Source organism: Cupressus sempervirens, chromosome 7 (assembly GCF_028749045.1).
Source record: "Cupressus sempervirens isolate cs-2001-9-10 chromosome 7, ASM2874904v1, whole genome shotgun sequence".
In the NCBI taxonomy this organism is placed as follows: Eukaryota; Viridiplantae; Streptophyta; class Pinopsida; order Cupressales; family Cupressaceae; genus Cupressus; species Cupressus sempervirens.
Genome location: NC_143124.1, coordinates 766,240,970 through 766,313,058, shown reverse-complemented (window position 1 = coordinate 766,313,058; position 72,089 = coordinate 766,240,970). Strand labels below are relative to the sequence as shown.

Genomic DNA, 72,089 nt, shown 5'->3' with positions numbered 1-72,089 from the left:
GTGCCAACATCAAACATGGAGTTGTTGGACTTGTCTCAGAATAGATTCATAGGATTTATTCCAGCAGATATTGGCAATCTTCTACCACACATTCAATTTTTGTCACTTTCAACAAATGATCTAAGTGGTGATATACCTTCTTCAATTGGTCTTCTACAATATGTGAGGGTTTTAGATCTCTCGAACAATAAATTTTTTGGTAAAATACCATCAAGCATAATTAATTGTTCTAGTTTAACAAGATTAAACTTAGCAAGGACTGGATTAATGGGAGAGATACCATATCATATGGGAATGCTAAGTGAACTGAGTTCACTTCACCTCAGGGACAATATGTTAAAGGGAAACTTGCCATCAAGCCTTACAAATTGTTCTAGCTTGCAAATTTTAGATTTAGCCAATAATCATTTTTCTGGGAACATACCATCTTGGTTGGGTCAGTTCTCTGAATTGATGATACTTGTTTTGAGGTCTAACAAGTTTGAAGGAAACATTCCACATCAATTAAGCAATCTATCAAGTCTCCATGTTTTGGATATTTCACAAAATTATTTGATAGGTCTTATCCCACAACAATTAGCAACATTGAAAAGTATGAGGAATTCTACAATGGGAAACTCACATGATAATGATGGTGGATCCTACTATTACAAAGAAGAGATCCAAGTGTTCAACAAAGGATTAGAAATGGTGTACGTTAGTTCAGTGCTGTTACTTATAACTTGCATTGATCTATCTGTAAATAATCTATCAGGCAACATTCCTTCAATAATGGGGACTCTTAAAAGTCTTCACACATTGAACTTATCAGATAATAGTCTTACAGGAGAGATTCCAAGAAGTTTTGGATCACTTGCAGAGTTAGAGTCACTTGATCTTTCAAATAATAAACTAAAAGGAAGGATTCCAAATGAAATGTTACAAGTTTCCTATTTAAGTTTTTTCATTGTAGCCAACAATAGTCTTTGTGGAAGAATACCAGAAGGAAGACAATTCAATACATTCAATTCCACTTTTTTCACTGGGAACCATGATCTTTGTGGATTCCCAGTTAACAACAAATCATGTAGATGTGGAGAGATGCCAAATTATAGCATACAAACCCCTCTTCTTGAGAACGGGGATAATGAGGGAGGAGAAATTCCATGGCACTGGTATGTAGAGTGGATGACAAGTGTTTCTATTGGATTTTGGGGAGTTTTTGGAATCTTGGCTACAAAAAGGCATTGGAGGAGAAGATTCATTCATGCATTAGATGAGATGGCAATAAGTTTATTGAGTGGATTGACAAATAGGTAATGATCTAGTAAAAAATTGTAAAATCATTATCTTCCAATATCCTCATTGTAATGAGATTATGTTTTAATTTTATTATAACTAGACAAATTTGATGCTTATACACTAGTAAATAAATTCTAAGCTAATTCATTACTTTTATTATAATTTTATGAGCAGGTCATCAATAAAATACAAGTAGAGTTTTTATGGTTTGAAATTTTAAATTACATTATCAAGTATTTGTATTCAACATAGAAGTACAAATATTAAATTTAATATTTCCATGAATATGTTTTTATAGTAATATTTTGCTTAAGTAAAATAAAATTTTTGACCGATTCATAGAATATGCATTCAATAAGTAAATTGTATAAATATTTGAATTCAATTTTTTGTATTATTGAAGAATATATGCGTGTTAGTGAGAATCAAAGATATCCTTATAGAACAAAACCAAATGTTGCACATGCCTTAAAGCCAAGATAAAAAAATATTGGCATTATGCTTTAAAAAAAAATAGTAGAAATTATTTGTTGTAATTATGTTTACATATATTAATACTAAAAGTATATGGGAGTATCTCTAAAGTTATTTAATCATAAATTATTATCAAAATAACATATCATATATATAATAAATATTAATATTATAATCCTATTACCAATATATATATATATATATATATATTTTGATCGGTAAACGGCCAAGGCCTTGATCTATATTATTAATTTAAAAGTAATTACAAAGCATATCTCCGTTCAAACGGGCACTGGTAGGAAAAAACGGAGAAGAAAACCTCCAGTCTTGCCCGGGATAAATGTCCTAAATTATTACAACTTTAAAAGGGGCATACCCTAGTGAAATTGTTTTCCTAGTAATTACATGTAATTTGGGGGATACCCCTGATAATTTACAACTTAAGAAATCCATAATTTCTGCCGAGTGATGCTAGGATAGCGATCAAGGGATTGATTATAATCTCTCATTTTACTTCCTACATTCAACCATTTTTTATGGTAGATATTCGAACAAAGGGTTAGTCGTTAATGAGAAAAAGAAAAACACATAGATACCTATCAACATAAAGAGCTAAAACATGTACATTGACTGAAAATAGTTAAGAAGGAAAGAAGAGAAACAAAGGCATCAAACTAAACTATAAGAGGAATAGCAGTTAACTCTGCTAGACCATAATGAAAAAATCTGAATGTATTCATAATCATCAACAATATGAGCCAAATTCCACATCATAAAAAGTTTATGAAAGGAGTCCCGAGCCATGATTGCTTTACTAAAATCAAAGAAAATTCTGACTTAACCAACTATAACAGAGAAGAGCCTTTTCTATGAGATTGCCCAACTAACGCTTATAGAGGAGGTTTTCTAAACTAATTAATAGATTTAAAGGGCCCATAATGAGAGGCTACATGCTAACCAACCATTACTAGAGTTGGCACTAGTGGCCAAAGTGAGGAGAAAGGTTTATCAATAAATTAGTCGGGCAAAACCGGCTGGCTTAAAATTAGTCTTGATTGGGAAACAGAGTTCGACCCATATTGCAGATTTAATACTTACTACTGAATTACATAGAATTCCAAGCAATGATACTACACCCAGGATGCAATTTGAAGAGTTTCCTAACGATGGAAAATGATACGCAATTTTGAGGAAGCTAAAAAGTTACCAAGAACTAGATCTATGTAATCTCTAAATACAAATCACCATTTGGTTCATGATATCCTCATAAGAATTGTCACGAACTATAGCTAAAACTAAAGCTATTATTAAACATTTATTAAAGCTCTGAGTGTATCATTTCTGGGAATTTCATGGATTATTCGTACGATAGAATATCGCATATACAGCTGAGAAAGTTATTAACTAAATAGAAACAGAGAACATTGGGCCTCACACTGCCCTATATTAACTTGAATCACAAGTAATGAATTAAATCCATCTCTATTTAGATAGGATCCTAACAACATTTTAAGATTAATAAACACACAAAACTTCATCTGAATAACCTTATATCATATTTCATAATGTATTATCACATCATTTGTAGCAAAGAACTTATCACCAAATTATAGACCCACATTTTATATGTAGCATACCGATTTACAGACTAAACATTTTTGCTAAAAATCGAAGGACACTCAACTAAGCTATATTAAGCGTAATAACAAAATCGCTGTCATACTACACGCTAAAGATATCTATAGGGCTAAATATGACCAAAAACTTGAATCTAACTAACCGGGCCTTTTCCTTCCTTCCAAAAAACAATGATCACATCCGCCATGTCATTTGGATGCTCCACTCGGAAATTGCGAGGAAACACGTAGTCATGCTTCACCCTACTTGATTTCTCTGCATTTGGGGTACTGAACACGAGATCATCCAGATTGTCGAAAGACACCCCCGGCTTGATATAGGAATTGAATTGGTGAAGATAGTCAAGGAGCCAATCTTTGTTTTCTTCTAAAATGATCCCTCACCAACGAAGGAGAAAATGCAGACTGGCCTCCATTTTGGGCCATTCTCTATAGAAGGCTAGGTTATCCCAGATGATCAAGGACTAGCGGTGAGGAGCGGTAATTAAGTCTGGATGCCCTACAGGGAGACTCATATACCTTTTCAGGAGGGGAATCCTCCATTTTCATCGATGCTAAACATGGCTTCTTCCAGACCCTTTCTCCATGATGGGACAAATAGGTCACGATAGAGCTTGACAATGTCATTCGCTTCTACTTTAGCTCTTACCAAGCATCCGATAAAGGACCCGATAATGTCACTATTGGTTCTCCAGGTATATTGATAGTCAAACACTTCCTCTCCTAGATCTCTGTAGATAGAAAAATGCGTCATTTCATCCCCTGGATATAATATACGGTTCCACCTTTCTGGTTTCACCAATCCACAGAACGCCATAGTTCGACTTTCATGGGTGTGGAATAGATAAATGTTGGATTCCATGTTTAAACCGAGAAATTGGGGATGGATATCTCAAAGGAGTTCTCTTATGGATATCAAAGGGAAACTTCTAGACACAAACTAGAGGGATACCTAAATGAAATAACCAACGCTGGCCTAAGCTAAGTACTTAAGGCGCATAATGTCATCTAAGAGGGAAATCATTAAACAAGATTGCAATCTTACTACAAACTGTGGATTACGAAATAATGATGTGGAAAGTACCTAAAACCTGCAGACTATATACTTCACACACTCGAAAAAACTCATGAAAATCTACCGAGAGAATATAATTAAAGGACGATGAGGCCAGAACTTCTTATTTAGTGAAGTCACTAAATAAGAAGATAACTATATCCTACTTGGACGATATAATTAAACTAAACATACTAAAGAAAATACTTAGTTTGATTAGTTATTAAAATGAGTTAGAGAATTATTATTGACTAGGAGAGAGTTGACTCCGTTTGCTCCTAAATTTGCTAGTTTATCCGCCAATGTATTACCTTCCCTGAATATATGATAGATCCTATAATCTTCCAGCTTATCCACAAGGGAGGGAATCTCTTCTAAATGTGATTTTAGGACCCAGTTGGGGGTGGATCTTTTTCTAATGACGTTAAGGATAATTTGAGAGTCGCCTTCAATGCTAACTTTGGATAAATTAAGCTTAAGGCATAACTAAATCCCTTGATGAAGGGCCTCTAGTTCTGCTATGTTATTTGAGGTAGGTTGGATAGACATTGATTTTTTAGCTATCCAAGATCCTGCCTCATTTTTTATGATACAACCAATACCCGCTACACCTGGGTTACCTCGCACGGCTCCATCGAAATTCATTTTGACCCATCCAAATGGCGGTGGCTCCCATTTGTAGATTTTCCTAGCCTCTATATTTTTCTTCATATAGATAAGAGGAGGGTTGATCAGGTTGGACCAGCATTTTTTCATAAGGCCATCCCAATTTGAAAAGGAACCTTCTTCTAACCTAAATTTATTTAAGTGGGAGTTGACCAGTTCTACAATACTAGCTTCAATTTTGATCATGAGCTCTGCCGGTTTGAGTTCGAAGCTCTGGAATATACGTCGATTCCTTTCTTTCCAGATTTCCCAAATAATGATAGAAGGGGAGATGTTCCACAGCTTACTATAGACACCCTTAACTATTTTCGTAGGCCAGCCAAAAAGCAGCTCAGTCAATGATTTTGGGAAAGGTGTAGACTAGCCCTACATCTATCTGAGCCATTTCCAATAGCTTTGAGAATAGGAGCAGTTAAACAAAATATTATCAACATTTTCAATATTGCAGTGACATAGGGTACACCTAGAGGGACCCTGAAAACCAAGGATGTGTAATCTATCCATATTTAGGATCCTCTTTTGAATGGCTAGCCAAAGAAAGAAGCCAACTTTTGGGAGACAAGAGGAATCCCAACATAGTTGTGATGGGATATCCACAAACTCTGTTTGCTGAGCTTTGACAATAGCCCTATAGCCATTGCTGACCGAATATTGCCCATCATTGGAAGCCACCCAAATTAGAGTATCCTCTCTATTAGTTTGTTTAACTTTTCTACCATCCAACAACTTATCAAATTTTTCACTTATCTCTTTTTCAAAACCTAGTCCTTTGAGTGATTTCCAAGACCATTTTGGAGAACCTTCTCTATTTGACAGAGTCTTGTAATCTTTAACCTTATTACCCCAAAGGGTCGTTAATTTTTTTATTAGGGTTGGGTTATCAAAATGGAGAGAGAGAGAGGAGGATTACCATCCTAGGAATCCTCCCAGAAAAGGGCTTTATCACCCGAGCCTACATCCCAGGTTAGAAATTTACAAATCAGACTACGACATTTGATCATGAAGTTCCAACATTCTGATCCTTTGGGAGGAGAGATAATTCTAAAAATTGAAAGCTGATCCTCTGCGATGAGATATTTATTATAGAGTATCTTTGCCCATTTACGATTAAATTCATTGTAGAGATGCCAAATAAGTTTTGCTCCTAAAGCTTCATTTTGCCATTGAAGATTCTTAACCCCTAATCCCCCTAAATCTTTTGGTTTACTGATGTGCTTCCACTTGATGAGAGCCCACTTGTTATCTCCATCCCTATCGTTCCAAAGAAAATTTCTCATCTTAGTTTCAAATTTCTTAAGATTCTGCTTAGAAAGAGGGAGGCAAGAAAGCGGGTAGGTAGGGATGGCTGATAGTACTGCTCTAATTTTAGTACATTTGCTTGCCTTAGCCATCTGTCCTTCCACGAACTTAACTTGGAATCTAACTTCCTTAGAGAATCATCCCAGACTTTGCCTGACTTAGTACCTTTTTTTAAGGCTATACCAAGATATTTGCAGGGGAAGGTTCCTCTTTTAAAACCCATGAACCTACAAATTTGTTCCTCAATTTCTCTCTTGGTATTAATAAAGAAAATTTTGGATTTGAGATTGTTGACCTTTTGTCCTAAGGCTTCCATATATAGGTTAATAATGCTTTTAAGAGATCGAGCTTCTGCAATTGTACTTTTCTCGGGTAGTATAGTGTCATCAACAAACTGTTGGTGGGTTATATTAGGTAAATTTTTAGAGACTGTGATGCCTGAGATCCACTGATTGTAGTATGTGTCCTAAACCGCTCTTCCAAATGCTTCCGCCATAATAATGAACAATGAGGGGGATAGAGGGTCCCCTTGTCTAATTCCTCTAGAAATATCAAAGAAACCTTCTGGAGTTCCGTTGATGAGCACCAAAATTTTAGGAGTTGAAATAAACTTGAATATTAGATTAATCCACTAGTGTGAGAACCCAAAGGCTTCTAGTGTTTTACATAAAAACCTCCAGTCTACCATATCATATGCTTTCTGAATATCTAGTTTCATGAGCATACATGCATCCTTATTGAGCCTTACAGAGTGAATAGTTTCTTAAATAGTGATGATACTGTCTAGAATGGATCTACCCGACATGAAACTAGTTTTTTCTTCCAAAATAATCTTAGGGAGGATCTTTTTGAGTCTGTTTGCTATAATTTTGGAGAAAATTTTATAGACTGTTGCATAAAGCTATTGGTCTATAACCTCCTGGAGAATCAGGATCAGACTTCTTAGGGATCAAAGTAATGAAGGAGTAATTAATTTTAGCAAGGAGAGAGCCTCCATTTCTGGATGCCTCAATTACTTTCCAAAGGTCAACACCTATGATGTCCCAACATTTTTGGAAAAAGAATGCCTGGAATCCATCAGGACCCAGGGATTTATCTGGGTTCATATTGAAGACCACATTCTTAACTTCTTCTAAGGTTATAGGTTTGATCAGATTAATGTTATCCTAGCGATCCACAATTTTAGGAATGACTTTCAAAAGACTTGTTTGCGCTGAGTAATTTGAACCTTTATGATTATTAAATAAAATTTTGAAATGACTAACAAAGATGTCCGCAATTTCTCCTGGTTTTTCTATTGAGATTCCTTGTTGATCTTTGACCCTTGTGATTCTGTTCTTTGCTCTATTATATATGGTGGAGTTATGAAAGAATTTAGTATTGTGGTCACCTTCTGCCAACCATCTTTCTCTTGATTTTTGCCTCCAATATATCTCTTCTTTAGATAGAATATCTTCTTGTTTGGCTAGCAGTTCTTTTTCGAGGAGATAGCTCTTATTATCCATACCTTTGCTGATCACTTCCGAGTTAAGATTTTTAAGTTGGTTTTCTATTTCCAATTTTTCTTTGAAAATGTTGTTAAAATGTTCTTTGTTCCACCTAAGGATATTATCTTTAAGCATTTTTAATTTGTTGACGAAGACAAACATTTTAGACGCTGTAAAGCTCTCTTGGTCCCACCAAGATCTTACATTGCTGAGAAAGTTTGGATCTAGGAACCACATTTTCTCACACTTGAAAGGGTTTCTGGCCGGTTTAAGGGGCTCTATGAATTCAAATTTAATCAAGAAATGATCTGAACCAGCTATGGGTAAAATTGAGGACTGAATGTCAAGATTGATGGAATCTAGCTCCCCTTTAATCATAAATCTATCGAGTTTCTCTGCTATGTAGTAAAAGTCCTTTCTTCTATTGTTCCATGTATAAGTTCCATTATTAGTGGGAATGTCAATTAGATTATGAATGGAACACCATTCTCTAAATGTTTTAGATGCTTGCGATAGCATCTGAATACCACCAATTTTTTCGTTGAGGTTAAGGATGGTATTAAAGTCTCCTCCTCATAGGAAGAATTCATTATCATAACTATTCAAAAAGTGACCTAATTCTTCCCAGATTAGTTTTTTTTCCGTATTAGTAATCGGACCATACACATTAATGATAATGAAATTGAGGTTTGATTTTAAACTTTGAACCTTACCACTCATCCAATTATAAGAACTATTGAGGGTACTGAAACTAACCTTTCTTGGGTCCTAGAGGATTCCTAATCCCCCTGATGCCCCTGAAGATTCCTGAAACATGGACCGCCATACTCCAAGCATCCTACTTAACTTATCTATTTCTATAGAATTTAATTTAGATTCTTGAATTAGGACAATATTAGAGTTAAAAACATTTAGATTATTTTTTAATAACCTTTTTTTGCTAGGGGTGTTAAGACCCCTAGCATTCCAAGTAGTGATCTTCATACCTGATCGGGAAGGCACTTCCCCTTCCCATTGTAGAATATTTGGTCAATCTTCTGCTATTCCTTGCTGAGGCCCTCTGCTTCTCTGAGTATCTTTAGATATTTTCTCCCTCTTTTTCTTTTTACTTTGCCGCAATTTGGAAATTTTGGTCCTTCTTGAGACATGTAAATACCTAGCTGATCTAGGTTATCTTCCACTATTTTCACACTATCATTTTTTCCTGATTGAGACTGGTCCTGGTCCTTTAGCTCCACTTCTGACAGAATCTGTTTAGCTAGCCCTGATTGATAAGAGAGTGCTTAAGCTATATCTTCACTTTGAATTTTTAATATATCTTTTCGAAGATCTTCACCTGAGTAGTTTTCCCCTCCTAATTTGATAACCCTCTTTATGAGTTCTTCCTTTCGGTTCATTGAGGATTCCTCAATAATGTCTGGACTGAATACTTGGGCTAGTTCCTCAGCAAGTTGTTCCAATTCCGAATTTTCTATCTCTTCTGTAACTGGTTCGACATTTGCAGGTTTTGTAAAGTAGTCCTTGTTCAAGAATTCTTGAAATTCCTTGACTGGGGGTTCAACTGCTGATACACTGACTATGTCTTCCTGGTGAAGACTATTGCCTGGAGTGAAAGGAGAACTGCTAATGGCTGCTGGAGTCTGCCAAATTTTTTTAGATTTACCAAGGGACACTACTTTATTGTCTTTTTCCCAATGCAGATTTGATTGTGGCGATGATGGATCCTTATGCAACTGTATATTGCTATTTATCTCACATGTGGTGAATAACATCAAATTTTCAAGCTCCTCTAATTGACTTCCTTGATAATCCTTTGGGGAATCTATTTGTTGCAAGAATGAGTTAGGATCATTAATTTTTAAGCACTCTAGGCCCTTTTCATGGCCAGAATCTATAATCCTCTTTTGGACTATGGGATTGTCCTCTGGCATATCTAACCTATTTTCAGAATGCTCCTGGCCCCGAATGATCTGTCTTTGTATTTCTTAATCTTATTTGATCTTCTTTTCTTCTTTTTTTCCTAGCTATCCATAATGGTGCTCAATAACCTGGGCTTGATGAAAGAATTGACATACTGATTACTCTTGTTATTAATTTCCTTGATAGTCGTTTCTTGGAGGAATTCATCCTTGTTGCTGATTAAATTCTTATCCGAAGAAGGGAAGTTGTCTTCTATATATTTTAAACTCTTTACTCTATCTTTGTGACACTTTTCCCTTTGCTTTTCGTTGTGATATTCCTTGAAGGGAGACGAATCAAGCCAGTCTGATCCAGCTCTTGTAAAGCATTCCTCATCTGATAGATCTTCTTGGAGCATTTTCTGTTTTCTTCTTCTAAGTAAAGGAAGGGACTTACTAAGATTAGTTGTTACATCCATCATGTTGAAAGATTGATATCTTTCATCATCCAATTTGATGATATCCAGAATTTTCCCTTCATACTTAATAAACTCTAAATCGTATTTAGATCTGTTTGTGATAATTTTTAACTGTTTTGTCTTAAAGTCATTGACCTTGCCACTAATTAGAAATTTCACGTTATTACTAGTTTCATATGCTAGACCTATTAGATTTCCTATAGGTCTGCCCATTTTTTTTAAAGTATTGATATTCTTTAATTCTGGAGGTAATGAATAAACAACATACCATGAAGGTATTGCGAAATCTAGATTCTTTTCATTACAATTAGGGATCCATTCAAAAAAATGAACTACATGGCCTTTGAACATACATTCAGGGCTGTTAATAAAATATTTCTTAATTAAGTCATCATAACAGCTAAGGAAGAACATATTATCAAAAAATTTAGAGATACATACTTGGGAGCCACAGTAATCCTCAAGCCATTCGATCAATTTATAAATATCCGAAGTAGGGCCATTCCAATAGGCGAATAGTCCTACCTCTTGGCATTCCATCCATTGTTCTTCACTAATTTGATCGCTGATGATGAGAACCCTGTCATTAAAGTTAGTTGTGGGTTGAAAGATAGGAGAGGAAAACTTAGGGTTAGGATGGTGGTTATCCTTTTCTCTTCAGTGCGGCAGAATGTAGGGTGGAGACATGGTTGGAGAGGAGTTGGGCATTAAAGGAGATTGCCAAGTTGTAATATGAGGGAGGGGCAGATCCTCAATCCCTCGGCAAAGTAGGTAGCAGCTTGCCCTGGCGTATTTTGTAGAGTTGAAAATTTTGATTTGCTTGTCTAGACTTGTAATGAAGAAGATTTTGTTCTAGATAAGACATGGTTTCCCTGTCGATATTTTTGTCTCCTCCAATTGCCTTTCTGCCAGAGGTGAATATAAATTAGAAGTAGGGATCGTCTCTGAATTATGAGTTTCGAGGGTTCCTTCCTTGCTCTGGTCATGAGGGAAGCGCGGAGCCGAGCCAAACCCATCTGAATATTGCTGACGGAACCCTAAGTTTTTTAGTGCTTTGTTCAAATGGATGGGCTTAGGGTTTTTTGTCGAGATTCTGCTATTCGCTGGTTTCACTATTCGCTTTCTGCTCGCCATTTTTATATTTAAAAATACCAATTTATATTTTTGATATATGTAAATATGTGATAAAAAAGTTAAATATATATACTTTCTTAAAATAAAAAATAAGTCAATTTAAGTAATAGAAATTTAAATTTCAATCTTCAAAATATTTCCAAGTTTTATGTTTAAATTACTCTTAAATTTAATTTGAGAGTGTCAAACCAGCCTTTTCAAATTAAATCATTAACATTAGTCTTTGTATATTTTTGTTACCTCATTTTTTTACGATCATTTTTAAAAATAGTTTGTTCGACACTCTTAAGAATTTCACAATATAATGTATTATTCATTATAATTTTATTGGGTTAGTATAATTTTTTTCTATATGCATAAAATTTTATTAATAAAAGCATATATTCAATTATGAAATCACTCATCATTCCTCAAATTTAAAATGTAAACAATTGTAAGAAAAGATCATAAATAATTATTTTCTTAAAAATATTTTTCCACATTTACTCATATTTCCTTAATTGTGTATATAAAGATTTTAAAGATAACCTAGACTCAAGATGCTAAAAATAATAATGTATGCTTTGAATTTTTAAAAAAAGTTGATAGCATTTTATTGAAATATCTTATAATAATATTAAATTTTTAAAGAAATTTACTATTAACTTTTCTCAAATTATGTAAACAATTCGTTCAATATCTACTTGACATTATTTAAGTCAAAGTTTATAATTTTCATTATCAATTTGAATAATTATTTGGCTTATCATAATCTCACATTTCCCTATATACTAAGGTTTCTAAGGATGGGTTCCTATGGGGTCTTGAACTTCTTATTTTTAGGAGAAGGAGGTCCTATGAGGTCCTACAATGATAAATGGTAATTCTATGAGCTACATGAAAGAGATGCTCTTGTTTTTTAATTAGTTGATAGTAGCCAAAAAGATGGGGGGCTAACCCCAGAGTACAAATAGGTTGAGAATCAGCCGGAGGTTACCTCCCAGTTGTCTATCCTATACTAACTTTAAATATCAAAAACCATTAAAATTTTAGAGCTGAATTTTCATTAACCACAATCCTTAAACTACTATGCATAAGAAACTAAATAATAAACCAAGAACATTTAAAGACATTGATACTATTGGTCCACTTAATGGACATAGTTCAAAAAACCCTGTGGGGTGTAAAGTTTAGAGTCATAATCATAAAAATAGAAATAAAAAACAATAGAACCCAGGCTAGATACCCTTTGCCTTCTCTTGGTTACCATTCTTCTGCTCCTTAGTAGCTTCCCCCACTACATCCTCCTCCTCCACTTTCACTAGTTTGTCTAGGATGGTTTTTAGCCAATCCCCTCCCAAGAACCCATAAATGGATTAGGTTGTCTCAATATTCTTTCCCAGATTTTTGTTCCTCTTTGTTAGCCTATAGGAAGTAGAGGGTAGTGGCCGTGGAGTGCATAACCTTGGTGGAGAACTCTACCAAGGCTTCAAACCTATGGCAGATAGTGGTATGGTTATTCGCCAGGTTCCTCATAGCCTTCTCAAGCCTTTCCAAGCACATCTTTGTGTGGCTATGTTTTCCTTTCTTCCCAGTAACCTTGGGGTTAGCCTTCTTAGGAGAAGTGATGTCTTCCCCCCCACTACAAGCTGGGGTAGCCTCCAAGGTATTAGAGACATGGGATGGGCTGATAGAGCTGGGGCTAGGTTTGATGTCTTGGTGGAGTCTTTTGTTTTTTGCAGGTTTCTCCTCACTATCAAAGGAGGGTGATCCCACAATAATGGGTTCCACTTTTTGACCAATTTTGACATTGAAATCAATATTTTTGCAACAAACATCACGTTCAAGTGACTATATCTCCAAAACTATAAATAATTTCAAGATGACATAAACTAGTGATTTTGAGTACTTTGTTCCTACTTTGTAACCATATTTTTTAATCTAAAAAAATAAAATTATTTATGTCAAATTTTTTTTATCTCCTTTGAAAAGTGGTACATAATAAAATTCAATATTTTAAAATGTGACAGTCCGTTTGACACACATAACTTTTTTTTCTAGAAATGATAATGAAGTAATTCTTTCAACGTTAGATTTGTAACATCAATATCTAGAGGATGCATTTGGTTTGATTTATTTTGGTTGAATATTCTATAGTTTATGAAGTTTTGAAGTGACATGAACCGTAATTTAGACATACTTTCCATTTGACACAGATAATTTGAAGTCAATTTATCATAAACCTTTTTTTTTTTTAATAGAAAGGTATCTCAATAAGCTAGTTCCTACATATTTTTCAAATTTTTTTGACCTAATTTACTAATTTTCCTGAGGTGTCAAAGTCGGTTGATGTTCAATTGGAAATGAACCCATAATGAGTTAAACTCATATTTGAAAGTCTTAATGATTAAAATATGTATTAAAATTATAGTCATTGGAAAGCTTGCTTCGAGCAGCACATTTTGGCATTTTTTATTTTATAGTAGGAGATCATTCTCCTGCAATTATGGAATTAAAAAGAGCAAAAACAAAGAAAAAGAAAAAAAGGTGAAATTTTTTCTAATTTTGCATGTTCGCACGAACATACCCCCCAAATTTTTCGGCCGCCGAAAAAATTTAGTCGTATGTTCGGGCGAAAACGGCTGATGTCAATGTGTTTGTGCGAACAGTCTAAAAAATTTGAAAAAGTTGCCATTTGTAAAGCTATTTGCCATCAACCTGACCAATAGTGCATTGTCTATCTTTGCAATTTCGTTCACAAAATCGAAGGCATCAATTTGGTAAAAAAATTGTACATCTAAATTATTTATTTATTTCTTTCATTAGTGAAGTTGTTTAACGAATGTATTGAAGTTAAATTAAAAATTAGTAACACATTAATGGTGTTAAGAAATGTATATTCTTATTGTGTTACTAATGGTCTCCTTGCAACATGTGGCAATCGTGGGATGAAGACATGATCATAATAAACTACTAATGCTTGCTTTGCAGGATGTTGTCGAAGACCATTGTGTGTTTGTCAAAACTATGTGTGTGAATTTATTAGATTAAATAACACTTTGTTTGGTGCTTAAAATGAACTTTTTATTTTTTGTCTGGTGTGTATACATTGTTTAAATCCCTAAGAGTTGCATTGGATGTATCCTCTCCCCTCGTCATTCGTGGATCTTGGGTGTAAGAAAAATCCATGTAACTTCTATAGGAGGCCTGCCTTGGACCAAGATACTTGATATTGGGTATGCCAGGGGATGACCTCAGAGCGGTAACGGGCCAAAAGCCAGGTCAAAGTTCTAGCCGCTATATAAAACTTGATTACGGTGAAAGCCGTGTTGGTAGTATTGTTGAGTGATAGCTCTCCTCCAGTACCCTTATGGTGTGTCAAACCCTGGTTCTCAGGGCTAGGAGACCTTATGAGGAAGTTTATCACTCACTTGCTAAACGAAATGCCCTTACTAAAAACCATGTTTTAGTGGCCAAAATCCTTTCTATCCACTGGCTCAAGGGGTCACCCATGCCCATGTCCTATGACTAGATGTCTTTTAGACCCCTCAATAGATACATGTTTAGTAAGGATAGATCACTCTTTTATTTTCAATCCCTATGGAACCTTACCTTCCATTAGAATAGATTGTAATTTTGGACCACTTAAAAACTATTCTTTACTTAAGGAGAGATCTCCTCTTCTCCTTGTCAACCCTATTATAAATCTTACCTTCCCTTAGGACAAGTCATTTCTTTGCTAGATCCCTTATTGGATACACTTTCCTTAAGGATAGATCCTTGGTAGATTGAACTAGCATTACACAAGTTGTAATTTGAATTCCATCTTTTGTGGCACCTTGTTTGTTTGGTATATAGTAAGACACAGTCTTATTGGGGTAGGTGATAATTATTTTATTTCTCTCCCTCTCTCTTTTGGGAGATGTGTCTCTTATCTTTTTGTTGGATTTAATGAGGAATTAAATTAATTAGGGCATGATGTTTCCTTGTCTCATTGACATTGATGATATCATATTATGCATTTGATATACTTTACCATGAGCATGACCTCACCTCATACTCTTGCTAAAGTGGGAGCTAAATGTTCCATCCTAAAGAGTTAGAACCTATTTAGTTGGAGGATATAGGACATATTAGACCTCATTTTAGTGATTTAAAAATGCAAGTGTATTTATTCTTATTTTAAGCATTTTTCATTTTGTCTTCTAGAGCTTTTCACACTTTCCTCAATTTTCTTTGTAATTAACCCTATGTTGACTAGGCCAAATAAAGTCATCCAAATACTTTGGGATTGATTTTAAGCAATCTTTGGGCCTAGTGTGAGAGTGTTTCATTTTAGGATCTTAATTATAGTTGGACTAACAATATTGAATCATGAAATTAGTAAAAAGGTTGATCAAATCCTCTCATTTTGATTTCCATCTATTGTGGAAATTATTTAAAAGTTACAAGTAATCCATTTTTATCAAGAAACTTTGGTGTTTTCAAGAGAAAATACAATCAGACTAATTGAGGATTTGGATTCAAGATTTGAAGGAAATCACCCATCTCAAGCTCTCCAAGTCTCCCATTCTTCAAGATCTATTCAAGAAAAGGAAATATACTCTTATTGATGGAAGTTTATATTTCCCATGGTGACCAAGAAGATAAGTTCACAAGTAAGAGAGAAGATACACATATATTATTGTCTCTCCTTATTCATTGAAGTGATCAAGCATAAATCCATTCTACATATATGATTAAGCTAGTGTAGATCCATGTATTTGGGAGGACATCCTCAACTCTTAATTACATCTCAAGTTAGAATAAAAGAATCTCCATGGGTTAATCAGATCCTAAAATCCACTTGAAAAGGTTTCTCATGCTAGATGAATACTTAAATTTATCTTACTTACATGCACATTTTATTTGATTTCAAGTCTAGTTCCTAGAAAGGGCTTGATCAATTAAATACCTTCACCACCAATAATTTTCCCTTTTTATTGTGTGTTAGAATATATATCACATATATGGATCCATATAGTTAGAGTTTTAGAACCAATGATTGGATTTCTATAGAGTTCATCAATTTATATGCCTCAAGAACAAGGTTATTCTTGGACAAGGTCAAATTTGGTCAACATTTTCTTGGAAATCTATTTTTTTTATAGTTGGGAGTTACATGTCTTAGATTTTTGAATCCAAAATAGTTTCTATTTTTTGTTAGTTTTTCGACAACCAAATCTAGATATGAAGTTCATTCTTCTTCTTCTACCTTTAAGGTGAGTTCTTTGTTTCCACTTTTCTTTGGTATTTACTTTTATAGATAAGATCTAATATCATGTCTTGTTAGTATCATTTAATTTATCAAAAGATAAATGTATATTTCATACATTTTTATATCACAATCACATTCTATCCATATTGGGATATACAAATCTACCTTTTCCTAGCTCTTACATTATCACCCCTTCATCCTGTTTGGGTATTACTAATCAAATTTTTCTAAAGGAGGGTTTTATTTCAATGCATATTAAGAAAAAAGCTTCTTAAAATTAGTGAATGATCTATTTGTTAACATTAATGCCAATGATATTCCTATGGGGGAGTCTATTAGCATTGCTAGAGACATGATTCAAAGATTATGTGTTGCATTCATGACTATGTTTGTCATTAATGCCAACATATTAGTTATTTTGTGAAGACTAAAAAAAGTCACACAAGTAGAAGCATCTAGAATGGTTCAAGGATTGAAGATCAACTTATTCACACTTGAGGTTATGTTTTACATCATGTTTGGACAATACAACTAAGAATGTCTACAAAAATATGTACACTAGACAAAGTTATGAAGATTTGAGTGAAGGCATATTTTAGACATTATTTTTGAAAATGGTTACTATTGTTTTGATTATATCTCCTCACATGGATGGAACTAGCTTAAGAGGACTGAGAAAAAGGTTGAAAACATGTTAGAGATGTCTTGGTTTAGAGGGCATAATTTGAAGATCATCAAGTAAAAATTTATGAAGACTGTGAGCGAACAATTTTTTTGTATTCTTTGATAAAGTATAATATTCTAATGTAACACGTATTGTAATATCTTAAGATGGTCCTATTTTATTATTGTACATTGGTAAAGTCTCAAGGCCAACTTAATAACTTGTTTAGGACTTGGTATAGAAGAAAGATGTTTTCCTTAGATGTAATGTATGGTATGTAGTCATATCTTTGTAATATGTATTGTGCAAGATTGATATGTGAACTTGTGAAGATTGAAGTAGAGTTTGGCATGATTGAGATATGGTGAGATTACAAGGAAATGTATTTGGAAATACAAGTTGCTAGTTGGATAGATGTTATTTAACATTGTATTATTTAGATTGAATAGTATTGAAGCTTTTTGGACAGTAGGTTCAGTTGTCCCCCTTTCATCTCCTAACAATGTTGGAATCTCTTAACAGGGATTCAAAGTCTCCTAATGGGGACTCATATATACTAATTGCATTTCATTGACTCCTAACTAGGTCTATCCTCTAACAAGGGAATTTCATATTAGGACATCATTTTGTGGGTACCATCTCCACCGAGGTTTTCTCTCTGATCAAGGGTAAATTGCCAATTAACATATCTAGTGTTATTGTGGATGGTTATCTTTGTGTCGTTGTTGCATCTACTAGTTACATATTTTAGATTTAATAAAGATATTAAAAGTTTATTTAAGAGTGTTTGAGGAATAAAGTATTTTCCTATTGATTAAATCTTATTGATTTAATTATTAAGTAGCTTGTTATCTCTAGTTTACTTAAGCTAAACTTTGGGCATATAACAATTAATTTTTAAAAAAAATTGTTATCATGCAACCTATGTTCTACCTTTTAGGGTTTTAATCTCCTTTATAAGGATTGATCTCTTTGAATTCATTCATTTACTTTTGATAATAGGAATTTATCTTTATGCTCAACATGAATGTTTCATGTATGGATCAAGGAATTCTAGCATCCATAGAGTTTGCTTCTCTCTTTCTATGATAGGTGTTTGCATGCAGGTAATTCTTGGGAGCTGTGAGGTTGATCTTTCATCAATATCAACATGGTATTAGAGCTCTAGATCTTCATGCCCCTACTCTATATATGAAAGATTTAGCTTGGCTTTCAGATCTGTGTTTTCTCTTTCAAAGGATTTCATTTATAAGAGTTCTTTTTTTGTATTGGATCTAAGGGGTTGGGGTAACTTTGATCCTAAATAAACCTCACCGTTGAGCTCAAAATGCCCTAGAACTCCTATTTTCATATAAAATTTGTCTAATTTGGATTTAGTTTGAATCAGAGGAAAAAACATATTACTCCTAATTAGGCAGGTTTCCCAAATTTTTTTTTTTGTATTTTTAACATGAAAATCAAGATTTGTTTGCTCAAAATTGATGTTTTTAGCATAGAAATCAAGATTTTTTCTCAGGAATTGAGATTTTTCAACATGAAATTGAGATTTTTTCTTAGGAATTGAGATTTTTCTATAGTCAAAGTTAGAGGTTCTATTTAGTACTCTAGGAGACATATCTTGAGACATTCTATTTTCTAGGTTCTACTTTAGGCACATCCCATTCATTTTTATTTTTTTACATCTTGGTGGATATCTTGCTTGTTTCAGGTCCAAAAATTGATTTTTTTTCTCTAGATGATTTTTCATGGGTTTTACTATCTCATGTATCAACCTTATATGTCTTTTGATCTTTGTTGACATTCTTTTGTAGTATTTTTACAAATGCATTAAGATAAAGTGCCACTCTATCGCATTTTAGGATCTTGCACATCTTTATGTTTTGTTGTACTCACACTACATTATAGAGTGCCTTGGGGGTGGGGGGGGGGTGGTGTGGGTGGGGAAGGGGGTTCATTTTGGCCATATTCACCATCTTCCTTTGTCAAGTAAGTATTCCTTCTATGGCATTAGCATCATGATATGTAGATGACACATGCCATCATAGGTGTTTGTACTTCTTTTGCACTCTTGATATTCTTTGTTCTTCTTTCTACAAGAGATAGTGCCTTCAGTTTCAATGTTTACCTCTTAGCATTATAGGGGGTAGTGTTGGTTCTATTGGTTTCATGTTTTCATGGAGTGAACTATGTATTCAATATTTGATATTATGTACCAAGCAATTCCAGTGGCTATATACATATGCATTTTAGTGAGATGGATCATTTACCATATAGACATTCTTTCATTCTTGTATTTGGAGGCCATAAAGATACCTTTAATCTTTAGTTAATTAGCTCTTCAGAATTAGTCTTCTCTACCTAGTCATGTTCTATATAGTAGAGGTTCTTTAGATCAACAATTTGGTAGTGTTTGTAGCTTCATGCTTTTGTGGTGTTCTTCATGATCATCTTTTTATCCTATCTTTTGGTACATTCCCTATTTTTGAGGCTTCTTTAGTCCTTCATTAGTTCTTTCAATGTTATTTGCATTTCTTTTGTTTTAGGGTTTTTCTCATGTAGTTTTCTCTATTTCTCCTCTTTTAAGAGCTTTGGTTGTTCTTGGGTACCTCATTAGACATTATTGTCGAGACCTAAATTTACTTTCGGTAGTAGTTTCTAGGTTTTTAGCTACTCCCTAAGTTTATGTTGGTGGGGGGGGGGGGGGGGGTGCTAGAGTAATAAAGTATTTCCTTGTTAATAAAATCATATTGATTTAATTATTAAGTTGCTTATTATCTCTAGTTTACTTAAGCTAAACTTTGGGCATATAATAATTAATTCTTTTATTAATTATTATCATGCAACCTAGGTTTTACCTTTTATGGAACTTTGATCTCCTTTATAAGGATTGATCTTTTTGTATTCATTCATTCACTTTTGATCATAGGAATTTATATTTTTGCTCATCAAGAATGTCTCATTTGTGGATCTGCGAATTCTAGCCTCCATAGATTTTGCTTCTCTAGTTCTGTGATAGGTGTTTGCATGCAAGTGATCCTTGGGAGTTGTGAGGTTGATATTTCATTAACTTCAACAAAGAGCATACGTGATTCACCACCTTAGTTATCTTGGCAGACTTTACTTTCTAGCAGTACTCCCTTTAGTATTCCTTAGCATTTTTTATTATATAATATAAAATATATATTTAAGGAATATAAAGAGAATTTTCAAAGAAATAAAATAAAATGTCTTAACTTATTTGGAATATAAATAGTTTTATGCCTAGAAAGATTAGGAGATCTTCATTTAGTGTTTAGGTATTGGTTTTGTAAAAAATATTGTAAAGCATGTAAATTTAATGAGGTTGAAGAATAAATTTAAGTTGTTTTATATTAACAACATGAATTAAGGGGCCACAAGAGATATTCAACATCCAATCTTTGAAATCCACGTATTAGGGATGTTATCATTAAAATAAAGTTCAATTACTTAATATGTGCGCACAAAAAGAAAAGAAAAGATATTTTATGTTTTAGATACCACACACATACCTTTATAAAACCTTAAGGCTAGCAACTAATTCTTCTAAATTTTCATGCACTTATCTCAATGTTACATTAGGGATTTATAACCCTTTTATATATTAATTTGATATTTGGTAGTGTTCTATTATCTTATTCAATTATTCCCTTATGATAGTTTTAAATATTTCCCACGAAATGTTATTAAGAAAAATAATTCTATTTGGAAGGCAATCTGACTACTTTTTGAGGCATTTGAGAAATTATTCTCGGTTTATATAGAGCTATGAGTGCCTATGTACTTATTCTAAACCATTTTATAACAACACACAAAATGACATAATTATGACCCATGAAACAATTGTTAATAATTTACTATAAGAAAAATCTATAATAGTCTAAAAGGCAAGTTGCACATATTAAAATGTAAATTTTGAATTATATACATGTTGACCAAACTTATCTACACATTTTATTGTTGTAGAGCTGAAATCCAAACCTTGAAGCCTAAAATATTAATCACAAAGTCCAAATCCTACATTTGATGTAGTCCTTTTTCAATTTGGCAAGAGGTCAAATAAAATCTAAATGTTGAGGTGTTAACTTGATAGTCTTAGATTATTTCTCTTCCCCATTTTGCCTAATTTCCAAATTAGAATTAAAATTTGAGCCATAAGAATTGTTGTTACGAAAGGATTATAATTTCACTCTTGATTTGTATATTGCATCTTCTAGGCCAAACCCAAAATTTTGAGACAATGTGACTTAGATGCTAAACTTCTAGGGGTGGGTCAATTTACTTTAAACCCAAATCCTATCCAAGTATGAGAACATAATCCAATTTTTTAGCTACGCACTTTGTTTTTAGCAACATGAGTTTTGTGTATTTTCATCCCAAGTCTATATCGAGAGGAGTTGTTCCATTTTTTTCTTCCTTTTAGTATACTTGAAGAGTGACTCATTACTTGTTTTATTTGCACCATTAAGACTATGGCATAGTTAGTCTTCCAATTATATCAATATGCCTAGGATATTAATAGATCATTATATTATACCATATCATGTTATAGATACATGATACAATAAGACAAACTTATAAGACAAACTTTAACACATCTGTATTAGAAAAACATGTTTATCTAATTTTATCCTTAATGTACCAAATGAAAACTTTAAGAAATTGCAACTTAATTTAAGCTTAATCAAATCTAAAACTTTTTATAGATCTAAAACTTTACAATAGATTCAAAAGGTGCTTCCTAAAATAACAATGTTCCTACCTTGAATGTACAAATATAAATATTTAATTTTTTTAATAAGGCAAACTTTTACTGTCGTGATTAAATTAAGTCATTTACACCGCATGTTATTGTCCATGAAAGACTTCTCTTCGTTCTTTGAAAGGTGTAGTTGCAATGAATATAATATTGGAAGACTTTTCACGAGCAAAGATTTTGGAGTTGTGTGGTCACAATTATTTCTAATCATAAATTTCCACACGCAGTTTGACGTCGTGTGTTTTACTCCCTATCTGCGTGTTGGAAACCATAGATTTCCACCTTCCTCTGCACGACAGTTTCACAATCATCATCTCTGTCTATTCGAAGGAAATTCATGACCTCCTATCCGTATTGAAAAAAAGATAATACAAATTGTCGTTTCTAATCATTCATTTGATTTGTCCCGCTTCATTCATTTTCTTATCATCTCTCATTGTTTCCGCGCTGTTTCAAAACCACATAAAATAATAACATGAGAGGAAGGGAAAACTACATACAATCCCATCTTCATTGATTGCACTCCTACGTATAATGAAATTAGTTGCAAATACCATCAAGAGAAGGTGTGAAGATACCAGGCAATGCAATATGTAGCCATGATATTGAATATAATAATATAGATCAACCTTGTTTTTAATTCTCTTTAAATCTGCATCTTTGAGGGAATATTCGGTTTGATCTATTAGTTCAAATCTTATAAGTCAATTTTGTAGTTATTAATATAATTTATGTGTGCTTCTGATTTCAATAAAATTATAAATATCATTATCAATTATTTTTATCATTATATTATATAATTTACATCTAACTTTGTATCTTTTTGATGAATAGTGGTTTCTAAGTATGGGAAAGCCTTTTATAATTGTATCAAAATAAAGCTTGATCATAAGTGGTGTTTCAAGTAGATAGATGAGTTAATACTAGAAATGAATTAATATATGTAGATCTATCATTTTGGTACCATACTAATGACATGAAGGCATGAGGTTATGCATTGAAAAATGATGTGGAAAGATCATTGGTTAAGAATTTAGTACAATATGCTAAGTCAACATACAAGATACACCAAAATTAAACAAAAATATAAATTGTTTTAATTTTAAAACAAATACTTCAAAAAACAATGAGAAGAGAAGAAAGTCAATCCTTAAAGTAATTAGAAGGAAAAAAAACCTACAATTTGAGGAGATGAGAAAGAGAGTGTGACCCTTTGTGATGACAAATCAATTGAAACCTTTTTTGCTCTTTTGATCTCCATTAGCTGTAATTTGAAAATGAGCAAAAAAGAGTGTGTGCACTTAGTCTTCACTTTTCTTGGAATAAAAAGAGAATAAATAATTTTGTAAGGAATTAATTCCTAGTGCAAAAGAGAAGTAACCTAGTATGAATGGTAAGAGAAAGTTGTTTAACTCCACAATTCCAAAGGATACTAAGTTAACAAGAATACAAAACAACAAAGGAACAAATGAAAAAAAACATAAACTGATCTTTAATACAAGAAACAAGGATGATGCCTAGGCTAAGATGTAGAAGAATTGTAGGATGTCATAATATACCATAGAAGGTTACCAAATGCTATTTTTCTCCCTTGGATAGCTAAATAATTCGTGCTAGTAAGTGATGATTCTAGATATTTGAAGAATACAATGAATATCTATATTCAAAATGCAAAGGTGATGATAGGACTTCCAAAAATTTGGAAATTGATGGCTACATAAGAAATTTTGAAGTTTAAGAAATCACAAATAGATATAAACTAGATGTTGTACAACTAAATTATCGAAGGGTAAGAGTTTGTTGAATGACGTCCACACACACGACACTAGCTAGGAGTAAAATACTTAAGAGACTTCATACAATGGGTATAAAACATAAAACTTAAAGAAGCTTAATGATAGCAAATGCAAAACAACATCAATATCACTAAGATTGAACAACAAGATACAAATAGAATAAAATAATACTAATCTTCCAAAAAAATTGTTTTAAAATTATTTATTAATCTTTTAAAATTAATTTAAAGCATATCTTTTAAAAATAAAATAAAATTAGAAAACATTAATATCATGTCCATTTCATCATATATAAGATGAGAACATCAATTTTTTAAAGATGCACTTTGTTTTTAATCCTGAGTCTAAATTGAGAGGGATTGTTCCAAATTTTTTTTTTCCTATTGGGATACTTGAGGAGTGACTCACTGCTTGTTTTAGTTGCACGGTTAAGACTATGACATAGTTAGTCTTGTAGTTATATAAATATACTTAGGGTATTGATAAGCTTATTAAATAAATCATTATATTATACCATCTCATGTTATAGATATATGTTACAACAAGATAAACTTTATCAGATTTGTATTAGAAAAATAGATATTTATCTAATCTTATCCTTAATGTATGAAATGAAAACTTAAGACATGACAATTTAAACTTAATCTAATCTAAAAGTTTACAATAGATTCAAAGTGCTTCCTAAAATGACAATGTTACCTACCTTGAATATACATCAAAGTGCTTCCTAAAATGACAATGTTACCTACCTTGAATATACATCAGAAAAATATGATTGAGAAGTATGAAAAATTAATTTTCTTTATACGACAAACTCTTACTGTCGTCGTGATTAAATGAAGTCATTTAAACTGCATGTTATTGTCCATCAAAGCCTTCTCTACGCTCTTGAAAAGTATAGTTGCAATGAATATTATACGGAAGATTTCGGACTAGTGTGGTCACAATTGTTTCTATTTCTAAATCTTCACACGCAGTTTGACGTCGTGTGCTTCGCTCATTCCTAGTCACTCTCTCACCCTTCTCAAATATCTATCAATATTTGCATGTTGGAAACGATAGATTCATATATTTCCACCTTCCTCTGCACGATAGTTTGACAATTATCATCTCTCTCTATTCGAAGGAAATACATGACCTCATCCGTATTGAAAATATGGTAGAAATTGTCGTTCCTAATAATTCATGTGAAGGTACCAGGCAGTGCAATATGTAGCCATGATATTAAATATAATATAGATCAGCCTTATTTTTTATTCTCTTTAAATCTACATCTCTGCAATTAAATAAATTTTTTTTTGGGATATCCAGTTTGATCTATTAGTTAAATCTTTATAAAATCATAAATAATGTTGAGTCAATTTTGTCATTATATGAATATAATTTACATCTAAATTTGAGTGCTTTTGACTTCTATAAAATTATAAATATCACTATTAATTATTTTTATCTTTGAATTGATACAATTTACATCTAACTTTGTATCTTTTTGATGAATAGTAGTTTCTAGGTAAGAGGAAGTCTTTCATAATTGTATCAAAATAAAACTTGGTCATAAATGGAGTTTTAAGAAGGTAGATGAGTTAATATTAGAAATGAATTTATATATGTAGATCTATCATTTTGGTGTCATACTAATGGCATGAAGGTATTAGGTTATGCATTGAAAAATCATTGGCTAAGAATCTAGTACAATATGCTAAGTCAATGTGTTGACATGTTTCAAAATTCTATCCAAAATTGAGAAATAAATATAAAGTGTTTTTACTTTTAAAACAAATACTTTAAAAAGTAGTGAGAATGGAAGAAAGTCAATCCTTCATGTATTTAGGAGAAAAGGAGGACAAAAAACCTACAATTTGAAGTGAGGAAAAAGGGAGTGACCCTTTGTGATGACAAATCAATTGAAACCTTTTTTGCTCTTTTGATCTCCTTTAGTAGTCATTTCAAAATGAGGACAAAAGAGTGAGTGCACTTAATCTTCATTTTTCTAGGACTAAAAAAATAAAAAGAGAATAAATAATTTTGTAAGGAATTAATTTCTATTACAAAGAGAAGTAACCTAGTGTGCATGGAAACATAAAGATGTTTCATTTAACAATTCCAAAGGATACTAAAATTGACAAGAATACAAAATAGTAAAGGAAAAGATGAAAAATCACATAAATTGGTCTTTAATATGAGAAATAAGGATGATCCTTAGGCTAAGGTGTAGAAGAATATTAGGATGTCATAATATACCACAGAGTGTTACAAATTCCCCCACTCTTGGAGAGCTAAATGATGCACGAGTAAGCGATGATCCTAAATATTTGAAGAATAAGATGGAAGTCTACATTCAAAATGCAAAGGTGATGATAAGACTATAAAATGTTTAGGAAATGATAGTTATATAAGAAATTTTGAAGGTTAAAAGAACACAAATAGATACAAGCTACATGTTGTATAACTAAATATTTGAAGGATAAAAGTGCATTGATAAATGTGTGACCCTAGTTAACAAGCAAACTAGATTTTATATGATAAGAACAAAACATAAAACTTAAAGAAAACTAATAACAACAAATGCATAACAACACAATAATAACTTTAGAATTGAGCAACAAGATATAACTAGGATAATAATGCTAATCTTCCAAATATTTTAATTGTAAATTATGTATTAACCTTTTTTAAATTAATATTTAAATAAATTTCATCAAAAATAAATTTAAATAAAAACATAAATATGTACGTTTTATCATATACAAGATGCCATGTAAACTACGCTTCGTACGTCAAGATAAAACTTCTCTAATAATTATTAGCTTAGGCATTGACGAGCTAATTACAAGGAAACGAGGTACTTCTTTCCCCTCTTCAAAGTCATTTGATTTGATTGAACCATTCATTTTCGTATCCATGTCATGCCGTGTTAAATTCACTTTCCCGTGTCCACCGTCATCTTGACTTGTTCTGCTTCACTCATTTCGTGCCGTCTCCTCCTTATTTAATCTCAGTTTCCCTTCCTCACTAATCAAACATTAATGCCAAAATAACATATCATATATTTAAGAAATATTAAAATTAAAATCCTATTACTAATATATTTTTGATATATGTAAGTATGTGATAAAAAAGTTAAATATATATACTTTCTTCAAATAAAAAATAAGTCAATTTAAGTAATAGATATTTATTTCTATCTTCTAAATATTACTAAGTTTTATGTTTAAATTACACTAAAATTTAATTCGAGAGTGTCAAACCAACCCTTCTAATTCAATAATAAACACAAGTCTTTGTATATTTTTGTTACCTCAATTTTTATGATGACTTTTTTGAAAATAGTTTGTTTAGGTCACTCTTAAGACTTTAACAATATAATATATTATTTGTTATAATTTTATTTGGTCAATATAGTTTTTTCTATATGCATACAATTTTGTTAATAAAAGCATATATTCAATTATGAAATCACTCATCATTCCTCACATTTAAAATGTAATGTTCAATTGTAAGAAAAAATCATAAATAATTATTTTCTTAAAAACATTTTTCCACATTTCCCATATTTCCTTAATGTATATCAAGATTTTAAAGATAACCTAGACTCAAGATACTAAAAATAATAATGCATGCTTTTGATTTTTTTAAAGTTAATTGCATTTTATTGAAATATCTTATAATTATATTAAATTTTCTAAGAAATTAACTATTACCTTTTCTCAAATTATGTAAACAATTCATTCAATATCTACTTGACATTACTTAAAAGTCAAAGGTTACAATTTTCATTGTCAGTTTGAATAATTATTTGGCTCATCATAATCTCAAACTTCGCTACATACTAAGGTTGGGTTCCTATGGGGTCTTGAACTTCTCATTTTTAGGAGAAGGAGGTCATATGAGGTCTTAACATGATAAATGGTAATACTATGCTACATGAAAGAGATACTCTTGTTTCTTTTAAGAACCACTTACAATTGTTGGAAATATAGGAGTAACTGGGCGGGGGGGGGGAGTGGGGGTGGATTAGTTACCACTAAAATAAATCTTAGATCCCTTAGATGTCAACAATAAACTTTAGACAGAGAAAACTGATTACTGCTGATGCTCGATAAACAAATAGAAAATGTTGTAACTAAGTAATGTAGAGTGTGAATTACTTTTAGTAGATCTTAAAACATTAATAGTAATTAACTTGCAAGAATGAGAAAAATAACATGAATGCATGAGACACCGGGATTTAACGTGGAAACCCAATTTGAAAAAAACCACCAATGTAACTAGTTACTATTTTTCACTCTTCTGAAGTAAGCCCTATTAGGAGCCAACCCTGTTAAAGGTTACAACACACACTGTTAGGTGTGATCCTGTTAGGGAATTTAATCACCCTGCTAGGAGTTTCCTTGCTAGAGGTCTTAAAACAGTTCAATGGAATTGCCACCTTGTTAGAGGATTTACAATTGGCTATTAAACCAACTTTGTTAAAAGATTTTAGATCACTACTACAATGGTTAGAGAGTAACAATGAAATGACCTGATTGTGATGCAACTAAATTGCTGAATCCATATCTCTTTTTTTCTTATACTTGATCCTTCCTGATCAAATGTTACTTTTCTGCTCCACAAGGATACGTGCTTATCCTTCAAGTTTGCTCCCTCTCTTTTTCTTTTAATCCAATCAACACACTTGCACACACACTAGAAATCTCAACTTGACCTTTTATTTATACCTTTCAGATTGTCAAGTCGGCTCAAATCCAAATTACAATAACCAATATTCATCATTATAGTTAGCTATAATCAATACATAAAGTAATTAAGCTTCATATGCCAAAACAAGAAAAATCCTTTGAAAGTAAACCCTACTCGGTAGAAATTGACTTTGGAATGATTCTCTGTGTTAACCAACAAAAGCTTGATTAACACTGAGAACTTGCAAAAATCCTTTGGCAACCAAGTGAACTTGGTGAATACTAACTTTGTCCAACTTTCCCTTTGTTAACTGAGTGAGCTTAGTTAACACTCTTTTCTACCTAAATTCCTTCGATGCCTGAGTGAGCTTGGTAGACATTATCATCTGTTCAAAGTAAACCTGTGAATGCTCGGTAGACAAGGAAAACTATCTTCACTGACCAAGTGAGGTCAGTAAGTACTGTCTATCAATTGATATGACATTTGTGTAACATCAAAGATAACACACAATTAATCAATTGTATCCAACAATCTCCCTCTTTGGCATTGATGGAAAAATAACATGTCATAGCACAATGAAATTTTGAGAACACTAGTGCAATTAACATATCAAAGAACCCAATAATGCATTCCAAAACAAAGCACATTGCTATAAAATATTACTTTATTAGAGAACTGGTGTAGGACAAAGAAATTAGATTAGAATATGTCCATACAAAAGAACAAATTATAGACATATTTACCAAACCATTACCTAAGGATGCATTCTTGTATCTAAGAGGTAAGCTAGGGGTCATTCCCCTATCTGAAGCTCACTAAATAAAGTTTAGTGATGCATCAACCAGAACCAAGTTAAAGATCAATTAGTTGATGCAACATAATCAAGAGAATATTGCATATGAAGCAATACTCAAGGTACAATAATACAAATTTGGCATGTGTTTTCAAAGAGGGAGAAGTTTACTGTCATGTCTTTATCTTTTTGAAATTTTGTAGAGGGAAAAGTTTGAAAAGAAGGTATGCAAAGGGAGAATATGTAACATAAAGAAGAAGTTCTTGTGTAAAATCAAAGAGGGAGAAACTTTCTATCAAAGGGAGTCTTATTTTCAAAATTTCAATATGTTAAACAATTTACATCTAACTTTGTATATTTTTGATGAATAGTGGTTTCTAGATAAGAGAAAGCCTTTCATAGTTGTATCAAAATAAAACTTGGTCATAAATGGAGTTTTGAGGAGATAGATGAGTTAATATTAGAAATGAATTTTATATATGTAGATTTATCATTTTGGTATCATACTAATGGCATGAAGGTATTAGGTTATGCATTGAAAAATGATGTGAAAATATCATTGACTAAGAATCTAGTACAATATGCTAAGTCAATGTGTTGACACGTTTCAAAATTCTATCCAAAATTAAACAAAAAATATAAATTTTTTACTTTTAAAATAAATACTTTAAATAATAGTGAGAATAGAAGAAAGTCAATCCTTCATGTAATTAGGAGAAAAGGAGAAAAAAAACCTACAAATTGAGGAGAGGAAAAAGGGAGTGACCCTTTGTGATGACAAATCAATTGAAACCTTTTTTGCTCTTTTGACCTTTATTAGTAGTCATTCAAAATGAGGACAAAAGAGTGTATACAATTAATCTTCATTTTTCTAGGACTAAAAAATAAAAAGAGAATAAATAATTTTGTAAGGAATTAATTTCTAGTGCAAAGAGAAGTAACCTAGTGTGCATGGAAACATAAAGGTGTTTAGTTTAACAATTCCAAAGGATACTAAAGTTGACAAGAATACAAAATAGTCAAGGAAAAGATGAAAAATCACATAAATTGGTCTTTAATATGAGAAATAAGGATGATCCTTAGTCTAAGGTGTAGAATAATATTAGGATGTCATAATATACCATAGAGAGTTACAAATTCTCCCCCTCTTGGAGAGTTAAATGATGCACAAGTAAGTGATGATCCTAAATATTTGAAGAATAAGATGGAAGTCTACATTCAAAATGTAAAGCTGATGATAAGACTATAAAATGTTTCGGCAATGATAATTATATAAGAAATTTTGAAGGTTAAAAGAACACAAGCTACACGTTGTATGACTAAATATTCGAAGGATAAAAGAGCATTGAATAATGTGCGACCCTAGTTAACAGGTAAAATAGATTTCATATGATAAGAACAAAACATAAAACTTAGGGCCTGTTTGGCAACGCGAATACAAGCGGAATAGGCATATGTAAATTCTTAAAATTTTGAATTCTTCGTTTGGATGCACCAAATCAAAATTGGAATACAAAGTAAAATAGGAATACATATTCCAATTTTGGCCCAAAAATGGGGTTTTGCAATTCCACCCAAATAGGTGTTATTGGAATACGTATTCCTATTCCACTTTTATTTATTTTAGAAACCATAAATTTTGGGGTCCATGAATTCCCCATCAAATATTGGCTGAACCAAACAAAGAAAGGAATATGTAGCCCCATTTTCTATTCCATAATAGCTATTCCTATTCCCACAGCCAAACGTGCCCTTAAAAAAAACTAATAACAACAAATGCATAACAACACAATAATAACTTTAGAATTAAGAAAAAAAAATATAACTAGAATAATGATGCTAATCTTCCAAAAATTTTAATTGTGAATTATGTATTAACCTTTTTTAAATTAATAATTAAACACATTTTGTCAAAAAATAAATAAATTAAAAAAATACATTTTATCATATACAAGATGCCATGTAAACTACGCTTCCTACATCAAGATAAAACTTCTCTGATAATTATTAGCTTAGGCATTCATGAACTAATTATAAGGAAAGGAGGTAATTCTCTTCAAAGTCATTTGATTTGATTGCATCATTCATTTTTGCATCCATGTCATGCCGTGTTCAATTCACTTTCCCGTATCCACCATCATCTTGACTTGTTCTGGTTCACTTAATCTCAGTTTTCCTTCCTCATTACTCACTCTTCTTACCATTGTTCAAGCTATATGCTTTAAACCTTTGGTAGCTACCTTATTTTCTCTTTGTTGTTTTTCTATTTTTATTTCTAGTGGTAGACATTTTTTTAAATTTGGTTCACTTTTGATTGTTGTGATCTCTAATCAAAACTATTGTTGATGTAGATGAAATAATCTGAATTCTTGCCATGGATCATTCCTCCGTTGTGATATGCTCATGTTTAATCGCATTCTCATGCTATTCGCTGATGATAAATGGCAATACCATGTGCCTGCCACATGAAAGAAATGCTCTTCTTGCTTTCAAGAGCCAGTTATATCTTTCACCTTTATTGCATTCATGGCAAGGCTTTAATTGCTATGAATGGAGGGGAGTAGAATGTAGCTCCATCAACTCAAATTTTGTCAAACTCCATCTTGCCAATCATGTGGAGAATGTGGATGATTGGAATAGGCCATTTAATGGAAGACTTGCTAGAGATTTGTTCCATTTAAAACAGTTCGGGCATCTAGATCTAAGCTTCAATTATTTGAGGGGTGTTCTACCTAAAGGTATGTTTAACGAAACAATCTTTCATATTTTCTATTTTAAGTTGTTTTGCCTTACTTTAATTTGAGTAGATTTTTTTTGGTTTAAAATGTAGGTTTATTTTCCCTGCAGGAATTGAGACATCTGGATTTGAGCTTCAATTGGTTTGAAGGTGAAATATCAGAGGGTTTTTCTTCCTTGAACATTTTAGAGTATCTCAACTTGTCTAGTGCCTGGTTAAATGTTATAATTCCCTACCAATTGGGGAATCTCTCTCAGTTTGAAGTTTTGGACCTATAAGTGGTAGATTTATATGTTAGTGGTCGAGAAGTATGGAGTGCTGGTTTAGTGTGGACAGAAAAGTTGCAAAAATTGAAATATTTGTCCCTTAGTGGAGTAGTGCTGAATATGACAGGAAAGCAATTAGAAGCACCCCTTTCTCATCTGCGTAATCTCCAACAGCTCCACTTTTTGGAATGCAAGCTTTCAGGGCACATTCCCAATGCTATCCAAAACTTATCATTCCTTACCCACCTCCACTTGGGTTACAAAAACTTTGAAGGACCAGTTCTATTGTGATTAGGAAATATGACTACTTTGGTTTCACTTTGGTTGTCTGAAAGTCCATTATTAAGTGGTTCATTTCCCTTGAGTCTCTCTCACTTGTCTTCTCTAAAAGAGTTTATATTAGAGGGAGGAAACTTAAGTAGTGGAAATCTAAGTCAAATATTATGTGGTGAATGGTCTCAACTCAATGTACTTTTTCTTTTAGGGTCTAATATAAAAGAAAGTATGCCACCTTGTATTGGAAATATCACCTCTATTATCTATCTTAAATGGACATATATGGAAAATATGGAAGGTCCTATTCCTTTTTCCATTAGAAATCTCTTAGCCCTACAACATTTTTCTTTTTTTGACAGCTCATTGAATGGAGAGATTCCACCATCACTTGGTCAAATTCTATCTTTGACTACTTTATACCTCATTGGAAATATGTTGGGTAGAAATATACCATTTGAGTTAGGTAATATTTCCTCTTTGGTAGAATTAGACCTATCCTCCAATGTTCTAAGTGGAAATATACCTTATAAGTTGGGAAGTCTTTCCTCCTTGGAGTATCTAGATCTTTCCTTTAATCAACTAAATGGTTTCATTTCCACTTCAATTACAAGTCTTCCTGGTCTCATGTCCATTGCCCTATCTTCAAACAATCTTCAAGGAAATATTTCTCTTAGTTTTTTAACAAAATGACCAACCTTCTTGAACTTCATCTATCCTATAATGAAATGTCTATCATGATTGAACCAGATTGGATACCCAAAATTTACCTTGGTTCCTTAAAGTTAGCCTCATGTAATATCAAGGGCATAATTCCACCATTCATTTTCACATAATATGGATTGTATGATTTGGATCTCTCCAATAATAGTCTGTATGGAAATATTCTAGATTGGTTAGGGGTGCTTCCTTTAGAATATCTTAACTTGTCATACAATAAATTGTAAGGACATGTTACCTCAAGCTTGATTGCAAAAGGTTTTCAGAGTGTTGATTTGCATAGTAATATGTTACAATGTCCTCTTCCTTTTTCTTCAATGCCAACATCAATCATGAAGCTATTAGATTTGTCTCAGAATAGATTCATAGGATTTATTCCAATGGATATTGGCAATCTTATACCATACATTCCATTTTTGCCTCTTTCAAAAAATGATCTAGGTGGTGATATACCTTCTTGAATTGGCCTTCTAAAATCTATGGAGGTTTTAGATCTCTCAAACAATAAATTATTTGGTAAAATACCATCAAGCATAATTAATTATTCTAGTTTAACAAGATTAAATTGAGCAAGTAATAGATTAGTTGGAGAGATACCATATCATATGGGAATGCTAAGTGGACTTAGTTCACTTCACCTCAACGACAATATGTTAAAGGGAAACTTTCCATCAAGCCTTAAGAACTATTCTAGCTTGCAAATTTTAGATTTGGCCAACAATACTTTTTCTGGAAACATACCATCTTGGTTGGGTCAGTTCTCTGAATTGATTATACTAGTTATGAGGTCTAACAAGTTTGAAGGAAACATTTCACATCAATTAGGCAATCTATCAAGTTTCCATGTTTTGGATATTTCACAATTTTTTTGATAGGTTCTATCCCATAATAATTAGCAACATTGAAAAGTATGAGGAATTGTACAATGAGAAACTCACATGACAATGACGGTGGCTCTTACTATTACAAAGAACAGATCCAAGTGTTCAACAAAGGATTAGAAATGGTGTATGTTAGTTTAGTGATGTTACTTATAACTTGTATTGATCTATCTATAAATAATCTATCAGACAACATTCCTTCAATAATGGGGAATCTTAAAAGTTTTCACACATTGAACTTATTAGATAATAGTCTTATAAGAGAGATTCCAAGCAGTTTTGGATTACTTGCAGAGTTAGAGTCACTTGATCTTTCAAATAATAAACTAAAAGGAAGGATTCCAAATGAAATGTTACAAGTTTCCTATTTAAGTTTTTTCAGTGTAGCCAACAATAGTCTTTGTGGAAGAATACCAAAAGGAAGACAATTCAATACATTCAGTTACATTATTTTTTTGCAAACCCTGGTCTTTGTGGATTCTTAGTTAACAAGAAATCTTGTGGATGTGGAGAGATGTCAAATTATAGCATGCAAACCCCTCTTCTTCAGAAAGAGAATGATAGGGAAGGAGAAATTCCATGGCACTGGTATGTAGAGTGGATGGCAAGTGTTTCTATTGGATTTTGGGGAGTATTTGGAATCTTGGCTGCAAAAAGGCATTGGAGGAGAAGATTCATTTTTGCATTAGATGAGATGGTAATAAGTTTATTGAGTGGATTGATAAATAGATAACAATCTAGTAAAAAATTGTACAATCATTATCCTCAAATATTGTAATTGCAATGAGATAACAATGTAGTTTTGTTATAACTACAAAAAAATGATGTCTTATACAATAGTAAATAAATTCTAAGTTAATTCATTACTTTTATTATAATCTTATGAGTAGGTCATCAATAAACTACAAGTACAATTTTTATGGTTAAAAATTTTAAATTAAAATGTCAGGTATTTGTATTCAACATAGAAGTACAAATATTCAATTTAATATTTTCATGAATATGTTTTTATAGTAATTTTTGTATTTAAGTAAAATAAAATTGTCTACCTTTTCTTAGAATATGCATTCAATAAGTGAATTGTTTAAATATTTCAATCAATATTTTGTATTATTCAAGAATATGTGTGTTAATGAGGATTAAAGATATCACAATAAAACAAAACCATATGTTGCACATACCTTGAAGACAAGATAAAATAATAATGACGTTATGATTTTAAAATAAAATTAGTAGAAGTTATTTGTTGTAATTATGTTTGCAAATATTAATACTAAAAGAATATGAGAGTATTTCTAAAGTTATTTAATCAAACATTATTACCAAAATAACATATCATATATTTAAGAAATATTAATCTTATAATCCTATTATTAATATATTTTTAATATATATGTAAACATGTGATAAAAATGTTAAATATATATACTTTCTTCAAATAAAAAAAAAGTCAATTTAACTAATAGATATTTATTTCTATCTTCTAAATATTTTGAAGTTTTATGTTTAAATTAATCTAAAATTTAATTTGAGAGTGTCAAATCAACCCTTTCTAATTAATCATTAACACGAGTCTTTGTATATTTTTGTTACCTCATTTTTTATGATGAAATTTTTGAAAATAGTTTGTTCAGGTCACTCTTAAGACTTTCACAATATAATGTATTATTCGTTATAATTTTATTCGGTTAGTATAATTTTTCCTATATGCATAAAATTTTATTAATAAAATCATATAATCAATTATGAAATCACTCATCATTCCTCACATTTTAAATGTAAAAAATTGTAAGAAAAGATCATAAATAATTATTTTCTTAAAAATAGTTTTCCACATTTACTCATATTTCCTTAATGTATATCAAGATTTTAAAGATAATGTAGACTCAAGATACTAAAAATAATAATGATGCTTTCAATTTTTTTAAAATTTTATTGAAATATCTTATAATTATATTTAATTTTCTAAGTAATTTACTATTAACTTTTCTCAAATTATGTAAACAATTCATTCAACATCTACTTGACATTACTTAAAAGTCAAAGTTTGTAATTTTCATTGTGAGTTTGAATAATTATTTGGATCATCATAATATCATGTTTCCCTACATACTAAGGTTTCTAAGGATGGGTTCCTATGGGGTCTTGAACTTCTCATTTTTAGGAGAAGGAGGTCATGTGAGGTCTTAGAATGATAAATGGTAATACTATGCTACATGAAAGAGATGCTCTTTTTTCTTCCAAGAACCACTTGCAATATCTTATGCACCTCTATTGTGTTCATGTCAAGGCTTTAAGCATTATGAATTAGGGTGTGTGTGTGAGAGAGAGGAATGCAACTCTATCAACTCAAAATGTTTCCAATATTCATCTTGCCAATCATGGGGATAATAAGGAAGATTATTGGGGTAGAATATTTAATGGTATATTTTCTAGAGACTTGTTTCAATCAAAAAATTTGGAGCATTTTAAGCTTCAATTATTTGAGTGTTTTTCTACCCAAATGTGGATTGAAAAATGAAACCTTATATCTATTAGCCATATGATACAATCAATCATAAAGAAAAGATATAGCAACAACAAGTAAAATAAGAATAAATACCGTGTATTTATTTATCAAACAATGCTTTGCAAATATATCTTATTATTGCTACAAAAAGGAATTACAAAGAGATTTATATGAAGAAAACACAACCGTAGAAAAAAAGCAAGATGCACATGTACCTAGATAGATATTTATTTTCATATGTTAAAAAAGCAAACATAATGAACAATTAATTTTCTGTAGACATTTATATCCACAACCTCCCCCTCATATTCTAAAATTTCTCCTACATTCACATTTAATGAAGAGATAACTTTCCTAAACTTCTTTGTGCTAAGGTTATTACTAGATGTAAACACTAAAATAATTGTATCCAACATCTTATGACTCTTCCTCTTTTCATGTATCACAGATATCATGACCACTCTAAGAATAAGTATAAAGTTTTATATTACAAAATCCAACAACTTATTGATAATGATATTTTTTGTATATCATCTTGTAACGAGCTATTTTCAATAGTAAATTTTTGAATTAATATATAAGCCTCTAATATGTTGGTCCAGACTATGTAACATTGTTTTCCTACTCGTTGAGGGATCTTTATTATGCACAGTGTGGTACAATTTGTGAGTAGTATAATAAGTCCCCTTTATCCTTGTTTCTACACTTGGGGGGAAATATTATTATTTTAATCTCTCTCATTGTCTTCAAGGATCCACTTTTCCATTTGTTAAGTGGGTTTTGATTCTTAGATGAGATCCAATCGTACATATAAATGTTGGTTTACATTAAGGATATGCATCCTTGATCATAACTCTTTTCATTATTTGCTATTGTATTTACATGTAAGATAAATACTTACCTTGGAGACCAAAAAATGTGTCATCCTATTAGATACAAAGATCTATGTTATATTTTTTGCATGGTATTTATTGACATTTATCCCTTACATGATCTCATAGGAGTTGTGACATCTTTGCTTTGGAATGGAAACTGATTGTGGATATTGTCTTGGCTTTAAAAGTTCTTCATCACTATTCTTCTTTTCCTTAAGATGAAAAAATGATACTTATTTTTTCATCTTAAGCGGAGGGGACAGACATAGAGCCTCTCTTCCACATTCTTATGTATAATAAAATAATTTTCCATTGCGTAAGAGATCCATATCCATCCATGGGATGCACATATACAAACAAACCCCATGATATAAGATATTTGGATCCATCCATTAGGTTTACATTAAAAGACAATCTTAATGGTATAAGATGAGTGTGTGCACCAAGTTTGTAGATATAAAAGTGGACACCTCCTAAAAAATCATAAACTTTCAATAATCTAATTGAGTTATGAAAGATTTCAGAAAGGGGCTAGGCTTGATAATTAAGCCTGGCCCAAAAACATATAAAATAAAATCCAATTACATTTTGAAGTTCACCAAAACTCAATCGATTTTAAAGAACTAAATAGTTCTCCAAAACCCTATCAGGTTTTAAAGAACATGAGTGTTCTTATAATATATTTTGAATGGTCATAGAGATAATTTTAATTTTTTTTCTCCCTTTCTCTTTTATCTTTTGTTGGATTTGATGAGGACTTAAGTTACTTAGGGCCATGATGTTTCCTTGTATCCTTGACCTTGATGATATCATATTATGAAGTTGATCTACTTTACCACGAGGATGAGATTGTCTCATACTCTTGCTAAAGTGAGAGCTAAATGTTGCATCCTAAAAAGTTAGTACCAATTTAATTGGAGGACATAAGAATTGTTAGACCTAATTTTAGTGACTTTAAGATTCAAGCTATTTATTCTTTATTTCTCAATTTTTTTCTCTCCTAAATATTTTTACACTTTTCAAGCATGGACTAGGTCAGTCAAGGTCAACCCTATCCTTGGGGATTAATCTTAAGAAAACTTCAAGCCCAATGTGAGGGTATTTCATTTTTGGATCTTACTTGTAGTTTGGATGATAATATTGAATCATGAAATGAGTATAAGAGGGGATCAAATCCTCTCATTTTTACATCCATCTATTGTGAAATCTATCCAACATTCATGAGCAATCCATTTTTATCAAGAAATTATTGGTGGTTTTAAGAGAAAGTGAAATCTAAATAATTAAGGATTTGGACTCAAGATTTTAAAGATTTTATCCATCTCAAGGTCTCCAAGTCTTCCATTCTTCAATATCTATTAAATAAAAGGAAATCCTCTCTCAATGAGTAAAAGATTCTCTCTCCCATGATGGCTAGGTAGTGAAGTTCACAAGAAATCAAGAAAATCCACATCCATTCTTCTCTCTGCTTCTGCATTGAAGTGATCAAGCATATATTTATTTAAGATATAACATTAAGCAAGTGTATATCCATGTATTTGTAAGAAAATCTTCGATTCTAAAACACATCTCAGGTTAGAATACAAGTATCTTCATGGGTTTATTGGACCTTAACATCCATCCACGAGGGTTTCTCATGAAAGGTGAACACTTACATTTATCTTGTCTACATGAAACATCTATTTTATTTCAAGTCTAATTCATATCAAGTTCTTGATCAAATAAACACCTTTACCACCAATAATTTCTCATTTTTATTGTATGTAGGAATATGTAACACATATTTGGATCCAAATTATTTAAGTTTTAGAAACAATGATGGGTTTTCTATAGAGTTCATTAGTTTTAATGTTCTAGGACAAGGTTGATTTTCTTAGACAAGGCCAAATTTGGTCAACATTTCCTTGGGAATCTACATTTTTTACAACCAAGAGTTACATGTCTTAGGGTTCTAAATCCATAATATTTTATATTTTTTGTTAGTTTTTCAACAATCATATCTAGATATGTAGTTCATTCCTTCTCTTCTAGCTTCAAAAGAGTTCTTTATTTCCATTTCCCTATATCATTTAATTTTATGCATAAGATCTAATATCACATCTTTTTACTAATCATTTAATTTATCATAAGATAAGTGTCTTTTATAGAATTATATATCACAATAATATTCTTTCATATAGGAAAAATATAGATCTCCTTTTTCCCAATTCTTACATTAGCACCCGTTCATCCTTTTTGGGTTTTGCTAATCAAATTTTGTCTAGAGGAGGGTTTGTATTCCAATGTATAATTAGAAAACAAATCCCTTAAATTTGTGAACGATCTATCCCCTTTCGCACTTATCACCATTTCTAATTATACAATATGTAATATTTATTTAAGGAATATAAAGAGAGTGTTCAAAGAAATAAAATAAAATATCTTAACTTATTTGGAATATAAAGAATCTTATGCTAGAAAGATGAGAAGATCTTCATTTAGGTATTAGTTTTTTTATATTAATTTATTGCAAAACATGTAAAATTAATGAGGTTGAAGACTTAATTTAAGTTATTTTGTATTAAAAGCATGAAATAAGAAGCCACATGTGTTCAACCTTCATGCTCTAAAATTGAAGTCTTAAGGGATGCTATCATTGAAAGAAAGTTCAATTATTTAATATGTACATTCACAAAAAATACATATGTTATGGTTTACATGAACATACTTCTTTGAAATCTTAGGGCTAGCAATTAATTCTTCTATTTTTTCATGCACTTAACCCATTTTTTTTAATAAAAGAAGCAACAAGAGGGTGATGATCCATGGTATAAGCAATCCAAAGGGTAGTCACTAGATATAGTTAAAAGTATATTAACATCACCTAGTGAAAATCATCAAGGAACCACATCTATAAAAAAAAAGACCCAAAAGTGACTAAAACCATAGTTAATATTGATAGAGATTAAATTGGAATAAGTCACCCAAAAATTATAAACTTTAACCAAAAGAAAAAACAAAGGGCCCAGTTGATCCCTTTAAAACAAGTCCAACATACACCCTATCATAGGTTGACAAGAAATACAAATAAGGAGAAACTTTTATCACCATAAGACCTGATATTTACAAACTCAAGTAAAAAACTACTTGTCCATTCTTCTCTCTTAGAAACAAAGATCCATAACCATCTAGACCTCCCGTTTGGGCCAACAATCTCAAAGATCTTCGAACCCACTACATTCTCCTTTCCCACCTCAATAGTGAAAGGGTTCACCTCAATAGAAATAGGGGAAAGAAAGATCATAATCTCATTAAACCTCCCCTTCAATAGCAGTCTCCTCTTCTTCCAAAACCACACACCTAATCTCCACCTTGATAGGAGATTGCTTCACATCCATAGAAGTCATACACGAAGAAGCAAAAACATAGATCCAAGCCCTACACATACATAACAATAATTTTATAATAACTAGAGGGTTTTGGATATCCCTCACAAAAAGGAAAAAACCACCCAATAAAGGGGGAAACCAAGCTTGATCAATATGCATAGAGACACAAAAATCCAAGAAACAAAACAATACCTAAATACAACAAAATGTTGGGAAATTTAACATAACTTAACCTCTCATTAGGGATTTACAAACTAAATCAGAGCTCCAATGAGATACCCAAAAAGAAAGACCTCAAACTAGAGATCTCAGCCACCAAATGCATAAGGGCAACAATCAACCCTGGAAACATAAGTTGACAGAGCATAGGATAAACAAGTAGGAACTACCTCTACAACCAAAGGTTATCACAAGGATAGTAGCCCAAAACAACATCCAACATAGAGACAGGGGGAGGAACAACCCCAACCAATAAATTTCTTCTTAAAAACCATTAAAAATCCAAAGATCAACCATGTTCCCAACAAGAGAAGAGGAGAACATAGGATTCTTCAGACTTGAATCAAAACCATACCATGCAAAGTCAAGTTGGGCCAGGTAGATGAAGAGTCATGGACCAAGCACATGTAAAATAAAACAAACCCTCCATTTTCATATTACCAGAACAAATAGCTACAGATCTAGGAAAAAATCTCTCCTACCACATGCACACAAGGGTAGAGCCTGTTGCCATGAAAGCTAGATGGTAACCTGTAAGAGAGAAAATCCTCCAATATAGAGAGACATTTGGGAGAAAACAATTAACAATGCTATCACCTGATTCATCAATGGAGGAGACATGACCCTGTCCATTGCAAATCCCTCCTCTTCTATATTGACCACAACCAAAATAATACCCACACAAATCAAAAAAACCCCAAACAAACCTGTGCCTCATCAACACAAGACAATGCAACCATATGACCAATGCATCTAGATCCAAAAAAAAAGAACACAAGACTCTAAGAATACCTAATCCAAGAGGGATAAGGGCCCCAAACTCCCCACAAAGAGCTCAAGCACCTCAGTGTGAGAAACCATATCAATGTCCAAGTTGAATAAAGCCAAATACAGGAAAGAGAGATCCCCCACACACAAAAAAAAAACTTCTCTATAGGATATTGCATGATCATCCTTATTGTCTTCATTATCCTCCTCCTCATTATTTTGGGACACCCCTATAATATGCCTCTAGCTGTAAGAAACCCTAGGCTTCAAACCTGTACTATCACTCCCTCTCTTGCCCATCTGTAACAATATATTTCTAAATTTTTAATACCATGTTATACCCAATGTTATAATAGGGATTTATACCCTTTAATATATTTATTTGATGTTTTATGGTGGTCTATTTTCTTCTTCAATTATTTCCTTATTATTTTTCCTATGAAATGTTCTTAAAAAAAAAGATTTCATTTGGAAGGGGATCTGACAAATTTTTGAGGTATTTGAGAAATTTATTCTTGGTCTACATAGAACTAGGCGTGCTTATGCAATTATTCTAAACCATTTTATAAAAACACAAAAACGGATAGAGTTATGCCCTATCTTACAATTGCTAAGAACTACATTTAGATCTATAGATTGTAAGAAATTTTTACAATAGTGCAAAACACAAGTTGCACAGATTGAAACCTAAATTTAGAGTTACATACATGTTGTTGACCAAAATTATCTTCAAATTTAATTGTTGTTGGGGTGAATTCCAAACCTTGAAGTATAAAGTATTAATTTTTTGGCATAACTAATTTATAAGTTGCTGATAGGATAAGAAAAGTTGTGTATTGTATTATTCATTAGTTATACAATTTGTCATTGATGTCAAATGATTGACATATTACTTTAAGTTGTTAGTGTATCTTTAGGAAGCCCATTGGTGGGAGCACCATGAAACCAAGAAGAAAATAAGGAAATCACCTTATTGGGTAACAACTATAATGATAAATGGAAACATAAATTAAGGCTTATCGGTGAAGTTATCTTTTATCAGTGAAGAGGGAAAGTCAAGCCAAATTTTTTGGTTAAGTAATGAAAAATTGTTTGAGAAGTTTTGACACAAATAAATAGATGTATTTGTAATTTTAAGATCTAGGTTTAGGGTTTGTGAGGTATAAGAGAGAAAAAAATAAGGAAAGAGAGAGAGAGGAGAGTAGAAATTGCAATTGAAGAAAAGCTATTGTAGCATAGAAAGGAAATAAGAGAAATGGTGAATGACATGTTTTTATATTGAAGACCTTCATTGGATCTGATATAACAAGGCAATGCAAATCACATATCACTTTATTTCCATTACTTTCTTATCATTGTAGTAGTCAAAATCCCTTAGAAGGGTGATCTTAATCGGTTTATTGTAAAGCCTCTAACAAAGTGATATTCTTAGAATAGAGTGTTAAAATCCTTTTAGAAGGTTACTCCTAGTAGATTAGAGATCCTAATAGATCTAGATGAAATCCTTTAACAAAGTTACACTTAACAATGTTTTGTAACCCTTAATCAATGAAGCTGCTAAATATGTGTATTATAAAAGAGTATTGTAGTTGTGAGCATCATTCTCACATTGTGGTCTTTACCCTAATCAAGTTTCTATGAGATCAATTATGGTGTGGATGATTGCACTTTTTATTTAAGTTTAATGTGCACATAACTAATAATAACACTATAGGTATAATTGGATCTCATTGGTAAAATATTTGAAAGTTAAGAATATAAAATAAATTGTTAAACTGATCACTACTGATTCATCCCCCCTCTCTTAGTAATCAATCCTATACCTATAATTGGTATCAGAATTTTTTTCCCTAAACTAAAAGCTTAACTGCTTTGGGAAAAGATATCAAGATGTATAGGAAGGAAGCACCAAAGTTTAACAAGTATGAGTATGAATCTGGAATGTGGGAAAGCTAGATGAAACTATATTTATCAGGACTTGGAGACAATGCTGAGGAATTTTTTGCCATAGAATATACAGGACCTACAAGACTACTTGATGTTTAGAAGAAGATAATGATATTACACAAAATAGTAATGATATAACTGGTTAGTGGTTTAAAGAACTCCAAGTATGTTGATATCTAGGGTCTCATGATATCTAAACATATATGAGATAAATTGTTACAAGTACATTGTTGAGATACTCATGTTGTGGAAACCAAAGTAGAAGGACTGAAAGGAAAATTTAATGCAATGAAAATGGATGAGAATGAGACTATTGTACAATTGGAACAAAAATCAAAGAAATTATTGTTGCAAACAAAGGAGATGGAGAAACTTTGAAGAAAGTGAAGTTGTAAGTAAGACGTTGAGAAATTTACCTAATTGATATATAATTATAGTTTTGGCTATACAAGAATTGAGAACTATGGACAAAAGAAAGATTACCATTGATTCCCTTTTTGTTAGGCTAACAATGTTATAGCTAAGAAACTATGATAAAAATAAACTAACTCATGACATTGCACTTCAAACTTTAGCAAGTGAGGACACATATCAATGAAGAAGATATAGAGATGATGGAGAATATGAATGTCTAGTAGTAGAAGAAAAATGCTAGAAAAATTGGAAGCCTTGAAGGTCTACTAGTAGAAGAAAAATGCTAGAAGAATTGGAAGCCCTGATCGCAAAAAGATTCCTTAAAGAAAAAGGTATATACAAAGGAAAGAGTCCTATTGCATGCTAGACTTGTAGAAAAATTGGTCATTTTTCACACAAATGTCCTAACAAATTGGAGAAGGAGAAAATCTAAGAAAAGTTGAACTAGTAAAAGAAAAACAAACACTTTAGATAGAAGGAGAAGAAAGCATGTTATATAGTTGAGGATTAAGACAATGAAGATGATGTAGATGGAGATTGTGAGGAGATAGTTTTTGTACATTGTAAAAGAAGAACCAATTGCCAACAAAGAAATAATTAGAGAACATAAGTCATTAATCTCATGAACGGACAAAAATAATGAATGAATCATTAACAGTTAATGCACACACACTTGATTGGAGACAAAGACAAATTTTCAACCATGGAACTATGTGATGGAGGATTAGTGAAATTTGGTAATAAAACACCCTCCACAATTAGAGGAAAATGTATAATTAATCTAACTAATGATATTGTATGTGATGAAGTTTATCATGCTGATGGTTTACAATAAAATATTTTAATTATTTTACAACTAATTACAAAGGATTTAAGTTTGATTTTTATAATGGGAATGCAAAATGTTTGAAAATAATAGAATATTTATTTTTAGTGGTGAACACACAGAAGGTAATATTTCCAAGTTGCATACATCACTAGGTCATACCCTATTTGTACAAATCAAAGAAAGTTGGCTATGGCACAAGAGATTATGTCATATAAACTTTGACAATCTAGAAAAAGTTAGCAAGAGGAAAAGTGTCAAAGGAATGCTGATAGTAAAGAAACTAGAGAATACTATATGTAAGGAATGCCAGTTTGGAAAAATTACTTGTTCAAGATTTTCAACAAAAGAATACTTAGTACAAAACCTATTAGATCTAGTTAACATAGCTCTATGTGACCCTATTGGACCTGAGAACTATCATGGAGATAAATGTTGGAATTCCTTAGAATAGCTAAGAGGGGGGGTGAATTAGTTATCCAAGGTCTAGATGTACAATTAAAACATTTCACAGCTTAGTGAACCCATAAAACATTTTTATCATGCATGCATCCATTAGATTATGCAATCACTTGAACTTGTAGGTTACTGTCAAATCAATTTATAGAAATGTAAACATGAAACATAACAAATTCAATGACACATTTGACACAATGATTTAATGTGGAAACCCAATTTGGGAAAAACCACCAATAACATGCTACTCATTCTCACTCTTATAAAGTGATGCCCTATGAAAGGTCAACCCTATTAAAGATTACAATACACACTATTAAATGTGACCTGGTTAAAGGATTTCAATCACCTTGTTAGGAGTGAGCCTTGTTAGAGGACTTTAGATCATTCACTTGGAATATCACCTAGTTAAAGGATTTAAAAATGACTATTAGGTCAACCTTAATCCAAAGGATTTACCCTAGATTGATACAATGATAAGAAAGTAATAGTAAGGCTTGACCTGATAACAACTTAAAGCTCCATTTGCAGATTACAGATGTCTATTTCAGTCCTCCATTCTCCTTGGCTTTCACACACTTCAAATTTGATAGCTTGTTCACCCTTCAAGCATTCATACCCTTAAGATTTCTTACTTTTATTGCCAATGCAAACTCTTCTCTTAGGTCACTGAATAAAGCAATACCCTAGACTCCATGTCTTCCTTAGGTTCTCGCACATGACAACCATTGCTTTTGACCAACCATTTCTATAAATAAAGATTTAAGATATTTTGTCATTCATCCTCCATCGTCCATGTTAGGGTTAGGTTAGATTAGGTAGGATTCAATGAATCTACCCCTTATTTCATTTCATTCCATTCTAGAAACTTCTCCTTTAATCCTTTTCAAATTTTCCTTTTAACAGTTTATCATGAATTATGTGCTACCAACCCATCAATTTTATCTTCCATACGGTTCACACAATCCAAGAAATTAAACTATCAGCTAAAATTCATCAAATTCTCAATCTTTCTCACAATGCTGACACTTGACATTGATTGGCTTTTGATGCTCAACACATACTACGTTGCTCGACATCCACTGTCAAATCACTCAACACAAACTAAAGTTTGCTGGTGCTTGACATCAACTAAAATTTACTCAACTTACACTATTTCACTTGGCTTACACTAAAATTGACTTTTCTTGGCTCCAATTGATTTTTTTCTTGGCTTCCACTAAATTTTCCTGGCACCTACTATGCAAATTGTCAAGCTTGGTAGAAAAATTTTGTTTAACTTGTTCTTTTGAACTTATCATTATAACCAACCTTTGCAACCTTAAGTAGATTATCGATGCACTATAATATTACTATCTTAACTGATTCTTGTACTCCTTTTCCATATCATAACTCAACCTTTCCACTAGGTGCTATTGTTACCTCATTTGATCAAATCCTTTTCATCAATCAAACAAATGATGGTACTTAAATCATATAAGAAATTATCTTACTAGCAAGTAGCAGCTTTGAAATTAGGGACAAAACAATGATTGAAACATATATTCATACTTGTATCAATCTATTTTCAACAATCTCCCTATTTTGCATTGATAGCAAACAAAACTGACTAGATTTAATTAGTATGAACAACAAAATACCAAAAGAGAAAATAATTTGTTGCATTGAAATCTCTCCCTCTGTTAGCAACTTTCATCTTCTGAATAGGTTACAAAATTCTATTATGATCAATAGAAAATCAACTCATCCTTATGACTCCTTGATCACTTCTTATATATTCCTCTACATTATCTCCCTCTTACTAGGTAGATGTAATCAACAGGTACACTTTCTCCCTCAACAATTAGGATTAGGTAGATTAGGATTTCTCCTTAATCTCCCTTAGCTTTCATGAAACTTGGTACATTGTTCTTCCTCTTAATCTCTTATTTCAATTCCTTTATCTCCCTCTTTGAGAACAATGCCAAATACTTGTCATCTTAATATTTAGATATGAACATTTTTAGTTTCTCCCTCGTTCACCTTGCTTGTGAATGATTTGTAGTTCCAAAGCTTTGATTACTTTAAGAAGCTCCTAAAGTAAGATCCAATACATCAGTGTGTAACATATATCAATCAAATTGTTTAATGCAGGGTACTCCTTATGTTTCTTAGATAGCCTTTGATATGGATATCTCCCCTAGTTTACCTCTTAGATACTCATAAGCATCCTTGGGCAATGCTTTTGTGAAGATATCAACTATTTTCTCTTTTGTGTTAACATATTCCATCTTCACCTCTTTATCTTTAACTAATTCTCTCAAGTAATGATACTTGATTGCAATGTGCTTAGTCTTTGTATGCATCACATGATTCTTTGATATATTTATAACACTTGTATTATCACAATAAAGTATCACAGGTTCAGTGATTTCTTCCTTCATACATTTGAGTAGTTGTTTGATCCATACAATATTTGTATAATTCATTGCAACAACAACATATATAGCTTTAACAGTAGATTGAGAAATGCAATTTTGTTTCTTGCTAGTCCATGTGACCAAAATTTTGCCTAAGGAATTTTCTCCTTCATTGGTGCTCTTTCTATCATCAATATTTCCAGCCTAGTTAGCATCTGTATGGGCTCTTAGTTCTAATTTCTCAATTTTTTTTGTAGTATTGACCATAGTCCTCTGTTCCTTTCAAATATCTCATTATTTTCTTTACAACCATCAAATGATTTTCTCTAGAATTAGTAGAGAATCTTGCAACTATTCCTATAGATAATGCAATATCAAGTCTGCCATGTACTATATATTGTAATTTTTCAATCATAGACCTATATAATGTTTGATTCACCTAAGCTAAATCATCATTCTTTGACATTTTATGTCCTATCACCATAGGTGTACTTACTGTGTAATGCCTTGCCAAGGGATCCAAAAAAAATAGCCTAAAGTTTTACTAATTTTTGCCAACATTTTTTTTTTGAACAAGAAGAATAACATACACATCAAACACATAGTAGTGGAAGCAATAACATACAATCAACTAAAAGCATATATAATAGGTTACATTTCTTAAGGATCCCATGATGTTGAATCACATTTAAATTTAATTAATACTAAGTCCATCAAATACCACATCCATATGAAAGAATACTTTAAAATGTCCAATGTCCATTTAAATTATATACATTTGTTTCGAAAGCCTCTTGGCAAATAAAATTTGGAATGCTCAATCATCCACTGTACATGTCACAGGGTATGAAAGGCTAAAAGAATATACATATGTAGAAATAGAAATACATCATCCTCTGTGGATCCATGATACAAGTACACTAAAGTAATGAAACCATCCACCATACATGATATATCCATCCATCATAAAAGATATAAAAATCCATCATAAAATACAACCATCCATCATAATGATACATAGATAGAATGAAAGGTAATGCAAACAAAGAATGCTCTAGCCACAGTGACTATGGTCAGATCTCAATGGTAAAAGTAAAAAGCACTACCACCCAACCGCGTAAAACCTAAATGGTCCACTCCCACTATGCTGAGGAGACAGTCTCAAGTCCCAAACAAGATATCAAACCAAATATCAAACATACTCTCTATGTCCAAGAAAGTCTCAAGTCCTAAACAAGATATCAAACCAAATATCAAACATACTCTCTATGTCCAAGAAATCCTAAAAGTATTCTAACTCAAGGGTTTCAAGATAGGTTGACATCTATACGCAAAGGCACACAAGACATGTAGGAAACCTACTATGTAAGCATGAAAGTGTAATCGCATGAATCATGCAAGAGTTACCTTGGCAGTCTCTTAGGACCCCGACCCCTTAGTGATCCCTATGCGGCCACTAGTATCCTGTTGTACTGACAAGGCACACTATGGATGCAAGATGACAACCAAGCAGTCTCTCTACTTAATCCTAGTCTATTCCAACACTCGAGGTATGGGTGAGAACATACAAAGACTCTTGTTAGGTTCATTTTACTCTCATTTAGTGTAGTATTTTCGCTTATTAAAAAACTTACAATGAGTTACCCTGGCAGCCACTTAGGGCCCCAACCCACATTGCAAGCCACTTCTCGACATTACATATAGATAACCTACCCTAGGCTCATGAAATCACAAATCAAAGAATCATAGTAAAACACCTTAGTCCTATACAAGTGACTAGAAAGCATCAAAAGATAAATCACAATACCCATCGGTTCTCAAAAAGCAACCAGAAAGCATCCTAATAATATTGATCAACAACTCAAAAATGGTTAGGTCAGATATCTCATAGCATAAATCTCACCATCCTACAAAGGCACTGAAAATAGTAATCAATAATATAAACATAGAGCATATCAAGACATTACCATGGTTCAGTAAACATAATCAAGATCGAGTCAACATACTTTCACACTCACAGAACTCCCAAGCCTTTGGTAGACGTCCTAGAATTGGTCAACAATCTAGTCAACCCCCAACCCCAAACATAGACATCACACAGAAAACAAGGTGCAAGTTTCATGTTTTAGTTCATTTTTTGAAACATATGGTTAAGTTAGATATAAGGTTCCAGTTTCTGTTTTAGAGTTTGTTATCAAGTAAAGAAATATTCTCCATTCTCCCTATAATTAACCCATGTATTTGTTTAAATAAAACAAAGACTTACCCCGATATTTTTTGAAATCAATTTCCTAAAATATTCTAAGGGTAAATTATATATTCGTTTAAGTTTGCTAAGAAAATTCTTATTGCTTTTCGAGAAAATAATTATAATTCTACTAGAGTCAAAATTTAAATAATCTTCAACAAACTTAAAAAGATCTACCAACTAATGCTCATAATAAATTAAATTAAATTTATTTTAAATAAACTTTTATCTATTTATATAACATTTAATTAATTATTATAATTTATTTTAAATAAATTAATAACTTTTTAAATTACATTAATTAATTATTATAAATTAAAAACTTTTAATAAATTTTATTAATAAAATAATATTTAATTTTTTTTTATAATAAATAAATTTTAAAAATTTAATTAAATTAAATTTTAATAAAATTAAAAACTTAAAAAAAAACATTTAATAAGCATTTATAGCTCGCTGACTGTAAAATGAAGGGTCACGACCCACTACACTTGTTGTAGGCCTATGGCTGTGACAGTACGCAGTACTTTCGCTATCGCAATCCTGCGACAATGGTAGTGGTCGTGCACAAAAGGTAGGGGGAGGTGGGGTTAAAAACCCATCCTCAATTTTTTAAATTTTTTTAATTTTATATAATGTTTTTACTTAAGAAAAATGTTTCCGAATAAAATTTGATAAACATCAAAATTTATTAAAACAATCCCCTTTTCTTTGAAAAAAAAATTATATTATTTCTTTATTTATTTATTATTCAAAATCCAACATTAAATCTGATAGAGTAAATACCAAGAAACCTCAATTTCTTTTAAAGGAATAATTTCTCTTTGACTTTCAACCCTTCCTAGCGTATTTTCTTAATACAAAATCCTAGCTTTGATTTGATAGAGGTAAAATGACCAATCAGTCAAATTTTCAAATGAAATCTTCAAATTTATTGCATAACCCTACCACGTTCTTTTGTTTCCAATTTCAAAATCTATGGAAAGAAATATTATATTGATCATTTAAAACTTCCCATGCACAAAAGATTTAACATAAGTACTAGAAAATCATAATATGGTAAATTCATCATAGGAATTATCCAGACATCCATTTAACAAGCATGATGAAGATAGGAAAGAAAAGAGAATATTTAAAATATGCAAAAAATTGCAAGTGTCTACCTAGACATTGATGCTAATTGCTACGCCCAATAAAATTGTTGAGAAATTCCTTCGCTCAGAACCTTCTCCTTTTTGAAAATTCCTTCCTCCAAAATTTGCAGTACTTTGAAAATGAACCCCAAAATTATGATATGGAGTTCTCTCCCTAAAATTGGGGCACTAATTGTGCGTTCACCCGAGAGAACTCCTTGCTCACCAGACTTCAACTCTAAATCAACTTTTCTTTATCTTTTCTTTTTTTCTTTTTCCATGCATAGTCATTGAATTATTAAATAACTTTGTTTAATTTTTACTTGGCTTCTTTTTAGATTAATTTATTAAATTTAATCTCATGCACGTATCATGCAATCATGAATTTTTTAACAAATTAATTTCTTTTCCCACTTCTAAAATTATTTTCGAACGTTAAATTTGATAACTATTTATTAACTTAAATAATAATGTTATTTAGCATTTATTTAAAAATAAACTCTAAATATATTATTATTAAATTAAATAAATATTGTCACATTCCAAATTTATACTTATAACTTTTATCCTCAAATTTAATTCTTTTTTTATTTAATTAATTTCCTAATAATTAAATATTAAAATATCTTAATAATTTTTCATTAAATTAAACCATTAATTTAATCTTTTAATTGGACTTAATTAATAGAAAATTTCACCAAAGACTCATAAAATACAATACAAAAAACCCATCATAGCAAAACATATAAAAAATCAAACTAAAGGGTTATAATCATGAATTAACGTCATTTGATGCATTCAGAGGGTGCACAACTTAGATGCTTGTCCTAATTTTTTAGGACAAATAGCTTAAAGGTTTAGGATTTGGACTTAAGCATTTATCTCCCCTCTCTTACCATTGAGATAATGCGATAGGGTATGCTCATCCTAGCAATTCAGGGAAGTCAATACTCGGTAGGTACTGCAACCTGCATAAAATCTATGAATGTACACAGACAATATTCTAAGTTAAATAGGAAACGACAGGAAGTGGTGCATCATGTAGATCCTAACTAGTAGGTGACTATGAATCCCTTCCTTAACCACATCAAAAATGCCATACATAAAGAAAACAAACACACACACCATACACATGTATTATGGGGTGAGTATCCATAAGAAAACACATATGATAATCCATCTAATTAATCATGATTAATAACTGAAAACACTGTAATAATCATCATGCACACATGAAGTATAGTGTACCAAGTAATCTCATCATATATCAACTAAATCTGAAACAATATCTAATAATCTCAAAATAATACTACTAATCATCAAACATAAAACTGGCCTAAAAGTGTTTGACAATGATAGCAAAAATGTAAACTAGGAAAAAATATAAACTAGGGGCAGGCACTATGTCCACCTCCACTAGAATTAGGCTTACTCCTGGAAGCCTATAAAAAATTAGGGATATAAATCTTGTAATCTAGATGCATCCTCCCAAGTAGCTGAAGAGTTGCTAGTAGGGTACCATTGGACCCTTACCTGCTCTATAGTTTGACCCCTAAGGGTCAACTCCTGCTGCTCCAGAATGCAAACTATCTTGAAAGCTAGCTGCCCATCCTCTACTTGCAACACATTCTAATCAAGAACATGTAACACATCAAGAATATACTGCCTAAGTACTGAAACATGGAAAACATCATGAATGCAAGCTAGGCTAGGCAATAAAGCAAGATGATAGGCAATTGGACCAATCCTCTCAAGTATCTCAAATGGTCCCACAAAGCGAGGTGCTAGCTTTGAGCCCTTTCCATAATAGATCAAAATATTCTATAGACACACTCTCAAGGAAAACTTCTCTCCCACAAAAAACTATTCATCTATCATATGTGCATCAGCATACTTTTGTTGCCTATCCTGTGTTGTAGTCAAGTGCTCTCAAATACACACTACCTGTAGCTCCATATCTCAAACCATCTCAGGACCCAATAGAATGTGATCCTCAAGGCTATCCCAACTCAAAGGTGTACAACAAGGATTACCATATAAAGCCTAGAAAGGTGCCATGCCAATAGAACTATGATATCCATTGTTGTAGGAAAACTCCACCAGATAGAGATAGTCCTCCCAATGAGTCTGCCTATCCATCACATACATCCTCAACATATCTTCCAAAAATTGGTTCACTCTCTCTATCTGGCCATTTATCTCTTGGTGATATGCTAAACTAAAATTCAATTATGCTCCAAAATCATGCTGCAATGATGTCCAAAAGGTAGAAGTTAATACAAGATCCCTATCCATAATGATCTTGCAGGGAATGTCATGTAGTCTCATGATGTCACACATGAAGACATTAGCTACAAAATTTGCAGTGTAGGAAAACCTTATTAGTGAAAAATGTACCACCTTAGTCAACCGATCAATGGTTACCATGATAGAATCATGATGATGAGTAGTCATAGGTAATCCTACTATGAAGTCCATAGAGATGATGTCCCATTTCCATGAAGGAATGAGATTTGGTTGTAAAAGTCCTGCTGGATGCTGGTGTTTTGCTTTGACTCTCTAACACTCAAGGCACCTAGCCACAAAATTAGCAATGTCACACTTCATCCCTATCCAATAGAATAAACGTCACAAGTCTGCATGCATCTTCTTGACACCTAGATGTGCTGAGTAAGGTACATGATGGGCCTCTAATAGGATCAATGTATGAAGCTCATCTATTAGCAATACATAGATCCTTCCTGAATGTCTCAAAAGGACATTTGACTCAAGAACATAGTCTAAAAACTTACCCTCCAATGGTCTCCCTAAATCTATCTCTTTGCACACCTCTTGATACCAAGTATCAGTAGGGAGTGCCTAAAGTATCTGACTCCTCAAATCAATAGTAAGAGTCATAGATGATATCACATGTCTCTTGTGACTCAAAGCATCTATTGCCACATTCTCTTTCCCCTGAATATACTTCACCTCGAAGTCATACTCACATAGAAACTCCATCCATCACCTTTGTCGAGCATTTAGATTAGGCTATGTGAAAAATGTACTAGAGACTACGATGGTCACTATGAAGTTCAAACCTACGCCCCAACAAGAAATGTCTCCATCTCATCAAGCCATGAACTACTATTGGTAACTCAAGATCATGTGTAGGATAATTCAACTCATGATCCTTAAGCTTGTGTGATTCATATGCAATCACCCATCCATTCTACATCATAACTACTCCGATTCTCTCAAGGGAAGTATTTGTACACACCATGAAATCACCTGCTAGATCAGGTAATGCTAAGATCGTTGCACTAGACAAAAGCTCCTTGAGCATTTGAAATGCTTCCTTGCATTTCTCTATCCACAAAAAATTCTTTCCTTTCCACTGAAGGGAGGTGATAAGAGATGTGCTATTCTGGAGAAGTTTTGGATGAATCTATGATAATAACTAGCTAGACCCATGAAACTAAAGATTTCTGACATAGTAGTGGGTGTAGGCCAATCTATTATTACCAGGATCTTCGCAGGGTCTATAGAGATACCCTCACCTGATATGACGTACCCTAACTACTGTATCTCTAATTGAAAGAAATCACACTTCATCACATTGGCATAAAGTTGATTATCTCTCAAACACTGCAAACCAAATGTAGATGCTCCTCATGCTCCTTCTGGGACTTAGAATATATCAGTATATCATCAAGGAACTTGAGTACAAATTTGTCAAGATAGGAATGGAAAACTCCATTCATCAGACACATGAAAACTAATGGAGCATTCATTAGCCCAAAAGGTACCATTGTGAACTTGTAGTGCTCGTAGTGAGTTTGGAAGGCAATCTAATGAATGCCAGTTTCCTTGATGTGAAGCTGATGGTATCTTGACTTAAGGTCAATCTTGGAGAACATTGTAGATCCCTTGATTTGATCAAATAAATCATTGATCCTTGGTAGAGGATACCTATTCTTTATTGTCACCTTGTTTAGCTATCTATAATCAATGTAAAGGTGCAAAGAACCATCCTTCTTCTTCACAAAGAGCACTGGAGCTCCCCATGGTGATACACTAGGTCAGATATTACCCTTGGCCAAAAGTTCCTCTAGCTGTAGGCACCACTCATTCAATTCTTGAGTGGTCATATGATAAGGATCTCTAGAGAAAGGCTCTTCTCATGGAGTGAGGTCAATGCTGAAATCAATATCTCTCTTCGGGGGCATGCCCGGAATCTCACTTAGAAAGACATTAGCATACTCCTATAGAATAGGGTGGTCCAAAGTTTTTCTTGCAGGATCTTCTTCATCTAGCTCACTCACTATAATAGCAAATACTTGACATCCCTTATGAAATATTTTCTTCAATTGCATAGCAGATATCATTCGTAGTGATATAGGTCTTAGTATCCCCACAATCTCCACCTCCTTCCCTTGATCATCCTAACACATAATGGTCTTCTTCTTGTAGTCTATACTAGCTCTATGAGAGCCAAGCCAATCCATACCTAAGACCACATCATAGGAGCCAAGAGGAATAACCTGAAGGTCAACTGATGTCACAAACCCTCCTATGCCAAGCTCACACTTATGAACTACATAATCTATGGAAACCTTTGCACTTGAGGCTAGTTCCACTTGCCAACCTTGATCTTGCTTAACCGCTTCTAGCTTACACTTAGCAACTAATGATGGTGAAATAAAAGAATCTATGCCACTTGAATCGAACAATATAGAGAGAGGGCTACCTTAGAAAGCTCTTGTAGTCTCAACCATGGTCCCCTGGTGGTCTGCTTGATGGTGATCAACTATCGCAAAGACCCTATGAGCTCTACTTGCATCTCCAACTGTGGGATTAGATGTTGCTAGCCTAGGACCTGAATACTGAGGTGCTCATTATGGATAGTGGACTGCATTGTGTCCAACCTGCCCACATGTATAACATCCTGTGCCTTTACTAGATCCTCTCCCTATAGGAGGTGCATTCAACTGCTAGTGGTTATCCCTACTAGCAAAAGACTAGCTGCTCTATGTAGGTTGAGTGTACTAGTTTTTCGTATTGCACTGTCCATTGTAGTTGTTCTTGGAGTTAGAACCACCCTGAGGGTATGATCCCTTCTACTACTATGACTACTGCTAATTCTAATTTCCCTTAGGAAAAGAAGGCTTCCTATTTCCACCTGAGTTGTGGTTTCCCTTAGATCCTAATGCTTTAGGCACTCCCACAAAAACCCCCATGCCCAAGGTTGACACTCTACTCTACAAGGATGGCTTGATGTAATGCATCTTTGAGGGTTTTGGGCTCAAACACATTAACACCCCCAACTATATGGTTTTTCAAGTCTCCCATGAAATGTTGTGCCAACTGTGCTAGGTTGTCAATGAATCTCAAAAAGGGCATGAACTCATAGAACTTGTAGTCATACTCTACAATGGTCATAGTGTACTGTCTCAGTTTATGGAAGTCATCTACTCTATGCTACTTCCATTCCTCTGGTAGGTATCACTCATGAAAGTTCTCCAAGAATATCTCCCATATAACACTGTTCATGTCTATGCCTAGCTTCTTTTCCTTGATAGTCCACCAAGTGGCTCCAAAATTTTCTAGGTTGGTAATAGAAAACCTTTCTTTGACATGACTATCAAAGTCTTGCACAGTGAAAACCTTGTCAAGAGCAATAAGCCATTGCTTGGCTACATATCCTGAACCATGCCCATTAAAGGGCTTAACCTTGGACCTCATAAGGTCCTTCATCTGAGCATATACTATGGATCTATGACGATACCTCCAAGCACTCCTAGACCTAGGTCTATGCTCATGTCCTGCTTAATGTGCTTTATCTTGATCATGTATAGGAGGTAGGTGATTAATGATGGTCCACATCATTTGCCTTAGATCCACCTCCTTAGAGTAAACATGTTTCTCTCTATGGCTCTCTTCCTGATGCTCATTCATATGCTCTTCCCTATTCTCTTCCTGAATGGGGCTTTTGTGGATAGACTCATGTACACTGATAGCTCTGCCTCATCCACAACCTCTACCATGGCCAAGGCTACAACCTCTAATAGAAGATCTCATCCTAAATATCATTCTACAATAATATCCAAGATGCAAGATACTAAAACAACCATAAACCATACTACTATAAGCATATATATAAAAGAAACATGGGTTTGAAAACAAAATAAGTTTCAATTTTCAGTTTGCCTATATTTAGGTTTAAGTATAATTTTCAGTTTCAAAGTCTAAGTGTTGAAGTATAAAAAATATACAACTAAAAGTTTAAGTTTAAGTTTGAAAAGGATATACATAATAGTTTAAAGTTTTTGTTTTTGTTCAACTAGTTAACACTAGTGGCATTCCAATAAACCCAGAGCTCCCAATGTAGAAACTTGGCTCTGATACCAGATGTAACACCCGCCAAGGGATCCAAAAGAAATAACCTAAAGTTTTACTAAGTTTGCCAACAATTTTTTTTTGAAAAAGAAGAATAACATACACATCAAACAAAGAGTAGTAGAAGCAATAACATACAATCAACTAAAAGCATATACAATACGTTACATTCTTTAAGGATCCCATGACATTGACTCACATTTAAATTTAATTAATACTAAGTCCATCAAATACCACATCCATATGAAAGAATAATTTAAAAAGTCGAATTTCCATTTAAATTATATACATTTTTTCTAAATGCCTCTTGGAAAATGAAATTTGGAATGCTCAATCATCCACTGTACATGTCATAGGGTATGAAAGGCTAAAAGAATATACTTATGTAGAAATAGAAATACATCATCCTCCATGGATCCATGATACATGTATAATAAAGTAATGAAACTATCCACCATACATGATATATCCATCCATCATAAAAGATATAAGCATCCATCATAAAATACAACCATCCATCATAATGATACATAGATAGAATGAAAGGAAATGCAGACAAAGAATGCTTCAACCACGGTGACTACAGGCAGATCTCAATGGTAAAGTAAAAAGCACTACCACCTGACCATGTGGAACCTAAATGGCCCACTCCCACCATGCCAAGGAGATAGTCTCAAGTCCCAAATAGGATATTAAACCAAAAATCAAAAATATTCTCTAAGTCCAAGAAATCCTAAAAGTATTCTAACTCAAGGGTTCCAAGATAGGTCAACATATATACCCAAAGGCACACAAGACATGTAGGAAACCTACTATGTAAGAAGGAAAGTGTCATCACACGAATCATGCTAGAGTTACCCTGGTAGTCTCTTAGGACCCCAACCCCTTAGTGATCCCTACGCGACCACTAGTATCCTCTCGTACTGAGAAGGCATACTACAAATGTAAGGTCACAACCAAGCATTCTTTTTACTCCCATCCTAGTCTGTACTAGCACTTGAGGCATGGGCGAGAGCATACAAAGACTCTTGTTAGGTTCATTTTACTCTCATTTAGTGTAGTGTTTTTTCTTATTAAACAATTTACAATGAGTTATCTTGGCAACCACTTAGGGCCTCGACCCCCATTGCAAGCCAATTCCTGATATTACATATAGATAACCTACCCTAAGCTCATGAAATCACAAATCAAAGAATTAGAGTAAAACACCTTAGTCCTATACAAGTGACTAGAAAGGATGAAAAGATAAATCGAAATACCCATCAGTTCTCAACGAGCAACTGGAAAGTATCCTAATAATATTGATCAACAACTCAAAAATGGTTAAGTTAGATATCTCATAGCATAAATCTCACCATCCCACAAAGACATTGAAAATAGTAATCAACAATATAAACACACTCAACATAGAGCATATCAACACATTACCATGGTTTAGTAAACATAATCAAGATCGAGTCAACATACTTTCACACTCATAGAACTCCCAAGCCTCTAGTAGATGTCCTAGAACTAGTCAACAATCTAGTCAACCCCCAACCCCAAACATAGACATCACACAAAAACCAAGGTGTAAGTTTCATGTTTTGGTTTGTTTTTTGAAACACATGGTTAAGTAATATATAAGGTTCTAGTTTTCGTTTCAGAGTTTTTTATCAAGTAAAGAAATATTCTCCATTTTCCCTATAATTAACCCATGTATTTGTTTAAATAAAACAAAGATTTAGCCTCATGATTTTTGAAATCAATTTCCTAAAATATTCTAAGAGTAAATTATATATTTTTTTAAGTTTGCTAAGAAAATTCTTAGTTCTTTCCAAGAAAATAATTGTAATTCTACTAAAGTTGGTATTTAAATAATCTTCAACAAATTAAAAAGGATCTCCTAACTAATGCCCATAATAAATTAAATTAATTTTTTTAAAAATAAACTATCATCTATTTATATAACATTTAATTAATTATTATAAATTATTTTAAATAAATTAATATTTTTAAATTATATTATTTAATTATTATAAATTAAAATTTTTTAATAAATTTTATTAATAAAATAATATTAAAAATAAAATTATAATAAATAATTTTTAAAACTTTAATTAAATTAAATTTTAATAAAATTTAAAACTTTTAAACAAACATTTAATAAGTGTTTATAGCCTGTCGGCTATAAAATGAAGGGTTGCAACCCACTACGCCTGTCGTAGGCCCGTGGCCACGATAATACGCAACTGCAGTCTTATGATAGCAGTAGTGGCCATACACGAAAGGTAGGGGAGGTGGAGTTAAAAACCCATCCTCAATTTTTAACTTTTTTTTATATAATGTTTTTACTTAAAAAAAATGTTTCTAAATAAAATTTGATAAACATCAAAATTTATTAAAACAATCCCTTTTTGTCAAATATAAATAAATAAATAAATAAATAAATAAATATATATATATATATATATATATAGAATTTATTTACTTATTTTTAAAAATTTTTTAATTCAAAATTTAACATTAAATCTGATAGAGTAAATACCAAGAAACCTCAAAATTTTTTTTAAGGAATAATTTCTCTTTGACTTTCAACCCTTCCTAGCTTTTTTTTTAAATACAAAATCCCAACTTTGATCTGATAGAGGTAACACAACCAATCGGTCAAATTTTTGAATGAAACCTTCAAATTTATTGCACAACCCTACCCCGTTCATTTTTTTTCAATTTTAAAATCTATGGAAAGAAATATTATATCGATCATTTAAAACTTCCCATGCACAAAAGATTTAACATACGTACCAAAAAATCATAATATGATAAATTCGTCACAGGAATTATCTAGACATCCGTTTAACATGCACGATGAAGATAGGAAAGAAAAAAGCATATTTAAAATACGTGAAAATCACAAGTGTCTACCTAGACACTGATGCTAATCGCTATGCCCAAGAAAATTGTTGGGAAATTCCTCCTCTTAGAACCTTTTCCTTTCCGAAAATTCTTTCCTTCTCCAAAATTCGCAGTACTTCAAAAATGAACCTTCAAATTATGATATGGAGTTCTCTCCCTAAAATTGGGGCACTAATTGTGCATTCACCTGAGAGAACTCTTTGCTCACCAGATTTCAACCCTAAATCAACTTTTCTTTATATTTTATTTTTTTCTTTTTCCATGCACATTCATTAAATTATTAAATAACTTTATTTAATTTTTACTTGAATTCTTTTTAAATTAATTTATTAAATTTAATCTCATGCAAGTATCATGCAATCATGAAATTTTTAATAAATTAATTTCTTTTCCCACTTCTAAAATTATTTTCGAATGTTAAATTTGATAACTATTTATTAACTTAAATAATAATATTATTTAGCATTTATTTAAAAATGAACTCTAAATATATTATTATTAAATTAAATAAATATTTTCACGTTCCAAATTTATACTTATAACTTTTATCCTCAAATTTAATTCTTTTTTTATTTAATTAATTTCGTAATTAATTAAATATAATTAAATATTAAAATATCTTAATAATTTTCCATTAAATTAAACCATTAATTTAATCTTTTAATTAGACTTAATTAATAGAAAATTTCACCAAAGACTCATAAAATAAAATACGAAAACCCATAATAGAAAAACACATACAAAATCAAACTAAAAGGTTATAATCATGAATTAATGTCATTTGATGCATTCAGAGGGTGCACAACTCAGATACTTGTCCTAATTTTCTAGGACAAATGGCTTAAAGGTTTAGGATTTGGACTTAAGAATTTATCTCCCCTCTCTTACCATTGAGATAATGTGATAGGGTTCGCTAATCCTAGCAATTCAGGGAAGTTGATACCTAGTACCTATAACTTGCATAAAATCCATGCATGTACAAACACAATATTCTAAGCTAAATAGGCAATGGCAGGAAGTGGTGCATTGTGTAGATCCTGACTAGTAGGTGACTACGACTCCCTTCCTTAACCACATCAGAAACACCATACATAAAGAAAAAAAACACACACACCATATATATGCAGTATGGGGTAAGTATCCATAAGAAAACACATATGATAATCTGTCTAATTAATCATCATCAATAACTGAAAACACTGTAATAATCATCATGCACAATTGAAGTATAGAGTACCAAGTAATCTCATCATATATCAATTGAATCTGAAACAATATTTGATAGTCTCAAAATAATAGTACTAATCATCAAACATAAAACTGGCCTAAAAGTGTTTGGCAATGATAACAAAAATGTAAACTAGGGGTAGACACTACATACTGGCTTGGAATCCTCTAATCCAAAAGTTTTCATTATCTCCTTAACATACTTTGATTGAGTGATGTATATATCATATTTCATCTGATATACTTGCAAACCAATATAGAACTTGTTCTCTCTAAACATAGACATTTGAAATTCTTGCTTCATTTGATTTGCAAAATCCTTACATAAAGTATCTTGACCTCCAACTATGGTATTATCAACAAAAATTTCAGATAATAAAATACCTTTTCCTTTCTCTATCTTTAAGTATAGATTACTTTATCATCAATTCTCTCAAATCCAATCTTCATAAGATAATTATGAAGCCTCTGATACCATGATCTTGGTGCTTTTTTCAAACCATATAAAGCTTTGTGTAGTCTACATACCATGATTTTTTTGTTAGCATCAACAAATCCTTCTAGCTGTTCTATATAAACCTCTTCCTCCAACATACTATTCATAAATTTAGACTTAACATCCATTTTGTAAACTTTGAAACCTTTGTATGCAGAGCAAGTAAGCAGAGTTCTTACTCCTTCTAGTCTCACAACATGGGAAAATATTTCTCCATAGTCAATCCCTTCTTGTGGATATCCTTTACAAAACAATTTTGCCTTGTTCCTTGTGACTTCACCATTTTCATCTAGCTTGTTTTTGTATACCCACTTGGTACCAACCATATTTTTGTCTTTTGGTCTAGGAACTAGAGTGCATGTTTTATTTTTCTCAATTTGGTTAATCTCTTCTTTCATGGCTTTACTCCAGTCCACATCTTCTAAGACATCTTTCACTATTTTGGGAACTTGCATGCTTAGCAAACATGTATTTCTCAACTTCTTTCTTGTCATTGGTCTAGCATCTTTATTTGCAATGATTTGTGTAGTAGGGTGATGTCTCTTGACATACTTAGACAATCTTGATTCTACTTTAGCTTCTACATTTGGTCTCTCAACTTCTGAATCACTATATACATCTCTGTTAGGTAGTTCAACATCTCTTTCAGTTACACTAATCTCATAATCAAAATGTGCCTCAATTTTATTCTATAACGTGGCACTTGAATATATCTCAATTCTTGAATACAACTCAACATTCATAGTATGTGACTTGACAATCACTGAAACTTCTTGTTGGTTTGCAACTTGATTTGCATCTTCTTCTTTAGTAGGGATACCTTCATAAAACTATACAAATGATTTATATTCTTTTGGTTTCTTTATAGGTTCAACCTAATATACTTTTGTATATTCATCAAATTTCACATTTTCACTTTCCACAACTTTGTTAGTGTTAGTATATAAACACTTATAAGCTTTACTTCTTGTGGAATAACCAAGAAATATACCTTCTTTAATTTTTGCATCTAGTTTACCATTCCTAAAATCTTTGAGAACATAACACTTGCTTCCAAATACCTTAAAATATTTTACATTGGGTGAGTATCCATACCATAGTTCAAAAGATGTTGAATGAGTACCTTTTTGTACTTGTACACGGTTCAAGGTATAGACAACTATACTTACAAATTCTCTTTAGTATTTCAAAGCAACACTTTTCTCCATCATGAATGTCCTAGCACATTCCATTACATACCTATTCCTCCTTTAAGCAATTCCATCTTGTGGAGGGATTCTAGGAACAAATGTCTATGTTTTGATTCCTCTGTCATTACAAAACATCCCAAACACATTTGATGTAAATTCTCCTCCTTTGTCAGATCTCAAACATTTTAGACTTTTACCTATTTCCTTCTCAACTCTTGTTAAGTACCACTTAAACATTTGGAAAGCATCAGCTTTCTATTTCAAAAACATAACTATCATCATTCTAAAATAATCATCAACAAGAAACATAATGTACTTATCTCCTTTATAGCTTTTCACTTCAATTGGCCCACACAAGCCAGTATGAACAATCTCTAGTATTTCTTTATAGGTATTAGTTTTACTATTAAAACTTGAATTTTATATTTTTACTAACTGACATTGCTTGAAAATTATATCATCAGGCATCTTCAACTTAGGCAAACCTCTAACTCTTCTCATGTTACTGATACTAACCAAGTTATCAAAATTAACATGACATAACCTCTTGTACCATATCCATACACCATCAAATTCTACAATTAAACAAGTAGAATTCCTCTATATCAAGGTAGATTAGATTACCTCTAGTTTGATCACCTTTTTCAATCAATTTTCCATTAGTATCATATATGTTAGCAATCCTATTTTCAAACTCAACCTTACATCCTGAATTATTCAGTTGTGACACACTCAATATATTATAGTTAAGTCCTTCAACATAGTAAGTATTGTCACATAAAATAATTTCTATGAGTTTGATAGAACCTTTTCCTTTTATTAGATATGGTGCATCATTACTAAACCTTACACTATTTCCATCATAACAATTCAAGGTAATGAACTTACTTTTATCTCCAGTCATGTGATGTGAACACCCATTGCCAATGATCTATTTATCACTCTTGCTCATACAAGACACAAGTGTTGTTGCCTCATCCTTATCAGATTCATACTTCATTTCAACATATACCACTTCATCATCATGATTATCAAATCCATCTTTTCTTCTTCTTAAGCAATATAGCAAGAATTCTTGCCTTTATCTTTGTAATCTTTGTTGTCTTCATCTCTTCTACTTTTGTACTTGTCACCACCTTTGTAGTTCTTCTTGTCTAGACATCTAGCAACAATGTGACCAACCTCATTGCAATTGAAACACATGATAGGTAACTTACCTTTGAAATTTCCTTTACCTCTATGAAATCTCCTTGCTAGCAGTTCTTCAAGTTGGTCTACATCTTCCTCATCTATATCACTATTACTGGAAAATATTTTGTCTTTTTCTTCTTCTTCTCATTGGTTCCTTCAATGATATCTTAGCTTTGAAAGAAGATTCAATATTTTTAGGTTTGTAATTATCAAAATTAGATAGCTCAAAAGAAGTGAGCCTACCAACTAGAACTTCAAGAGTTAGATCATGCCTCATCATACATCTCAGTTCTTGTATTACAGAAACTCTAATAACATAGATAGGTAGTAGTGTTCTCAAAAATTTTCTTAGTACAATATCATCATCTATTTTACTAGTAGCTCCTCTTATTTTACTAACAACATCTTTTATCCTAGATCAATATTGAACAATATTCTCAATTTCTTGCATTCTCATATCATCGAACTTACCTCTAAGACTTTCAGCTTTGGCTCTTAGAAGATTCTTGTCACATTTTATTTGCAATGAAATACCCTTTGATATCATCAAACTCGGGATAGGTTAGGGTAGAGGTAATCTCCAACATTGCATGATTGTGTTCTTTCTTCTTTTTTAGATCTTCAGTAGTTAAGACTCTAGTAGGATCAACATGCTCAACAACAATGGTAGATTATGCACGATCTCCAAGTCCTCCAAGGTCTAGCTTCATCAAAATTTTTCATGGAAGAAAGTTATCTCTATTAAGCTTGGGTACCTCTCTTTTTGACATCTTGATCTTTGTGCTTCTAGTACCTTCAAACTAGTCCTCTTAAGAAGATGGCTCTAATACCAATTGTTGGAATTATTTAGAATAATTGAGAGGGGGGTCAATCAAATATCCAAGGTCTAGATGTAGAATTAAAAATTTCATAGCTTAGTGAACACATAAAACATTTTCATCATGCATGCATCCATTAGATTATGCAATCACTTAAACTTGTAGGTTATTGTCAAATCAATTTGCAAAAATGTAAACATGAAACATAATAGATTTAATAACACATTTGACACAATGATTTAACATGGAAACCCAATTTGGGAAAAACCACCAGCAACATGCTACTCATTTCCACTCTTCTGAAGTGATGTCTTGTGAAAGGCCAACCCTGTTAAAGGTTACAATACACACTATTAAATGTGACCCGGTTAAAGGATTTCAATCACCTTGTTAGGAGTAAGCCTTGTTAAAGGACTTTAGATCATTCATTTGGAATGTCACCTGGTGATGCAGGAGCATCTTGTGTGTAAGAGCAATCTTGCATCACCCAAAAATATTTTCTTTTCAGTATTTTTCTATTTTAATAAGGGCTAGTAGACATGATGGTTACTATTTATGTGAACTTGTTATATTTAGTAAGTTTATCATATGAGCTCAAAATTCTCTCATTTTCTATAGGACAGTCCATTTTAGAGTTATAAGCCTACCATAAAAATCTCATTGCTCCAGCTTAAGTATTAAAGAAGTTATTACAGATTTTTGGTGGAAATATTTGCAGAAAAATCTTTAGGCTCATTGTTGGAGGCCTTAGAGTGCCTAAATGAGGTCCAAAAAATCAATGGAAGGGCGCTTGCACTATTCCAAGACTATAGATCAAGAGTCAATATTTCTAAAAAGTGGTTTTAATAGCTAATTAGAACAACAGTTCGAGAGTTATTGCCTTCCAAAGTTGGGTTGCCAAAATTTAAAAAAAAACTTGTCAAAAATGTATTTAGTTGACTCTATATGTATTGTTAGGGTCTATTGGCCCTAGGAATTAAGTTTGAGCATCTAGAACCTTCCCAAGTGCCATAGAATTTCTTATTTAAGAAAGGCTCAAACATTGTCTAGGACAACTCTGGGTGATAGTTCACAGATTGTCTTGCAAATTATTGTAATGAAGGCACCCATGTGGGTTAGCATATTATACTTGTGAATTCTATAATTCTTCATTTGTGGTGCAAATAAGAAGTCCATATTTAATATTCACATTTGCATTGTTTCTTTGTTTTCTATTATAGTTTATGGTATTAAGGGGAGTACCCTTCATCAAGTGGTATCAGAGCTAGAGTTCTTGAGTGTGTAGATAGATTGCTGACTGTGAAGTAGTTCACACCAGTACTGTGGTTTGGGCTTATTGTGTAGATAAATCACCAACTATGAGGAAGTTTGCACTAGGGTTTCAATAGAAGCACAAAAATGCCTACATGAAGAGAGCATGGTAGAAGATCTATAGGTGTTACACATGAGCATTTTCAAGCCCTCCAAAGACAAATGCAAGTATTGGAAGAACAAATGGGAAGAGGAATAAATCTTCCCATAAGAGATGAAAGTGAGGATAAGGATGAAGTAGAAGAAAATGTCAAAGAAAAGGTAGTTCTAAACCTAGAGGAAGAAATATTTTTTAGGGCCATCTAGTTAAAAGACCTAAGTTTAAGGTTCCCACATTTTTGGGAAATCTTAACCCAGAAGAGCTGATTGATTGGATCAATGAACTAGAGGAGTACTTTGAGTATGAAGATATTGAGGATCCAAATTGGGTCAAGTTTGTGAAGGTAAAACTAAAGGGACATGCAAATATTTGGTGGCAGGAGGTTTAGTTGGAGTGAAATAGAAAGGGAAAGGACAAAATCACTAGATCGGATAAGATGATAGCTAAAATAAAGTCTCAATTCATTCTTGTGGATTATGATCTTGATTTGTTGAAGAAGATGCAAGGGATGAAGTAAGTGGGAAAATCTGTTCAAGAGTATATCGAAGAGTTCTACTAAGCTCTAATTAGAACAAGTCACGAAGAAGCTAATAATGAGAAAATCACCCTTAATAAAAATGGGTTATGATGAGATGAGTCTGTTCAAGTGACTAGTATTGAAGAGGCATACCATTTTTCCTAAGGGTTGAAGAGAAACTAAGAAAGAAGTTTGATAACAAGAATAGTGGAAGAGGTTGCAGTGGAAGATCTGGCGGATGATCTTATGGAGGTTGTAATGATGATTAGAAGAATAAGGATGAGGCTGGAAGTAGCAATTAGAACTAGAGGGGAAACAATTCCAATCATTTCTATGACTAGAACAATAGATATCAGAGTGGAAGAGGCAAAGGATAGGGATTTGGAAGAGAAGGCTTCTGTGGAAAATGTTTCCACTATGGAGAAGAAGGGCATAGAGCATTTGAATATTCCTAGCTACAAGGAAGGACAGATTGAAGAACAGAAGGCTAGGCCAGAGTTGCACATGTTGATGAAGATGCCATATCTTCAAATTTTGAAGATGCTAAAGGAGGAGAAGTCCTAGTTAATAGAAGAGTCCTACTAAGTGATGAGAATGAACCTGTCAAATAAGGAGCCTATTTCACACAAGGTGTAGATGTGAAGATAAGTATTGTGATGTGATCATTGATGGTGGAAGTACTGACAATCTGGTGTCAAAAATGATGGTGACCAAGTTGAAGTTGAAGAGGTAGAAACAACCGCATCCATACCATATTGCTTGGGTGCAAGATGACCACAAAATCATGGTCAATAAGTAGTGCTCAGTGAAGTTCAAGATTGGAAGCTACTAGGATGAGGTACTTTGTGATATCATACCTATGGACATATGACATATGTTTCTAGGTAGGCCCTAGCAATTTGACAGGCATGCTGTACATAATGGGTGAACAAATACCTACACTTTGACCAAGGATGGAGTGAAACATAAGTTGAAGCCATTGAAGGAGAAAGAAGAAAATGTAAGTAATTCTTCCATAATATGTTTCATTGATGGAAAAGAGTTTCTCAAAGGTATGAAGCATGAGCATATGTGTTTTTCTATAACTCCAAAAGATTGTAAACAAAAAGTAGACGAGGTACCTACAAAAGTTACAGATATGTTGGGAGAATTTTTTCTATTGTATCAAATAATGTACCTAATGGATTACACCCAATGGGGAAGATTAGTCACCATATGAATTTGGTTCCAAGAGCTAGTTTTTCAAACAAGGTAGCGCATAAAATGACATTGATAGAAAGTGAAGAGTTAAGCAAACAAGTTCATGAGTTGTTCTAGAAGGGGTTGTTTCGAGGGAGTTTGAGTCCATGTACTATACCAATAGTATTAGCACCAAAGAAGAATATAGAATGGAGGATATGCATAGATTCTTGCAGTATCAACAAGATCACAATCAAGTAAAAATTTTTATTGCCAAGGATGGATGCTATTATGGACTATTTGAGTGGAGTTGAGTATTTCACAAAGATAGATCTGAAGAGTGGGTACCATCAGATTTGTATCAGAGAAGGTGATGAGTGGAAGACTTCTTTCAATACCAAAGAAGGACTGTATGATTGGTTAGTCATGCCTTTTGGACTAACCAATGCATCAAGCACTTTTATGATGCTCATGAATGAGGTACTGAAGGAGTTTCTGGGTAAGTTTGTTATTGTTTACCTAGATGATATTTCAATCTTTAGTAAGACATTGGACGAGTATTTGATCCATATTTGTAAGGTGTTTGATAAGTTGAAGGAAGAAGAGTTGCTAATAAACTTGAAGAAGTGTAGTTTTTTGAAGGATTTGGTGTACCTGGGATTTGCAGTCTTAGTAGAAGGTCTAAAAATGGACCCAGAGAAAGTGAAGGCTATCCTTGAATGCTACTCCAAGGAGTAGGATAGAGGTAAGGCTATCCTTGAGTGCTACTCCAAAGAATATAGTTTTAGATCAAGATACCAAATTTGTTGGGAATTTATGGCATACATTGTGGAAGAAATTGAAGATGGAGTTGAAGTTCAGTTCATCACATCATCCACAGACTGATGGACAGACAAAATTTGTGAATCACAGTTTGAAAAACTTGCTGAGATGTTTGGTTGGAGACAAGCCAAAAGGATGGGATCTGATTTTACCACAGGTTGAATTTTCATATAATAATTTTGTGAACAAGAGTACTTGTAAATCACCATTCCAAATTGTATATGGGAGTAGTCCTAAATTTTTTTCTAAATTATGATAGTTGGATAAAGGAGAGATAAGTAGTGCTGAAGTAGAAGAATTTGCTAAACATTTGAAGAACATCCATGAGGAGGTGAGGAAACACATCATAAAGATGAATACACAATACAAGACTAAGGCAGATGTGAAAATGAGGTATAAAGAATTTTAGGTTGGAGATTCAGTCATGGTTCATTTGAGAAAGGAGCATTTTCTAGTGGGTACATATAATAAGCTAAAGATGAAGAAGTTTGGATCGTGCAAGATAGTGAAAAGGCATAATTTTGGAAATGCTTATGAAGTGGCATTGGCTGCTGAATTGAATATTTCATCAATATTTTATATTTTAGGTTTGACAGAGTATTATGAAGGAGGTGATGAAGATGAAGTTGTAGAAGCATAGTGGAGTATTCCACTAGCTAGGTTGATTACAAAGGAGATTGAGGAGATACTGGACAATCATGTTGGAAAAAGTATAAGGAACATAACTTATGAAGAATATTTGGTCAAATGGAAAGGGAGGCCAGTAGAGGATTCATCATGGTTAGCAAGGGAGGAGGTTAACCATCTTGGTTTTCCTCTAAACACCTAAGATGTGACAAAGTCAATTGTCAAATTACCCTAGGTGTCTAATGCCAGAGTATCTTGGGTGTAAGAGCAATCTTGCATCATCCAAAAATATTTTCTTTTTAGTCTTTTCTATTTTAATAAGGACTAGTAGATAGGGTAGTTACTATTTATAGGAACTTACTATTTTTAGTAAGTTTTTCATATGAGCTTAGAATGTTCTCATTTTGTATAAGAAGGTTCATTTTAGAGTTATAAGCCTACTATAAAAATCCCATTGCTCCAGCTTAAGTATCAGGGAAGTTATTGCAGATTTTTGGTGGAAATATTTGTAGAAAAATCTCCAAGCTCATCGTTAGAGGCCTTAGAGTTCTCGAATGAGGTTAAAAAACTCGATGTAAGAGTGCTTTCACTATTCCAAGCCTGTAGATTAGGAGTTGTTGTTTCTGAAAAGTGGTTATAATAGCCAATCAGATGAACGGTTTGAGAGTTATGGCCTTCCAAAGCTGGGCTACCAAAATTTCTAAAATAATTGTCAAAAATGTATTTAGCTAACTCTATATGTATTGTTAGGGTTTGTCAGCCCTAGGTACTAAGTTTGAGCATCTAGAACCTTCTTGGGCGGCATAAAATTGCCTATTTAAGAAAGGCGTAAACATTGTCTAGGACAACTTTAGGTGATAGTTCGTAGCTTGTCTTGCAAATTGTTGTAATGAAGGCGCCCATGTGGGTTAGCATATTGTACTTGTGAAGTCTGTAATTTCATATTTGCAGCACAAATAAGATGTCCATATTTTGTTCTTACATTTGTGTTGTTTCTTTGTTTTTTGTTATGGTTTATGGTATTAAGGGGAACACCATTTATCACCTGGTTAAAGGATCTACAAATGACAGTTAGCTCAACCTTAATCTAAAGGATTTACCCTAGATTAATATAATGATTAGAAAGTAACAATAATGCTTAATCTAATAACAACTTACAACTCTATTTGCAGATTACATATCTCTGTTTCAATCCTCCATTCTGCTTGGCTTTCACACACTTCAACTCTGATAGCTTGTTCACCCTTCAAGCATTCATACCCTTAAGCCTTCTTGCAGGTCACTAAATGAAGCAATACTGTAGACTCCTTGTCTTTGTTAGGTTCTCACACATGACAACCCTTACTTTTGACTAGCCATCTCTATAAATAGAGAATTAAGATTTTTTTAAATTTATCCTCCATTTCCATGTTAAGGTTAGGTCAGATTAGGTAGGATTCAATGAATCTACCCCTTATTTCATTTCATTTCATTTCATTTCATTCCATTCCCTTCTAGAAAATTCTCCTTCAATCCTTTTTGAAATAATTTATCATGAATTTCGTGCCACCATCTCATCAATCTTATCTTCCACATAGATCACAAAATCCAAGAAATCAAACTTGTTGGCTCAAATTCATCAAATTCTTGATCTTTCTCATAATTTTGACACTCGATACATACTACGTTGCTCAACATCTACTGTCAAATCACTTAGCATGAACTAAAGTTTATTGGTGCTTGACATCAACCAAAATTTACTCGACTTACACTGTTTCACTCATCTTACACTATTTCACTCAGCTTACATTGAAATTGACTTTTCTCAGCTCCAACTAATTTTCTTCTCTGCTTGTACTAACTTTTCTCAGCACCTATCATGCAAATTGTCAAGCTTGGCAGACAAAATTCATTTAATTTATTCTTCTGAACATAATCAGTGTAAACAACCTTTGCAACCTTAAG

General features: G+C 32.4%; 1 protein-coding gene and 1 pseudogene across 1 annotated transcript in view; both read left to right on the top strand.

Annotated features, from left to right (window-relative positions):
* The window catches only part of LOC149549552 (uncharacterized), a 3,642-nt gene extending 2,245 nt beyond the window's left edge, over positions 1 to 1,397 (top strand). The window contains exon 2 of the mRNA XM_089792892.1: positions 1 to 1,397. This exon is cut by the window's left edge and continues 1,508 nt beyond it. Within this exon, the coding sequence (XP_089649018.1) occupies positions 1 to 1,299 (1,299 nt within the window). The 3' untranslated portion in view covers positions 1,300 to 1,397.
* A 30,326-nt stretch (positions 1,398 to 31,723) lies between these two features.
* On the top strand, positions 31,724 to 34,979 carry LOC149549551 (uncharacterized; annotated as a pseudogene).
* The last annotated feature ends 37,110 nt before the right edge of the window (positions 34,980 to 72,089 follow it).